Genomic DNA, 72089 nt, shown 5'->3' on the forward strand with positions numbered 1-72089 from the left:
TCACCTTTCCAACACACCAACAGCTGAGCCACCAGACCGCATACACAACAATTTTTATGACCTCACAGCTAATGACTTTTTTTCAGAATTCTATTCACTGGTATAATATATTTAAATGTAGCTGCAAAATCACACAGCAAAATCCTTGAAACAGTGACATTGTCACTGTCGATTATCTACCTCATTGGTGACACTCAGACTGTCCTTGATCGGACTTTGCTGGCTTTACCTTGCATTAAACGTTATTCCCTTATCATTAAACGGGCTTGCCCCCCCCATATCAAAAATCTTCTAACCCACCACTCTATCTCCAGGTCCCTCAAGTCGGCCGACTTGGGGCTATTAACTATCCCGCGGTTTAGGCTTAAGCTCAGGGGTGACCGCGCTTTTGCGGTTGCAGCTCCTAAACTGTGGAACAGCATCCCTTTCCCCATCAGAACTGTCCCCTTCATCGACTACTTTAAGTCCAGGCTCAAAACCCATTTCTACTCCCTAGCGTTTGAGGCCCTCTGAGGGGACGCTGTGAAGTGTTTATGTATGTGCTGTTATGTTTGTGTGCCATTGTATGTTCGTTCTTAGTACCTGAACTGATGTACAGCACTTTGGCCAATGTGGGTTTTAAAAAAATGTGCTATACAAATAAAATTGACTTGACTTGACTATGCACTGTAAATGGCTCGATTGTAATCATGTATTGTCTTTCCGCTGACACGGAATAGCACGCAACAAAAGCTTTTTCCTGTACCTTGGTACACATGACAATAAACTAAATTGAAACTGAAACATTAGATTGTGCTTCTTATACACAATATCTCTCTCATAATTTCTATGCTAATGATGCCTATGTCCCATACTAAATTAACTTCAGAACTTTAAAGTTATTTTACAAATCTGAAGTTAAATGATTTTGCGAATGCCTAACATAAATTTCACATTAGCCTATATATATATATATATATATATATATATATTGTAGAAACAACGAACTGCAGATGCTGGTTAATAAAGTTTGCATGTTGTTCTACAGTGGCCAGCTGCACATCATAACCCATCCTGATCAAAATCTATTCTGTTCAGTCAAACGTGTAAGAAACAATGGATACACGCAGTAATCAAAGTAGTTGCTCAGCTTTGTTGCCAACAATGACATCTGAACTCCTTGATGAGATTACTGCCTTGTAATCACTCTCAATTAGACACTACATAATGCAGAGAATTAAAAATATTAACTTAGTGCTGTCATTAAACTATGGAAATTCCTGCCACAGTGTGACAATTTGATCATTACAATTTTGTAAACCTTTTCAGTGCTCGAGTGTTGCTTATCTGTATTGTGGAACTCCACAAGAGAGGTCAAAAACTGTAATGAACAAAACCTCTGCAAACACATTAACATTAGAGGAAGCCACAAATCCAGATGGTGGCACGATGGCGCAGCAGTAGAGTTGCTTCCTTACAGCGCCAGAGACCCTTGTTCGATCCTGACTACTGGTGCTGTCTATATGGAATATGTACGTTCTCCCCGTGACCGCGTGGGTTTTCTCCGGGTGCTTCGGTTTCCTCCCATACTACAAAGACGTGTGGGTTTGTAGGTTAATTGGTTTTTGTCAAGATTGTAAATTGTCCCTCGTGTGTAGTATAGTGCTAGTGTACGGGGTGATCGCTGTTCGGCGTGGACTGTTTGGGCCTGTTTCTGCTCAGTATCTCTAAACTAAACTAATCACAGTACAAAAGGATGCTGCCCATACCAAGGCATAGAAAATGACATGATTTTTTTTTACCTATTCTAGTCGATTAAAATCCAAAATGACCTCACGTTTGCCCAAACTGAAATCCTGCAGTTTTGCCTGGTCATTAGTTTATTTGAAATTTAATCCAACCTTCTTTACCTCAGAAAACATGGATACATGACTTTCTATTCGTGACCCTAGGCTTGCAGCTAAATTGCACAAAGTCAGGTTCCACAAAAAGCACAAAGTTACAAAGGGACAATGAATTCAAATGGGATTAGTTTGGTGAAAAACTTTAGCTTGGAACACAGAGAATCCTCAATTGCTACTCTTCAGGTTTCAAGAATCCTGTGACATCCGCCTAACAGGAACACAGTTTAAAGCCGCCTCCAAAAGACAAACGCAATAAGGCAAAATTCTCCCAGCGCTCCATTGAAATGCTCCCCTAGCCTGTAGCACTGCAAATGCTTCCAACCATAGATTAGATTAGATTTTAAAAAAAAATTTAATCGAACAGTAAATATGATTTTAAGGCTTTAATTTAGCAAAACGGAGGGTATACCTTTAAAAATATTTTTGAAAAAATCTTTCCAAAAGCAAAATACTGCAGGTGAGGGAAACCTGAAACAGAAAATACTGACAATGTTCAGCAGGTCAAGCACATGTGTGGAAAGAAAAGAAAGTTAATATTTCAGGTTAATGACCTTTCATACGATGTGAGAAAAGTTAGGGTATTGAGATATGGTACAAAAGAGTAAGGAGAGGAGAGAAAGTAAGAGATCAGTGATAGGATGTAAAGCACAGAAGAGCAAATGGGAGCTCTGGTGGAAATATAAGGCAAAAAGAATGTGGTAAAGGAATTGGTGAATGCTTTTTTAAAAGGTATAATGACTTCATGTTTAATAACTTCATGTTTAATGAAAAAATTGGAAGCAATTATAAAGCTGTAATTCAATCTCAGAGATTATTGTTATAAAGCAGATATATAAGCTACCTTTTAACATATTAATTCTAAGGAACTTTGCAGAGTGGTTTTTGTTCAATTTTTTTTACATAACTGTAAAACCTACAATGGGCAGGTAAGTACAGCTGCTATTCTGTGCACAATATACCACAGACAAATTAAATGATTGACTTCAAGTTTGAATTTTAACCAATTTACCAGAATCCTTTGACCTGTGGATACCCGAAACGTCACCCATTCCTTCTCTCCCGAGATGCTGCCTGACCTGCTGAGTTACTCCAGCATTTTGTGAATAAATCGATTTGTACCAGCATCTGCAGTTATTTTCTTGTAGATATAATATATAATTTCAGTTGAGTTTTAACTGAACTGACAGTTGTTTCTAGGTCCAATTCTCCACCAACTATAACAACAGTTATAACTGATGCACACACACATTCATTGAAGCTCAGATCACCACAATGTTATCTGCTGCAAAAAAAAAAAAGATTTTGAAAATAATTCTGTTGCTGAGAAATTCTATCACAGATGCAATTCATGCAGAGAAGAATAGATTATCTACAATTCATTACGAGGCACTAAACTGCAGGGCTCAGATGTTGTGAGAAAATGGAACAGTAATGGTTTCAATCATTTTAAGAACAATTTACGATCAATAAATTCATGGGTTAATCTTCGACACGTTCGCACCAGGGGCCTTTACCCCTCCAAACTTTTGTTAAGAGCTGTGCGGTCCTATATTTCACTCAGACTGGCATCCAACCTGCCAATCCAAACAATAATCAGCAACAGGCTATTCAACCATGAAGGGCATCACATACAAACTCCTTGAATTCTCTGGTTTTAGGTCACCTCTAATAAACTCCTCCCCCCACCCCCATATCCTGGATTCGCACCTATTTCTCCATTCTCCCTCCTCCTACATTCCTTCCTCTGGCTTCGCAATTTGTAACTTTCCAATCCTTCTGTTTTAATCACTGACCTTTGTTCCAATTATTTGCCTATTAAACCCCATTGCCTGTGTGCGCCTATTATCTGTCACTGAAGATGTACACGAAAGCTAGAGTAACTCAGGCAGCACCCCTGGAAAAAAGGAATAGGCAACATTTCTGGTTGAGACCCTTCCTTAGACCCTGTCCTGCCTCTCTTCTCTCCCAGCTTCCCCCCCCCCAAGCATTTCCAGCAGGGCTCAATAGACTGTGATCAGTACCACCTCTCCAACCCATCCCTCGGCCACTACCACTACCCTCATCCAGAGAATTCAATGCACTACCATGCTAGCTTCCAAGGATAAAGATGAACCTCCGAGCTTCCACATGGCTTTTCCACGCTCCATGTTCTGCATGACAAACTATTCAATGTTTTCTATGCTCAATAAACAGTGTTCACTCTGCTTAATAATCAGCAACATTCTTGGTGCTCATTGTTAGTCAATGACATTCATGTTAAATAACTGGGAACACAATTGGGTTTGACTCCAAGATCTACAAATCAAACACTTTGGCGAAGGTCGGGAGAATGGGTACATCCATGGATAAATCAAAGAATCATACAGCATGGAAACAAGCCCTTCGGCCCAAGTCTATTTTCTATGTCGATCAATTTACCTCATCTACACTGGTACCACCTGCCCGCATTTGGCCTATATCACTCTAAACCTTTTCTATCCATGTAGCTATCCAAATGTATTTTAAAAATGTTGTAATAGTACCTGCTTCAATTACCCTCTCTGGCAGCTCATTCCATATACCCACTACCCTCTGTGTGAAAAAGATCCCCCTCAAGTTCCTATTAAATGTTTTCCCCTCTCACCTTAAACCTGTCTGGTTCTTGATTTCCTTACTCTCCGTAAAACACTGTACATCTAGCTCATCTATTCCTCTCATGATCTTTACACCTCTCTAAGATTACCCCTCATCCTCCTGCGCTCAAAGGAATAAAGTCGTAGGCTGCCCAACCACTCCCTATAGCCCAGGACCTCGAGTCCTGGCAACATCCTTGTAAATCCTCTCTGCACTCTTTCCAACTTAACAAAATCTTTCCTATAGCAACCCTGGACTAAGTTTCCAACCTGGACAGCTAGAACTACATTTATGTAATGCCTTTCATTAGGTCAAAGTGTTTCAAGAGAAATCAACGTTGCAGCATTGTCTGCAGCATGCCTATACAATCAGCAATGTCGTCAGTCAATCCAAACCCAATCAGTTGATAAATGTATAACGGCAGCCCAAATAATGGCAACAACTTCTCTAGCCTTCTTCAAAATACAAACTTAGGTCCATGCCTGATCCATCATTGAACGAGGTTAAGGTGATCTCTAAATATCCATGATTTCTACAAGTTTATCAGTTTAGTTTATTGTCACGTTGCATACAACACCACAGAACATCTTTGAATTTATCCAAACAAAAAACAAGTGGGATTTCCGATGAAATCCAATACTTTTGATTATAGAAGCAAAATGTTGGAGTAACTCATCAGGTCAGGCAGCATCTCTGGAGAAAAGGAATAGCTGATCTATAGGGTCGAAACCAGATTATGCATTATTGATTATGCAGCCTTCTCCCTTTACCATATTGTTCAGCCAAAATCTCCACAGTAGTATTTCCTGATCTAGGAGGTGTGAATATCATCTATACCACCATTTAAGGATTCTGTAGGTAGACACAAAAAGCTGGAGTAACTGAGCGGGGCAGGCAGTATCTCTGGAGAGAAGGAATGGGTGACGTTTCGGGTCTCTGGAGAAAAGGAATAGCTGATCTATAGGGTCAAAATCAGATTATGCATTATTGATTATTATTGATTATGCAGCCTTCTGCCTTTACCATATTGTTGAGCCAAAATCGCCACAGTAGTATTTCTTGATCTAGGAGGTGTGAATATCATCAAGACCACCATTAAGGATTCTGTAGGTAGAATGCTGGAGTAACTGAGCGGGGCAGGCAGCATCTCTGGAGAGAAGGAATGGGTGCCGTTTCGGGGTCGAGACCCTTCTGCATCTTTAGGAGTAGGATAGACTAGGCTTATACTCGCTGGAATTTAGAAGACTGAGGAGGGATCTTATTGAAACATATAAAATTCTTAAGGGTTTGGAGAGGCTAGATGCGGGAAGATTGTTCCCGATGTTGGGGAAGTCCAGAACCTGGGTTCACATCTTAAGGATAAGGGGGAAGTCTTTTAGGACCGAGATGAGAAAACATTTCTTCACACAGAGAGTGTTGAATCTGTGGAATTCTCTGCCACAGAAGATAGTTGAGGCCAGTTCATTGGCTATATTTAAGAGGGAGTTAGATGTGGCCCTTGTGGCTAAAGGGATCAGGGGGTATGGAGAGAAGGCAGGTACAGGATACTGAGCTGGATGATCAGCCATGATCATATTGAATGGCGGTGCAGGCTCGAAGGGCCGAATGGCCTACTCCTGCACCTATTTTCTATGTTTCTATTAAAGATGCAAAACGAAAAGTAAACTTTCAAAACAAACCCATACCCACCAGTTTGCCACCAGGCAAACTGTCTTCTGCACACATGATAAGAGTGTGAACTGCATCAGTGCATCAATGGTTCAGCCTCAAAACTAGTTTAAGTGACTCTCACGCAGGAGGATCACAGTGTGTTTGGACTGCGTGTGTAAATATTTGCACATGCTGATGAACTGTCAGGTAAACTGTCTTCTGCACACATAATAAGAGTGTGAACTCCATGGATGGTTGACGCCAAGCATCTGGCTGGGCTGGGGGGGGGGGGGGGGGGGAGGGGTGGCGGTGACCCGGGAGCAGCGTTGCCGTTGCAGGGCCGGGCGGCCAAACTTCCCCCCCCCCCCTCCCTCCCTCTCAACCCTCTCCACACGGAGCTCCCCCTAGGCCCCGCCTGATGCTCCCCGGCAGCCCCGCCTCTCAATTTGCCTTTTCCCCGCCCGCTCTCTGGCCTGGCCTGAAGCCCGGCGGCTGCCGAGGTTGAGGAGAGGAGCGGTCATACGGCGCGGCTGGACGCGGGCCAGAGGCGCTGCTTACTTACTGTCGGGGAGGTGCGGGCGGGCGCGGGCGCGCGGGCGGGCGGGCGGGCGGCGGTTGAGATCGCGGCCGGGCGCGCGGGCGGGCTCCTCACACTCACACACACACACACTTCGCCACCGCCGGCGCCAACGGCTCGCTGCGGGCGCCGCTGGGTCCTAACGCCCGGCCGCCCAGGTTATCGCCAGCAACTGCCTCCTGACCCGCCTCAGTCAGGTGGTGATTCGCCGGGTGCTGGTGCTGGCGGCGCCGCCGTCGGGATTACCACAGGTTGCAGGGTTTCGGTGCCTGTCAGATTACCACAGGGTGCAGGGTTTAAGTACCCGTAACATTACCACAGATTGCAAGGTTCTGTGGCAGTCAGATTACCACAGGGTTGCAGGGGTCTGTACCCCTAACATTAACCCAGGTTGTAAGGTTCTGTACCCCTAATGTTACCCCAGGCTGCAGGGTTCAGTGCCTGTCATATTACCACAGGTTGCAGGGGTCTGTACCCCTAACATTACCACAGGTTGCAGGGGTCTGTACCCCTAATGTTACCCCAGGCTGCAGGGTTCAGTGCCTGTCAGATTACCACAGGCTGCAAGATTGTAGTGCCTATAAAATTACCCCAGGCAGCAGGGTTTTGTACCCCTAACATCACCACAGGGTTGCAGGGGTCTGTACCCCTAACGTTACCCCAGGCTGCAGGGTTCAGTGCCTGTCAGATTACCACAGGCTGCAGGGTTTAAGTACCCATAATATTACCAAAAGGTTGCAGGGTTTTGTACCCTTAACATTATCACAGGGATTCAGTGCCTATAAGATTACCACAGGGATGCAGGGTTCTGGACCCCTAACATTACCACAGGTTGCAGGGTTTAGTACCCCTAACATTACCACAGGGGTTCAGTGCCCATAAGATTACCACAGGGATGCAGGGTTTTAGTGGAGGATTATCACAGGACTGCCACAGAAGGCTGTGGGGGCCAAGTCAATGGATATTTTTAAGGTGGAGATAGATTCTCAATTAGTACGGGTGTCAGGGGCTATGGGGAGAAGGCAGGAGGATGGGGTTGAGAAGGAAAAATAGATCAGGCATGATTGAATGGCGGAGTAGACTTGATGGGCTGAATGGCCTAATTCTACTCCTATTACTTTTGAAAAGGCTGCTGGGTTTTCGTGCCCACTCTGTTACCGTCGCTGTCTTGTCCCGACACCTGCGATGTCAGCGGCTGCTGCTGTCCGAACGCCCACCTGGTTACTACCAGTTGCTGATCCCACACCTGCTGGGGATTAACGGCAACATTTGTGTCTACTCACCCATTCCCACGATTGCTACTGATTTATCGCGTCCCACTTCACTCTCTGGTGCATCCACACTTTTGGATTTTCATCCCTTTCCTTCCCACTGCATTTCCTTGTCTCTTGCTTCACCTCTCCTTCATTCATTGACTGGAGGGGTGTTCGTGGAAGCAGATACAATAGTGGCATTTAAGTCTTTTGGATAGGCACATGTTCGGCACCAACATTGTGGGTTGAAGGGCCCATTCCTCTGCTGTAATGTTTTGAGTTCTATGTTTTATGTTAGCATCATGTTCAGCACAAACATTGTGGGCCAAATGGCCCATTCCTATGCTGTACGATTCTATGCTGTATAATGTGCCTACCCAATTTCCTTTTGAGATTATTAAATATATCCCCTTACACCATTCTTGAAGAGTTCCAAAGTCATTACTGCCTCAAAGCATACAAAAGCTTCCTCTCCACAACCCACCTTCCCCCTTCATCACCTCCTGTCCAAAATCTTAAATTTGTGTCCACAAATAAGTGCATCATCAACTAACAGGAATTGCTTAGTGTCATTACCAAATTTCCTGTCAATTTCTTTTTCAGCAAGGAAAATGCATGGTTTTCCCAACCTAAATTTGTAGCTAAAATCCCTCATCTCTGAAACCATCCTGGAGAATCTTATTTGTACCTTCCAGTGGAACTGTACACTATTCCTACATCTCGGTGATAAGAACTGGGTACTCAATAGTTACGACCTAACCTGAGATTTATAAAGGTTCAGCGTTAAGCACTCTGTATCTTTATTTACGAAGCCGATCATCTCTCATGTTGTAACTAACTCCTCTCTCACCATGTCCTGATAAGTGCAAAGAGCTTTATACAGGAAAAGCAGGTCATTCACGATCTCGAAATGTGCCAATGTGTTTATGTTGCTTCCCCAACTGCTAAAGGAATCACAGCACACTTCCCTGCAATAAATCAAATCTGCCACTGGTCTTCCCATTCCACTAATATATCTGTATCCTGTTGTAGAAATGTGGAACTACAGATGCTGGTTTACAAAAAAGTGCTGGAGTAACACAGCAGCTCAGCCAGCATCTCTAGAGTCTGAAGAAGGGTCCTGATCTGAAGCGTCACCTATCCATGCCCTCGAGAGATGCTGCCTGACCCACCGAGTTATTCCAACACAGTGTCCTTTTATATCTTTTAGTTTATTAACAAGTTCACCATTTGACACTTCCAACTTTGATATCATTGGAATACAGTTAAAAAAAAAAAAATATGCCAATTTACAATGGCATTTATACATATTAAAATAAGTTGTGGCCCTATCACTGACCCTTGGAAAACATGACTGTCTACCATCCTCCAGGTGACATTAACTTTGTTAAACACCCTTTTACATGACACTTTAGGAAATGCTTTCTTAAAAAAAATCCATATTTAAAACAGTCACAGCATATCTTAATCATGTTGCTCCAAAAAACTCAATTAGTTAAATTCAATCTGCCCTTTACAAATCAATAGTTCACCTTTAAAATTCTATAAGCTACAGGTTTATGTTTTTTTTTAACCGATTAGTGTTTCTAAATCTTTATCCACTAGCTATGTTAAACTGATCACCCTGTACATAAGAGCATTCTTTCCTGAACGCAACTTTCATATTTGTCATTTTCCAATTTTGTCAAGTCTGCCATATCTGGGGAAGATTTTAACACACTCATCTACTTTCATAAGCAATCCAAGTTACAGGCCATTCATACCTATCGAATATCCTCTCTAGGCCTTTGGAGCACATCAGTTTTCACCCCATTCATTACCATCTCCACTTCCACCAATACCTTAAACCTAATGATCGCTCAGTCCGCCTAAACCTACCTGATCTCCCGGTTACTAAACACTAACTCCTCCTCCCATTCCCACACTGACCTTTCTGTCCTGGGCCTCCTCCATTGTCAAGGTGAGACCCAGCACAAATTGGAGGAACAGCACCTCATATTTTGCTTGGGCAGTTTATACCCCGGTGGTATGAACATTAACAAAGTAACCCTTGCTTTCCCTCTCTCCATATGTTCCCAGTTCTCTGACCAGTCTTACTGTCTCCGACTACAATTTATGTTTACTTTGTTACCTTCTCCCAACTAACAATGATCTATTCTATATTTACCTTGATCTCCATTCCCTTGTCCTGTTTTCCCACCTTACACTTCCTTATCTATACTTCCTTATCTAAATTTATGTACTTCCCACTCCCCTGACATTAGGGAAATGGGAGGTACATAGGTCAAGGGATCCCGGAATCAAGGGATATGGGGAGAAGGCAGGCACAGGTTACCGATTGTGGATTAGCCATGATCACAATGGCAGTGCTGGCTCGAAGGGCCAAATGGCATCCTCCTGCACCTATTTTCTATGTTTATCAGTCTGAAGAAGGGTCTCGATCCGAAACATCACCCATTCCGTCTCTCCAGAGATGCTGCCTGTCCCACTGAGTTACTCCAGCCTTTTATGTCTATCTTCGATTTAAACCAGTACCTGCCGTTCCTTCCTACACATTTTATCAGCATCATTTTTGCCACAGTAAACACAGATATTAAAACACTCATTAAGTGATCCAACCTTGCCATGCACCTCTGAGCATGCATCATCTTACTACCTACCATCTTGATAAGCAATATCCCAAGAATGTGCAGCCCTCCCTCCAGAAACGCCCTGGGCTACAAATAGACTTCCTATTTTTAATTATCCTCAAAGTGTGGCATTCCAGTGATAATCCAGGGATAACTACCTTCCTCCCTAGCTCCTGAAAGTCTGACCGTGGAATTTCAATCCTCCACATATCATTGGTACCGACAAACAGCACAACTTCCCACTCCTTCTCTTGCCTCTGCAGAATATTGTGATCCTGACTTCCAACTATCTAATTGGAGACCTTTGGACCAACTTTAATTGGACATTATCCTACATTATATTGTGGACCCTTTATCTTCCACTGCACACTGTGAACGTCTTGATTGTCCTTCGTTGTTAGAGTGAGGCCCAGCGCAAATTGGAGGAACAGCATCTCATATTTCGTTTGGGTAGCTTACACCCCAGCGGTATGAACATTGAAGGTAGACACAAAATGCTGGAGTAACTCAGCGGGTCAGGCAGCATCTCAGGAGAGAAGGAATGGGTGACATCTCGGATCGAGACCTTTCTTCAAGGTATGTAAACTTTGAAGAAGTTCTCCTCTCTGACGAGTTTAGCTCCTCAAGGTATGAACATTGACTTCTCTAACTTCAAATAGCCCTTGCTTTCCCTCTCCATCCACTCCCCCTTCCAAGTTCTCCCACTAGTCTTACTGTCTGACTACATTCTTTCGCTGTTCAGCCCACTCCCAACATCAGTCTGAAGAAGGATCTCGACCTGAAACGTCACCCATTCCTTCTCTCCAGAGATGCTGCCTGTACCGCTGAGTTACTCCAGCATTTTGTGTCTACCTCTTCATTGTCATTATGTAGTCTTTTCTTTGACTGGATAGCACACAACACAAAGCCTACCTACCCCCCCCCCAGTTTTTAGTGGTGACCTTTGTAGGTTTATTAACTTGAAGCAGTGGTTGTCTGAAATTAAATAGTGACCCTGACAGAATTTCAGCAGTGTTCCCCTCTGAGCATCCCATGGAACTGAACAAGAATCCATTCCTATTTCTAGACAGCCCATGTAAAACCTACTTAACTCTGCAGTGGAGCCCAGGGGCAGACCCAATAATCACAATCAAAATGTTTATCCCCTTAAGTGCCAGCTCGTTTCTGTCACACAAATCACCTTACACAGCTCAGGAGAAAAAAGTTTAGTCGATTCAGACACACCATTATGCTGACTGCCAGACAGTAACAAGCCAGGTTACATCAGCTGGGAATATTTCAGACAGCTTAACATGCAGTTATCTGGCATGGTGTTTTACATGAGTTTTATCAAAAACTAGACAAAATGGACCCGTTGGGCCCAAACCTCTCCTGCATTGGTGCAGCACCCTGTCCTCCCCCCCACCCCCCAATCTCCCTTCTCGCCCCTTCACCCTCCCTCCTCTTAAACTTTAAAATGTGACACTGATTTCAATAAAAGTACTTGCATTATCACTAAAGTGACAATGGTGAGTAAGGTGGGCCTAAAATTGTCGCGCTATCGTGTACCGTTTTGGCTGAGGTTCAGTCACAAACAAGATAACAAACGAGAGTTTTAGTATATAGATAATTCAGAACCAAGTCACGAGACAGTATCAGATGACCAGAATCTACTTCAAAAAGCTTTACTAGAGAGAGGGAGGGAGGCACGGTGACGTAGCGGGAGAGCTACTGTCTTACAGCGTCCGAGATCCCGGTTTTATCCTGACTACAGATGCTTGTCTGTACGGAGTTTGTACGTTCTCCCATGACCTGCGTGGGTTTTCTCCGAGATCTTCGGTTTCCTCCCACACTCCAAAGACGTACAGGTTTGTAATTAATTGGCCTGGTATAAATGTAAAATTGTCCCTAGTGTGTAGGGCAGCGTTAATGTTCGGGGATAGCTGGTCGGCGTGGACTCGGTGGGCTGAAGGGTCTGTTTTCGTGCTGTATCTCTAAACTAAACTAAAGGTGGAAAGATGGAGACACTGAGGGAGGAAATTCTATGAATGGCATATGTAGGACTGACAGCAAATTCAATTAATAGAACATAGAACATGCCCTGTAGACCACAATGTCCATGCTGAACATGATGCCAAATTAAACTGATTGCCTCTGCCTTTAACTGTTCCATATCCTTCCATTCTATGCATAGAATAGAATATTGCCTTCCATCACAGTGAGGGTGTGCCTAGAGCAATCACTGTGATGGCTGTTTGTGTAAAAATTGTATCTGTGTGTCCTGTGCTTTTTGTTGTCTACTGCCGGACCCTGACCTGAGAGGACGCTGGCGTTGTTTATTCGCCGCTTTTCCGTTAGGATAGTTTGTCTGTTTGTTTTTATGTTGATTGTTTTTGTAAAGCGCTTTGAGCACCCGATAAGGCGCTATATAAAATAAATGCTTACTATTATTATTATATCCATGAGCTTATCAAATGTACCTATTGTTAGTTATAATGTGCTTTATACTCACAATGATTAACATAGTGACCAGACAGGTTTAGCACTTTTGGCCAAGCAAGTTTTAATCAGGATACTTGTTAAAAGCTCTGCCTCTACCAGTGTTAAATCAAAACTCACTACTTTAAGTATGTCCCCAACATAATCCTTTCTGAACCTCAGACCATTGCAACTTTTCTCGTTGTCAAGACTGTGAAACTCTTGGTATTCTGCACCAAGAACTTCTCCTTCCTCCATTTCCCAGAAAGGCAAGAAGTTCAAAGGAACAAAAAGAAAAAACACTGCTGGAGAAACTCAACAGATCAAGCAGCATCCGTGAAGACAAAGAGATAGGCACTTCTGGCCGAGATCCTGCATCGGACCAAGAAAAGCCCAAATTCTTTCCTCTTGCAGATTTCAACAATAAACACATTTGTGGTCTAAATTGCAACTTTCAGTGTACGCAGGAGGGGAGTGGTGGTACTTAGACAACAACGAATCTTATCCAGAAAATGAAGAGGGCATTGATAAGTTGGGATAAAGTGCAGGTTTCGTGGAGTCATCCCAATTTATTGAAACCTGTGCATTCAAATGAACACAACCGTAAAACTACAAAATCTTTTACCAAATGAACAGAAAATGGTATAACTTGATTATTTTCACTAAAGAACATGACAAAAACATAAGTGGCCTTTCACCTCTTCCCCACGGAATGAATTCCAACTATGTTGCCCATAGGACTCATAGTTACCCCCAGTAAAGCACACTTTAGAGATACAGCGTGGAAGCAGGCCCTTTGGCTCATTGAGTCCATGCCAACCAACGATTACCCTGCACTATCCCACACATCAGGGACATTTTACAGAAGCCAATCAGCCTACAAACATGCACTTCTTTGGAGTGTGGGAGGAAACCGGAGCAAACCCAAGAGGTCACAGGGAGAAAGTACAAGCTCTGTACAGGCAGCACCCATAGTCAGGGACAAACCCGTGTCTCAGGCACTGTCAGGCAGCAACTCTACCGCTGCGCCAACGTGCCACCCCAATGTGGGAAAACTCAGAAGAAACCACAGTAAGACAACTGGACTTTATTTAAAAACTTTCAGCCACAGCAGACAAGGGCACAAACTTGAAATGATACACAAGAGATATTTACACTTAATCCTTCCCCAGTTGTCCCAATATGATATTGATATCAAAATTCAATTTTCAGGCCTTATTTTCATGCTGACATTGTTATCGTAAATGAAGTTGAAGCTTGTGGAAAGTAACTGAACTATTTTTCACGCTCTCCAACATCCCTTAAAACAAAGCAAGAAATGAGTGGATCACTCTCTTTGTACCTTAAAATATAATCAAACCAGAGACGAGTCTTAATTCAGTTAAAATCTCACTGACTTGCAATGATATAAAAAGAGGCTGCTTAAAAACAAAATTGCTTTTAAAAATATCTTTTTTAAAAAGTTGTTAGCAAAGGGGTTATTAAGTGTTACACAAGACACTCATCTCATACACCTTTCACAAGATAAAGACAATCAACACGCGGTCAATGTCATAGTTAATATACACCTTCACCAGCCTTCTCCAAAACTGTGCTGCTGCAAGTAGCAATTAAAAAAAAGCCCCAGCTTTTGTTATGGTAAGCATTCCAGCTGGTCTTTTTCTCCCACACTGATGACTTCTGTCAGCACAGCAAGCTGGCCAAGGCCGTTGTCAACTGTGCCATTCAGTCGATGGGCACTGGTATTCAACACTCCCAACGGACTGGAAATCAAGTGTGCAGCACACACGTGGGTACAAAACATGATTTAGCTCTGAACGTCAGCCAGCGCTCGAAGTGGCAGAGCCAAGGTTCATTTTGGGAACGACGATTTATGGGGCCGTTTCGGCTTCACTTTTATCGTACTTCTCTGACAGCTCCAAAAACAATGCGAATTATTAAAACAAATGGTTTAAAAACACTCCAGTCCCTTTTGTAGAATGATCCCCGTCAGGGCTTTGTCGTGAAGAGCATATTCAACGTCCTCCTCTTCAATCTTCAGGCCAACCTACGGAGAGATGGAGGCAATTAGTACAAGGTGTGTGAAGCAGTTAATCAGCATCTTCGCCACAACAACCACAGTTACCATCTATTGTTTCTCCTTCCCCCCGAAAAACGGGGTGTTACCCTTCGGTGAAATCAGTTCTCCTGTCTCAACCCCTTGGAAAAATTGATAGATTAAGGACCGCTTGTTTTAGGAGCACGGTGGCGCAGCGTTAGAGATGCTGCTTTACAGCGCTTGCAACACCAGAGACCCGGGTTCGATCCTGACCATGGGTGGAGTCTATACAGAGTTTGCACGTTCTCTCCGTGGTTGCGTAGTTTTCCCCCAAGATCTTTGGCTTCCTCCCACACTCCAAAGACGGACAGGTTTGTAAGTTAATAGGCTTGGTATAAATGTAAACTGTCCCTGGTGTATAAGACAGTGTTAATGTGCGGTGGGCCGAAGGGCCTGTTTCCACACCCTATCTCTAAACTAAACTAAAGACAGTCATGTAGCTGGTTTCGGGGCGCACAGCAACACCTTCCCTTCCTGCTTCACGATACAGGTCAGCATCAGGAAGGAGGTTACCAGGTCCCAGACCTTTAGACACCAGTACCTGCTCCATCTAAACATAGCACAAAAAGTAAGGAAATTTGTGTTTGGTAGATTATTTCTTTGTTGTAACAATGCTTCTTGGCAATAAATCTTATACCGTTGGAAAGCCTGTTTATTTCCCTTTTAAATGGTGCCACATTTGTAAGGAACATGCATTTGTGGGATGAGCAGCAGAGCTGAGTATGTGGGTTGCGCCCATGAAAAATCTGCCAAATCTTCTCTGCCAATGCCAAACAGCTTATTCTGCCATTGACTCTTGTTCGGTGTTGTTTGGTGGATTGGATGATTGAAGTCTGAAGAAACAAGACATGTTGCCGACACCAGCGCAAACGGGCCTGACGGTGACGGGCAGTTATGGCAGGCCTCCTGGCAGCCCTATGAGACCGGAGATCGGCTGCGTGCAGTCTGTTCCGAATTGTCTGGGCAGAGAGCCGTCAGCCATATCGTCCTGCAAACATTGACTGCAAATCTGTAGAAGACAACCTACGGTTCCTAAGTGCTGACAGGGTGAGGAAACGGTCTTCTTCGGGTGTCGTCTTCTTGGGACGCCCACTTCGCGGCCTGTCTCTGACATCCCCCGTTATATGGAACTTGGCCTTCACTTTGGAGATGGTACTAGGGCTCACTCCAAATAATGCCGCAACTTGGTTTTGCGGAACACCAGCTTGAAGTTGCCCTATCGCACGGGCCCTATCCAGATCAGTCAAACGTGGCATGCCGATTCTTGGAGCAGACACCTACTGACCACTGTAGCAGGGCCCATGCTCACAGATGCTGCCAATGAGGTGCCAATCAGGCACCTGATTGTCAGCACCTGGGGGTACCAGAAGCTCAAAACACGAGTCAATAGCAACAGCAGAATAAGCCGTTTGGCATTGGCAGAGAAGATTTGGCAGATTTTTCACGGGCGCAACCCATATACTCAGCTCTGCTGCTCATCCCACAAATGCATGTTCCTTACAAATGTGGCACCATTTAAAAGGGAAATAAACAGGCTTTCCAACGGTATAAGATTTATTGCCAAAAAGCATTGTTACAACAAAGAAATAATCTACCAAACACAAATTTCCTTACTTTTTGTGCTATGTTTATGAATGAATGAATGAATAAGTTTATTGGCCAAGTATGTGCATATACAAGGAATGTGCCTTGGTGCTCCGCTCACAAATGACAACACAAACATACAGTTAATAATTAAGAATAAAGCATAACCACATCAAAACAATAAGGATACAACATTACGGTCTAAACATGTGGGTGAAAATAAACCAGAGCAAAAAAGAGACTACAGACTTTGGTTATTGAGTAGAATTATCACTCGTGGAAAAAAGCTGTTTTTATGTCTGGCTGTGGCTGCTTTGACAGTCCGGAGTCGCCTTCCAGAGGGAAGTGCTTCGAAGAGTTTGTGGCCAGGGTGAGAGGGGTCAGAGATGATCTTGCCCGCTCGCTTCCTGGCCCTTGCAGTGTACAGTTCGTCAATGGGGAGGGAAGGTTGCAGCTAACAACCTTCTCAGCTGTGCGAACGATCCGTTGCAGCCTCCGGATGTCGTGCTTGGTGACTGAGCCAAACCAGACCATGATGGAGAAGGCGAGGACGGACTCAATGATAGCAGTGTAGAATTGGACCATCATTGCCTGTGGCAGATTGTGTTTCTTCAGTTGCCGAGGGAAGTACATCCTCTGTTGGGCCTTTTTGACCGTGTAGTCGATGGTGGCCCCCCATTTAAGATCCCTGGAGATGATGGTTCCAAGGAACTTAAATGGCTCCACAGATGTGACTGTGGTGTTGTTGATGGTGAGTGGGGGGAGGGGAGGGGGAGCTCTTCGAAAGTCTACGAAAATCTATGCAGTGAACACCCTAATAGATTTGGAAACAACCCTGCGGTCAATTCAAGAGTATTCCCCACCCCAACCCACAGATGATACTCAGGCTGAAGCAGCCGACAAATTAATTCAGTGCTAACTGACTGCAGCTCTCTCCCAGCGAGCCGTTAAGCAGATGCAGCATGAACAACACGCGTGGAGAAAAGAAAGCCAACATTTGTGGCAGGAGTAGAAACCAGGAACCGCAGATGTTTGTTTACACAAAAGGACACAGAATGCTGGAGTAACTGCGGGTCAGGCAACATCTCTGGATAGAGGGCGCTGTCGGGTCAGATCAGGTCAGAAGGATCCTGACCCAAAACGTCACCTATTCACGTTCTCCAGAGATGCTGCCTGACCACAAGACATAGGAGCAGAGTTAGACCATTTGGTCCATCATGTCTGCTCCACCATTCGATCATGGCTATAGTATTTTTCCCTCTCAACCCCATTCTCCTATGCAGTGACCCCATAGCCTTTGATGCCCACTGAGTTACTTCAGCACTTTGTGTCCTTTTGTGGCAAGAGTTCTTAGGTCCATGCTCCAGTCCCAGAGGGAAGCTAGCCAGAGTTAATTCAGATGGTTTTGTAAAAGTACAGGCAAATTGCTGGAGGACAGGATCTCCACCTGTACTTTGATTACACTACAGTTGTTGAGGCAGATCCAGCCTCTGTAGCCCGACCAGAAGATAAGATCAGCCATAGTGAGGTACTGCCTCCAATTATGTGTAACAAGTGAAAATTTCCTCAATGCAGGCCGAGCGATTTGTTAGCTCCTTCATACTGATCAGGAATTTCAGACTGCCGGCTGATTTTTTTCTCATGAGAAAAAGTTTTTTTTCTCATCTCAGTTTTAAATGGCTTCCCCTTTATTCTCAAATACCATGCCATGTTTCAGATTAAAACTGAGACGAGAAAAACCCCTTTTTACCCAGAGAATTGTGAATTTGTGGAATTCTCTGCCACAGAAGGCAGTGGAGGCCAATTCACTGGATGAATTTAAAAGAGAGTTAGATAGAGCTCTAGGGGCTTGCAGAATTAGGGGATAATGGGGAGAAGGCAGGAACGGGTTACTGATTGTGGATGATCAGCTATGATCACAATAAATGGCAGTGCAGGCTTGAAGGGCCAAATGGCCTCCTCCTGCACCTATTTTCTGTGTTTCTATGTATTGGTGATGAACACTGACCTCTGTTGCTGGAATAAACAATAGCTCCAGAGCACCATCTGGTGGTGACATCCAGCTGCAACCAGGACTCACTGGTAATGCCAAAGTTCAAAAGCCACTTTAATATCGTTAAATGATATTCATCACCTATAGGACCCCAAATTAAATATTTGGATCGTGATCAAAGCCTTGGTCCAAGAGGCAGGTTTTAATGTCTTGGAGGGAGAGATTGAGTGACGAATGGAGTGAATTCCATAACTTGACAAAGCACTACAGTTTTATAAGTAACTTGGCAACAAGCCTCAACAAAAACCTTCATTGTGTTGTGCCGTTAAATTAGCTGAGTTAATGCTTTCATCTTTGACACTATTTAATAGTTCGATTAACTAAGAAATCAGTTTAAAATTAACCAACACCAGCTAACACCAAAGTTAGTGTGTGGGTAGTGCAAACTCACCCCAATGTTAGCGTGCATGGAGTGCGTGCACACACACACACACAATGTTAGGTAGACACAAAATGCTGGAGTAACTCAGCGGGTCAGGCAGCATCTCTGGAAAGAAGGAATGGGAGACAATTTGGGTCGAGACCCTTCTTCAGACTGATGTCAGGGGAGGGGGCGGGACAAAGATAGGATGTAGTCGGAGACAGGAAGACTAGTGGGAGAACTGGGAAGGGGATAGAGAGGGAAAGCCGGGACCGCCTGAAGTGGGAGAAGTGAATGTTCATACCGCTGGGGTGTAAACTGCCCAAGCAAAATACGAGGTGCTGTTCCTCCAATTTGCGCTGGGCCTCATCGTGTGGGATGTGCGCACACACACGTGTTAGAGCATGTGCAGGCACACACACACACATTAGCATGTCTGAGGTGCACACACAACCGTCAGCATGTGGGAAGTGCACAAACAGACACACATACTAGTGTTGGCGGGTGAGAAGTGCCTACACTAAAACAGTGTTATAATTGTGTTATACATTGTACAATTTTTTCCCCTATCATTCTCTGAACACAAGCGTTCCTTAATGACATCTTGAAATTAATTACAAGCTGGATAGTATCAGGACTTCACCGATCCCACTTACTTTGGTGAGCCGAGCTTCCTTCGATTGCTTGAGCCACACGATCCCCCTGGACTCCAAGAGACTGCAGAGCGACAAGCATTCCGACTGGTCAGCTCCCGACATCTGCTGGCTTCTGCAAACTTTGCTGTAGGCGTCGTGGAGCTGAAACAGAGCCAGAGCACGGATCAGCCAGGGCACCCCTTGCGCCTGCTTTACCAGTCAATGAAATCAGAGCTGATCCGGTCCACTGGCCTTCACTGCTTTGTCTGACAGCAGGCAGGAATAGTTTAAAACAAAAACATCTCTGCTTTGAATGCACTTAAATGACAGCTCTCCAGGACATCAGGGGTTACGGGGAGAAGGCGGGAGAATGGGGTTAGGAGGGAGAGGTAGGTCAGCCACGATTGAATGGCGGAGCAGACCTGATGTGTCGAATGGCCTAATTCTGCTCCTATCACCAAAAACTCACAGCCCTCAATAAAAATGTCTTCACAAAAACCAGTGCCCGAGGCGAGAACATCTTGTCAGCATCAGCCTGGTCAACCCCCCACCCCCCCTCACATTTTTGTACGATTCAATAAGGCTGTTTGTTTTATCCAAACTCAAGAGTATACGTCTGATTCTATGATTTCTCGTCAAACACTTCATTCTATGAAACATGCAATGCCTCCAAGGCAAATTTGCCCTTTCTTAAATCATGTGACCAAAAGTCCACATGTTATTTGAGATGTGCTCTCACTAATGCCTTCCCGTTGTGGCGACATCCCCAAATGTTATATAGGCCATTGCTCTTGCCACGAAGGGCGATGTTCCATGACCGTGTATTCTCACGCAGTCTCTGCTTTGTACCTGTTCCTTTGCCGGGAGCCCTGCAAACACACTCCGCACAAACACACAAGAACAAGATCTCTTGCCCAGAGTAGGGGAACTCGAGGACCAGAGGACATAGGTTCAAGGTGAAGGGAAAAAGATTTAATAGGAATCTGAGGGGTAAAGTTTTCCACACAAAGGGTGGTGGGTGTATGGAACGAGCTGCCAGAGGAGGTAGTTGAGGCTGGGACTATCCCAATGTTTAAGAGACATTTAGACGGGCACATGGATAGGACAAGTTTGGAGGGATATGGACCAAGCGCAGGCAGGTGGGACAAGTGCAGCTGGGTCATGTAGGGCAAGTTGGGCCTGTTTCCACACTGTATCACTCCATGACTGTAACATTTAGCGCAGACTGCATCACAAAAGCTTCAAATATCAACCACTGAGCGATCCGATGCACCAGTTCACCAATTGCATTGGGATAGATACAGGGTTAATGTATTAAGGTGCAGCTGCAAAAGCAGAATGCCAAAAAAAACGCTCTCAGTTGTCCCACCATGTTAGTGGTTGCATTCCGGATCAGATTATCAGGCAAAGTCTACATCCACAGTTCCCTTCATGCCGAGCAGGATTACGATTTCAACAACACATCAACAGGGCAAAACAAACTTGACCCACAGTCTAATCGCTGGTCACGTTTTCCATTAGCAGGCAAACAAATTTAAAGCTTGTCAAAAGCTACTTCAAGACGAGAAAGAAAACTGGCAAAAAAACAAAAAGCAGTTGTCAATGTAAGGAGGAGGAGACTGCTTTCCCATTCCTGCTTTTCGTTAATCTTTAACTCTCTGCTTTGGCAATGTTGCACAAATTGTTCATTGGGACAGGTATTTGGGTCAGTGTCTTCTCCAAAGCCATCTTCTCCAAGCCCACTTTCTTATTTTTGCTGATGCATATTTGATTAAACAGTCATCCTGTTACCTGAACAGCATCTCCACTTCACAGGGTGAATGCACAGTATTTTACTGGGAGGGGGGGGGGGGGGGAAGGAAATCAAGAACCAGGGGACATAGGTTTATGGTGAGAGGGGAAAGATTTAATAGGAACCAGAGGGGCAACGTTTTCCACACAGAGGGTGGTAGATGTATGAAACGAGCTGCAAAAGGAGGTGGTTGAGGCAGGTTCTGCAGCAACATTTAAAAGGGCACACAGATAGGAAGGGTTAGAGGGAAATGGGCCCTGGCTAAATGAAGTTCATTGTCCTAGTCTCAAATGTTGCCATTTAGGAGACAACACCTCAAAGTTAAGTTAACACCTCAAAGTGTCTGAAGAAGGGTCTCGACCCGAAACGTCACCCAATCCTTCTCTCCTGAGATGCTGCCTGACCTGCTGAGTTACTCCAGCATTTTGTGAATAAATACCTTCGATTTGTACCAGCATCTGCAGTTATTTTCTTATAACACCTCAAAGTGTTCTACATCACATTTTTCTTAGCTAACTTGGGCGGCACCATGGCCCAACGGTAGAGTTGCTGCCTTACAGTGCCCCAGACCCGGGTTCGATCCCGACTACGGGTGCCGTCTGTACAGTTTGTACGTTCTCCCCATGACCTGCGTTAAGTTTTCTCTGAGATCTTCGGTTTCCTCCCACACTCCAAAGACGTACAGGTTTGTAGGTTAACTGGCTTGGTATAAATGTAAATTGTCCCTAGTGTATGTAGGATAGTGTTAATGTGTGGGGATTGCTGGTCACCACAGACTCAGTGGGCCAATGGGCCCTGTTTCCACACTGTATCTATAAACTAAACTTGCTTTTACCACCTCTCTTTCCACTCAAACTGTATTCTTAATTTACGATCAGCAAAATCAAATAGCCAACTTTCAGTTTCCCCAATTAAAAAGCGAAGACCTGAAATTAATAGTGTTCACATTTGTGAGTTCTTTAAAATTACTATTAACTGCTGGACTTAAACTTGTGTTTCATGTAACACAACCTCAAGTCTTTGCACGGTACTATCTTGCCAATAATTTTTGGTATGGTTATCACTTTAAAATGGAGCTAACTTAAGTGAGGTCATAAGGTCCTAAATGATGGGAGTAGAATTAGGCCATTCAGCCCATCAAGTCCACTCCGCCATTCAATCATGGCTAATTTATCTCTCCTTCCTAGCCCTATTCTCCTGCCTTCTCCCCTAACCTCTGACACCCGTACTAATCACAACTCTATCTATCTTGCTTCCAACAATAGATAATGACCAGGTAATCCATTTAATCACGTTAAGGATAAATTGGCCAGGTCAGAGTTGTGCTCTTCAAACTACGCAGCAGAACTTTTGAGTAACTGCTGGAAAAATTTGGGGGACCTTTAGAAGGATGAGAGGGGGATCTTATCGAAACGTATAAGATTATTAAGGGGTTGGACACGTTAGAGGCAGGAAACGTGTTCCCAATGTTCGGGGAGTCCAGAACAAGGGGCCGCAGTTTAAGAATAAGGGGTAGGCCATTTAGAACTGAGATGAGGAAAATCCTTTTCAGTCAGAGTTGTGAATCTGTGGAATTCTCTGCCTCAGAAGGCAGTGGAGGCCAATTCTCTGAATGCATTCAAGAGAGAGCTGGATAGAGCTCTTAAGGATAGCGGAGTCAGGGGGTATGGGGAGAAGGCAGGAACGGGGTACTGATTGAGAATGATTAGCCATGATCACATTGAATGGCGGTGCTGGCTCGAAGGGCCGAATGGCCTCCTCCTGCACCTATTGTCTATTGTCTCAGTCAAGAGAGGAATGAAAATAGTTCCATTGGACAACACATTTCTGTTCTTTGTTGGTGAAGTTTACAACAGTGCGGGCACACGTTTGGAGGTCAGGCGAGTGAGAAAGCGTTTTGAGTTGTTTACCTTCCCAAGGGTGACTTCTTTCACTTTAGACGGCCGGAGGAGGAGAAGCAGGGAACAGACCAGTAGTTTCTGCTGGAGAGGAAAGCATTCTGATCCTGAGCGAGATGTCATTCGGTCTCCGTACACTTCAGAGATGACCTGGGAAATGTGTGGCAACCCAACCTTCTTCAGGCTTGGTGAACAACGAGCCTTGGCTGGAGATTTAGCTGCATTAAAAATAAAAATAAAATTAAATCCAGTTTAAAAACAGCTTTTTTCCCCACGAGTATTAGCTCTACTCAATAACCAAAAGTCTGTAGTCTCTTTTTGCTCTGGTTTATTTCATTCACATGTTTAAACTAAAATGCTGTATTCTTAATGTTTTAAGCTTTAAAGTCCAACTTTAGATAGTTCCTCTGTCCCTCTCTTCCCCTCCCCCTTCCCAGATCTCCCTCTATCTTCCTGTCTCCACCTATATCCTTCCTTTGTCCAGCCCCCCTGACATCAGTCTGAAGAAGGGTCTCGACCCGAAACGTCACCCATTCCTTCTCTCCCGAGATGCTGCCTGACCTGCTGAGTTAGTCCAGCATTCTGTGAATAAATACCTTCGATTTGTACCAGCATCTGCAGTTCTTTTCTTATATAAGCTTTATTCTTAATTGCTTACTGTACGTTCGGGTTGTTACTTGCGAGCGGAGCACCAAGGCACATTCCTTGTATGTGTACATACTTGGCCAATAAACTTATTCATTCGTATTCATTCAGTGGTAAACAATGGCACTTAAACATGGAACCCTCTGTAACCTCCATGCCTCACTTTGTTCATTGCCTTTTATAATCGAAGGTTTTTATTCACAAAATGCTGGAGTAACTCAGCAGGTCAGGCAGCATCTCGGGAGAGAAGGCCTTCTCTCCCGAGATGCTGCCTGACCTGCTGAGTTACTCCAGCATTTTGTGAATAAAAACCTTCGATTTGTACCAGCATCTGCAGTTATCTTCTTATACGCCTTTTATAATCCTTCCCCGAGACAGAGAGCAGCTCGCTAAATCATTTGAGGAGTAGTTATGAATCAAACACTTTGCAAGTTAGGGGTCACCCTATGGGTCAGTCAACAGTCCATGCTAGGAGAGATGATTTTCTTCCTTGAAGAACACCAGGGGACAAGGGTGGTACTGGTGGAGCTGCTGCCTTACACCGCCAGAGACCTGGGCTCGATCCCCACCTCGGGTGCTGTCTGTGTGTAATTTGCATATTTTCCCCGTGGGTTTTCTCCTAGAGCTCAGTCTCCTCCCACATCCCAAAGACGTGCGGGTTTGTGGGTGGGTTAATCGGCCTCTGTAAATTGCCTACAGTGTGCAGGGAAAGTGGGACAACACTGAACTAACGTGAACAGGTGAGTGATGGTCAGTGTCGACCGCGTGGGTTTGTTTGTTAATTGGCATCTGCAAATTAGACCTGGTGTGTAGGGACTGGCTGCTAAAGTGGGACAACAGAACAGGATGGCGGACGTGGACCCAGTGGCCAAAGGGTCTGTTTTCAAGCTGCACCTTTCAAACAATCACGATGGGTTCTAACAACAAGGACTTGCATGTCTCCTTTAAGAGTAGCTTTTTAAATTCCAAAACTTAATTCTGTCGTTCCAGGTCCAACCAACACGCTGAACAACTGCCAGCAAGTTACAAGTGCATGGCAGATGCTTTGCATGTGATTGCTCTTTTCTTGCATTGATCCTAGATCATCAATGAGATAAAGCAAAAAACGTTCAGGGTAACTTACACTCCACCATCGCCCGGCTTCGAGCATCTGATTCCACGATCTCAACAGCCCGCCTGCAAATTGTGCAACAGAATGAATCAAAACCAAGAACAAACAGTTCACAAAAGCAAAAGTGCAGTTCTATTAGTTTGAGGTATATATATGGGCCAAACCCATGACAGATGGGACGAGTGTAGATGGGGCATCTTGGTCGGCTTGGGCCGAAGGGCCTGTTCCCATGCTGTGTGATTCAATTATTTCTTTTATGAAACCTACAAGTTTCAGAACGCTGAAGTACATGACTACATTGCAAGAGATTAAGTGGAGACACAAGAGACTGCAGATGCCAAAACCCTGAGCAAAACAGTGCTCAGTGGGTCGGGCAGCATCTGTGGAGGAAATGGGCACTCAATGTTTCAAGCCGAGACCCCTGCTGAAACGGGGTCACTCCCTCCCCAGATGCTACAACAGATTAAGGTTTAAACTTTTGTTTTGAAATGAAAATCCCATTCTCCACTCCAATATTTACATCTCGTGACCCGAAGGCAACGTCGAATACAGGTGCATCAAGATCAGCCGCAAAGCCATCTCCTGCCCCCTTCTCCCCACAAGGCCTTTGTTCCACTCTTCACCCCCCTCCAACAGATATTTGGCGGATCAACAAAACGAGCAGATTTTGGTTTTAAATTACTTCATTGTTCAGGACCTGGGCGATTGCCGACAAGGCCAACATTGCTTGTCCATCCCCAATTCTTGCCGCCGAAAAGATGGTAGCAAAAGACCGGCTTTGCTTTGAAACACAAGCAGCAATCCATAATAAACATAGGACAGCACAGTACAAGAACAGGTCCTTCGGACCACAACGTCTGTGCCAATCATGAAACCAAGTTCATCTCCTCAGTCAAGCATGTGATCCAAAACGTTGCCTCAGTTTAAAAAAAGGTTGCATAGGTCAAACGTTGAATGGTGGGTTAACTGGGTTGTTTTTTGATAATCCAGTAACTATTATCATATCATATCATATCATATATATACAGCCGGAAACAGGCCTTTTCGGCCCTCCAAGTCCGTGCCGCCGAGTGATCCCCGTAGATTAACACTATCCTACACCCACTAGGGACAATTTTTACATTTACCCAGCCAATTATCAACATGTTGCTGCAAATTCCATATTAATGGAATTTAAATTCCAACGCTCCCACGGACATTGGAACTCTGGTCTCTGGCTTGCTTTTCCAAGCCTCTGGATAACATGACCACCACAATACCCCGCATCAGTGATCAGTTTAGTTTAGTTTCTTGTTTCGTGTTGCGAGGTACAGGGAAAAGCTTTTGTTGCGTGCTAACCAGTCAGCTGAAAGACAATACGTGATTATGAGGGAACAGCCACGGTGGCGCAGCGGTAGAGTTGCTGCCTTACAGGGCCAGAGACCCGGGTTCGATCCCGGCCACAGGTGCTGTCTGTACGGAGTTTGTACGTTCTCCCCGTGACCTGCTTGGGGTTTCCTCCGAGATCTTCGGTTTCCTCCCACATTCCAAAGACGTACAGGTATGTAGGTTAATTGGCTTGGTGTAGATGTAAATTGTCCCTAGTTTGTGTATGATAGTGTTAATGTGCGGGGATCGCTGGTCGGTGCAGACTCGGTGGGCTGAAGGGCCCATTTCTGCATTGTAACTCTAAACTAAACTAGTCTGAAGAAGGGTCGCGACCCGAAACGTCACCCATTCCTTCTCTCGAGATGATGCCTGTCCTGCTGAGTTACTCCAGCATTTTGTGTCTACCTTCGATTTAAACCAGCATCTGCAGTTCTTTCCGAAACTGTAATCGAGCCACGCAAGATGATCAAGACCCTCACCACCCACTTTGGCTCAACGTGTAGGTGGAGGGGCTCCATTTCCTACCTGCACACGTCCAAGGCTTTTCGAACGTCACCAGATACAGAAGAAACCTTGCGAGCACAGAACTGAACGGCAGCAGAATCTAACACACTCTCCCCAGGAACCTGAATTTAAAAGAGGAGGGCATGAGAAACCTCAAACACACAATTAACCAGATTAATTCATTAGGCAAGTGTGGTGCAGGGCAGGCTGGAAGAGAGGAATAGATTGTTGGCCTCATTAACACCCAACTGGCTCACAGGCATACAGATGATTCTCCCACCCACTAGTTTAGTTTACTATTGTCAGCTCGGTAGCTCGGTACGGGATGGTCCACAAGACAGAGGCACAGCGGTAGAGTTTCTGTCTCACAGCGCTAGAGACCCAGGTTTGAACCAGACTATGGGTGCTGTCCGAACGGAGTTTGTACGTTCTCCTTGAGACTACGTGGGTTTTCACCGGGTGCTCTGGTTTCTTCCCACACTCCAAAGACGTGCAGGTTTGTAGGTTAATTGGTTTCTGGAAATTGTAACTCGTGCCAAGTGTGTAGGATAGTGCTAGTGTACAGGGCAGTCACTGGTCGTCACAGACTCAGCGGGCCAAAGGGCCCATTACCACGCTGTACCTCTAAAGGCAGGGTGAGGTGCTTTACACTCAATCGCTCTACTCTGCCATCATATGCAAGCCTGGCCACCACCCACAACGTTGTACCTGGTTCAGGCGGTCTTGTACAATGGCCACGATCTGGTCCCTGGTGTACGGAGCAAAGTTCAGAAGCTGAGGTCTGCACGTGGGCCGAGCTTGTAGTCGAGGCAGAATCCGGTCGGTTAGATCCAGCAAATTTGCAATTCCTGAGAAGAGAATTTACAATAAGTTGACTTAGAACTAGAACAGATTGCACCGGAACTTGTTCTGCCATTCAACAAGGTCAGGTCTGATCATCAGCACCTTTCTCCCACATTTCCGTTTATGTTCTTTGGGTCAAGTTGTTTTATTTCGACACCAGAGGGGCAAGGCAGAAGAAGCCTTGATGTATAACCACTCACTGCCTTCAACAGATCAGCTTCCAAGAACACGCTAAAGTTGTGGATACAGACAACCACTCTAATAAGCCCGCACTCATTGCCAGTCTTGCCGTTTAGATGGATTGATTAAAAGATAGTGTGGAACCAGGCCCTTCGGCCTACCGAGTCCACGCCGACAATCCATCATGCATTCACACTAGTTCTTTCACATCCACTCTAGGTAATTATAAATGCTACTTAGAGGCCAACTAACCCACCCGTCTGTGGGACGTGGGTGGGAAACCGGAACCCCTTGATCACAGCGAGAACGTGCACATTATACACTAACAGCCCGGATTGAACCCTGGTCTCTGGCGAATGTGAAGCAGTAACACTATTGACACTGAACGTCACTGACACTAGCTCAGATTTCAAATGTTTATAACTAGCTCAGATTTCAAATGTTTATAACTTGATTTAAATAACCTGGTTGTTGCACTGGAATTGAGGCTTAATTCTCCAGATAAATAACCCAGGATTCTATCAGTACCAATCAGTATCCCAATTAAAATTATGGAGCAGGTTTCTCGCCTGGGGTGTGACATTTAAACTCAAGAATCGATTAGCACTTTGGTTTTACTACTGATCGTTCTCCATTCATTTTCTGGAATGGGATGTCACGCACAAAGGCTTTTATTTACTATTCCCATCTGCCCGTGGGAATGCAAGAAAAAGCCTTCTTCAACTGCTGCGGTCCATTGAGCAATGATGAGCGTTTGGCGGCCCTGGACCTATATTCGCTGGAGTTTAGAATGAGAGGGGAACCTCATTGAAAATTATAGAATAGTGAAAGGCCTGGATAGAGTGGATGTGGAGAGGGTGTTTCCACTAGTGGGAGAGTCTAGGACTAGAAGTCACAGCCTCAGAATTAAAGGACGTCCTTTTAGGAAGGAGATGAGGAATTTCTTTAGTCAGAGGGTGGTGAATCTGTGGAATTCTTTGCCACAGAAGGCTGTGGAGGCCAAGTCAGTTGATATATTTAAGGCAGAGATAGAGGCAGAGACTATTGATTAGACAATAGGTGCAGGAGGAGGCCATTCGGCCCTTCGAGCCAGCACCGCCATTCAATGTGATCATGGCTGATCATTCTCAATCAGTACCCCGTTCCTGCCATCTCCCCATACCCCCTGACTCAGCCATCCTTAAGAGCTCTATCTAGCTCTCTCTTGAATGCATTCAGAGAATTGGCCTCCACTGCCTTCTGAGGCAGAGAATTCCACAGATTCACAACTCTCTGACTGAAAAAGGTTTTCCTCATCTCAGTTCTAAATGGCCTACCCCTTATTCTTAAACTGTGGCCCCTTGTTCTGGACTCCCCCAACATTGGGAACATATTTCCTGCCTCTAACGTGTCCAACCCCTTAATAATCTTATACGTTTCAATAAGTACGGGTGCCAGAGGTTATGGGGAGAAGGCAGGAGAATGGGGTTAGGAGGGAGAGATAGATCAGCCATGATTGAATGGCGGAATGGACGATAGGCCGAATGGCCTCATTCTACTCCTAACACATGATCTTATGATTGAAGGATCCCTATTATGCTTCTCAGCCCAGCGATGGTAGAGAAATAGTGATATATTTCCAAGTCAGGATGGTACGCAGTGTGGAGGGCAACTTGCTGGAGGCGTGTGGTAGAGCACTTGCTGGCATCGGCCTTGGCGCTGGAGGTTGTGTGTTTAGAAGGTGTCGTTGGTGTTCCTTTGGACAACTACAGCAGTGCATTCGGTAGACGGCAGACACTGTAGCCACTGTATTCCGTGGCAGAGCAAATGGATATTGAATGGATGGGCTGGGAGGCCGTGCCGCCTGAGACAGTGTCAAATCTTTTGCAACTACAGGCAAATTCTGGAGAGGGGTCACTCAGCAAGGGAACTACAAGCTTCAGAGGCTGGACTGTTGTTCAAAGTTATGGCAATGAATGTCCCTGGCCATCTATCAGCACAGACACAGAATGTTTCATTTGTCGAAGAGCCGAAAATAATGTTGAATATCATGATCAATCACCAACAAATAGCGTTGGAATTTGGGATGTACAACAAAAGGAAAATAGACGATCATCGGGCTGAAGACACTAAGGAACCCGAACACTGTCGTCCTGTGCCTGCAATTACTTTGCTCCCACAAACATATTCTTCCTTCTTATGAGGTGCGACCGAAACCATACCCTGCCTTCCCCATTGAGGTCCGCTGGCTCCGGTTTTGCAGGAGCTCTTTGATGCCACACTTAGTCAAGGGCTGCCTTCTGGAAGCAAACTCCTTTGTCCAAGTTTGGACCTTGGCCGTGATGACGTCTGGAGCCCAGTAGTCCCTGCAAACTGGGCGTCACGGTGGCACAGCGCTAGAGTTGCTGCCTTATGGCACCAAAGGCGGGTTCGATCCTGGCCACGGGAGCTTGTCGGTACAGAGTTTGTACATTCTCCCTGTGACCTGCGTGGCTTTTCTCTAAAAACTTTGTTTTCTTCCCACGCTCCAAAGACGTACAATTTTGTAGATTAATTGGCTTGGTATAATTGTAAAAAATGGCCCTAGTGTAGGATAGTGTTAATGTGATCGCAGGTCGGTGCAGACTCGGTGGGCCGAAGGGCCTGTTTCCATGCTGTATCTCTAAACTAAAACTAAACTCCAAAATGAAGAATTATCAGTTTATTGACAAGAGCCACTTGCTAGCATGGTTGATAATACCTTGCATCATAATGTCAAGATTTAAAGAACGATTGGGCTGAACTGGACCTGTCGGTAGGCCCTGCTGTGTGCAGATCGTACATGGGCAATTGTTCCACATGACCATGTTGTTACTGAGCTGAAGTAACCTGGCTCGAGACTCAGTAATTCTGCAGTGCAGATTGTCGGCACTACAGCTGGGTCTTGTCTGGTACCTCAGCTTTTACTGCATTCGATGCACTCAGCTGTTTCTTGACATTAACATGGAATGAACCAAATTGGCTAAAGATTGGCTTCTGCGAATGGCGAGGATTTTGGGAAGAAGCCAAGACTGAATATCCACTCGGATCTTTGACTGAGCAAAGCTGCAAAAACTTCAGCCTTGCCACGGACAAGTCACAACAGGCACGTACAGTAGTGAAGCAAGTCAAGACCAAACAAACGTAACCAACTTTGAGAAAATCTCATCGTTCCTCCAAGCAAATGGATCGGATATAAACGAAGCACCAAATGAATATCAAACAAAGTCAAGAAAGTTGAAACATTTGGCAGAAGTTTGACTTTATGCTCAAAACTCAGCCTTTGGAGCCCAGGCAAGATTAAGAATTAGGGAGGACAATAAGTGCCAACAACACTTCCATACTTGGGTCAACACAGGAGATGGACTACCGTCACTGAAGCCCCTCGGAGAACGTTCTTCTCCATTGACATCCAGTGCTGAAGATGTGATCTATTGATTTCCCAGTATCCAGCATAAAGCGGACCCAGAGTTTGACAAAACAGTGGTCTTCCTTAGCGGTAATAATTTTGGAAAGAACATGCAAGAAGCACTCAATGAGCACGGTGGCGCAGCGGTAGAATTGCAGCGCCAGAGACCCTGGTTCAATCCTGACTACCGGCGCTGTCTGTACAGAGTTTGTACGTTCTCCCTGTGACTGCGTGGGTTTTCCCTGGGTGCTCCAGTTTCCTCCCACACTCCAAAGATATACAGGTTTGTAGGTTAATTGGCTTTGGTAAAATTGTTAAATTGTCCCTATTGCAGGATAATGCTAGCGTACGGGATGATCGCTGGTCAGTGCGGATCAATGGGTCGAATGGCCTGTTTCTGCGCTCTCTCTCTCTCTAAACTAGACTAAAACTAAAAAGGTTCTGCACTCTCAACCCATTGATATCTTTGATCAGACATTACCTTGCACTAAACGTTATTCACACTATTCCCTTTATCGTGTATCTACACACCATGGATGGCTCGCTTGTAATCATCTATAGACTCTCCACTGGCAGGATAGCACACAAAAGCTTTTCACTGTACCACGGTACATGTGACAATAAGCTACTCAACTGGTCAGAACTGCTCACAAAGCTTCAAATGCAGCCTAACCTAAGCTTTATAAAGCTCCCACACAACTTCCCGACTCTTCGTAGCAGCTGCACTTGCAGAATTTTCTACCACACAAGCCTGAAGGCCATCACTAAACATATTGTAGGAAAATAGTTTTCTAGACAAATGACATCAAGGGCAACAGGGAGAGAACGGGCATGTGGCATTGACGTTGAGAATCAACCAATGGGACTGAATGGTAGAGCATGCTCCAGGGGCTAAATGACCTACTCCTGCTCCAATTTTGATTCAAATGTCATTTAGTAGGTGACAGAAAGTTGTCACATTTCCCTTGCGCCTAATATCATTTCATTCAAAGCCCGAAATGTTTACAAAGCCAGGACAAGGCCATTCATTCACATTGCCAGCATTCATTTTTACCAATTCAGAACACATCAAAAGGATTTTCTGAGAACATACGAGCTGTACAGCACACACACCCAGACCCTTCAGCCCACCATGGACCAAACACAATGCCAAATTAAACTAACCTGCGTCTGCACATGATCCATCTCTCTCTCTAACTGTATCCATGCACCTAATCCAAAAGCCTCTTAAATATCTCCATCGTATCTCCCTCCAACAACACACTGCTAGCACGTTTTTGCGGGGAAATCAATTTTACACCTCTCACCTGAAAGCTGTGCCTTGCAGTCTTTGACATTTCTGACCATCTACCCCGATCCATGCCTCCCATAAGTTTGTTACAATAACTTCTATCAACTCCCCGCTCAACCTCCGACAGCACAGAGAAAACAATCCAAGACTGTCCAAAGGAGCAGTCGTGGTCTAGAACCAGAGGGCACAGCCTCAGAAGAAAAGGACATAAAACTTTAGATCGGAGATGAGGAGGAATTTCTTTAGCAAGACGATGGTAATTCTGTGGAATTGACTACCACACCGACTGGTATTTTTAAAGCAAAGATTGATAGGATCTTGATCAGTAAGAGCATCAAAGGTTATGGAGAGAATGCAGGAGAATGGGAAAAATAGATCAGGCCTGATCGACCGGCAGAGCAGACTCAACAGGCAGAATGGCTTAATTCTGCTCCTATGTCTTCTGCTCAATCTCTCTATAGCGGGTACCTTATTGCTGGAGCTTACCAATTAGAACCAGTCGTGAATTGGTTAGATGTGGCCACTCAAATATTGTGTAGAGGATGTCCTGCGCCTTGCTGTCCAGCTGGTCCATCTCATCCAGCACCAGAAGGCTGCAGAGAAATTAGTTGTCATTATATTATAAAACATAACAGCAGGCAGCACTTGAGCTTCAGAGCTACACAGAGCCCTGCTGTCAAAGTCCATTTGATGTAGTTTAGTTTAGAGACACAACGCAGAAACAGGCCCTTCGCGTCGAGTCTGCGTCGACCAGCGATCCCCGCACAATAACACCGCCCTACACACACGAGGGACAATTTACACAGACACCAAGCCAATCAACCCACAAACCTGTGCGTCTTTGGAGTGTGGGAGGAAACCAACGACCTCGGAGAAAACCCACGTGATAACAGACAATAGGTGCAGGAGGAGGCCATTCGGCCCTTCGAGCCAGCACCACCATTCAATGGGATCATGGCTTATTTTCAATCAGTACCCCGTTCCTGCCTTCTCCCCATACCCCCTGACTCCGCTATCCTTAAGAGATCTATCTAGCTCTCTCTTGAATGTATTCAGAGAATTGGCCTCCACTGCCTTCTGAGGCAGTGAATTCCACAGATTCACAACTCTCTGACTGAAAAGGTTTTTCCTCATCTCAGTTCTAATTGGCCTACCCCTTATTCTTAAACTGTGGCCCCTTGTTCTGGACGCCCCCAACATTGGGAACATGTTTCCTGCCTCTAACGTGTCCAACCCATTAATAATCTTATACGTTTCGATAAGATCTCCCCGTGATCACGGGGGGGAGAACGTACAAACTCCGTAGACAGAACCCGCAATGTCGGGATCGAACCCGGGTCTCCGGCGCTGCGATGGGCAGCAATTCGCCCGCTGATGGTCAAGGAAGCATCAAAACCTTAAAAGGGGAGATACGTAACGATGCAAGTGGCTTCTATTGAATAAAACCGCATCACCCGGGTAAAACCCATGCGGTCACAGGGAGAACGTACAAACTCCTTGCAGACAAGCACCCGTAGCCAGGATTGGAACCCAGGTCACTGGCGCTGCAAGGCAACAGCTCGACTGCCGTGCCGCCCTTGCCGAAATCTCTGCTGGATTGCCCCACCCTCTCCCCTTTTTCTCCCACAGGGAAAGAAAATAATAGCCTATCTCAGGGGGCACAACTTACACCATCGGACCCGGACACGTTAATTTTCGTGCCAGCCTCTTGGCAAAATCTTTTCCTGCACATTTGAGTTTTTGTTTTCCAAACAGTTCGCCTGCAATGGTGCGAAAAATGGTTTGCGAGTTTCTCAGCGACATACAGTTAATGAAAATTGACGCAGAGGCACCAAGTTTCTCCTGTAACGGAAAAATTAAAAATTAGTTTGCCGGGAATCAAACTAACTGCAAATAACAACGGCTGTATGTCACATTGTTTCAGGGTGTCATTGCACAAGTGTCAATCCAAGCAAAGATAGACACAAAATGCTGGAGTAACTCAGCGGGTCAGGCAGCATCTCTGGAGAAAAGGAATAGGTGACGTTTCGGGGTCAGAACCCTGCTTCAGAGCGAATAGGAATCTCAGTGGGGGATCTTATTCTGCTCATCAACTTCCTAAGTCATTTTAAAGCTGTTCTCTTGTTCCTGGTCGAAATCAGGTTCTAAAGTTTCCATATATGTCATCTGTTTGAATTTCGGCAGACTGGAGATTTGGAGGGCACTGTCGTTGGTGAAAATCCCTCATGCAGGACAGAGTCCAGTTTCACACGTCTCTGATATTTATACCTTGATGAATGCATGGACTCAATCCTTGGTGCACACATGAGTTTCATGGAATGCATCTCAGACACCTGCGAATGTGACGGTCCACAGAATACTAGTTTTGAGTATTTAAGAGTATTGTGATCAGTTCTGGGCACCATTTTATTGTCAAGCTGGAAAAGGTGCAGAGAAGATTCATGAGGATGCTGCCAGAACTCGAGGGCCTGAGTTACAGGGAGAGGTTAAGCAGGCTAGGACTCTATTCCTTGGAGCACAGGAGGATGAGGGGTGATCTTAGAGATGAACAAAATCATGAGAGAGCTAGATCAGGTAGAGACACACAGTCTCTTGCCCGGAGATGGGGAATCAAGAACCAGAGGAAATGGATTTAAGGTAAGGGGGGGGGGGGGGGGGGAAGATTTAATAGGAACCTGAGGAGTAACTTTTTCAAACAGAGGGTGGTGGGTGTATGGAACGAGCTGTCGGAGGTAGTTGAGGCAGGTAGTATTGTAATGTTTAAGAAACATTTGGACAGGTACATGGATATGACAGGTTTAGAGGGATATGGACCAAATGTAGGCAGGTGGGCCTAGTGTTGGAGACATGTGGGAAATTTGGACCAAAGGGCCCGTTTCCACGCTGTATGACTATGGAGTAATTTTGCATCACTCCATCAATGAACTAGTACAAGGCATGCGAGCAGCTAGCTCCTGCCTCTATAACCTCTCCTGATAGACTCTGTGGATACTAGCCTGGTGAGAAACCTCAGCAAAACGTAAACACTTCATTTCATAGACAGACACTATCTCATAACGCACATCAGTGTTGACCAAGACTGAAAAACTTGGAATAAACAGAGAATCGCACTTTAACCCATTTACCGGAAATATTTATCTTTTAAGGCATTAAGGAAACACAAACCAGCCACTCTCAGGTTCCAGACAGTAATACCAGGTGCCCCATAGCTTCCCATGGAGTTCCGCTCCGAGAAAACCCATCGGAAACCGAGAGTATTGTAAGTCGAAATGCATGGTAGTACACGCGATCACGTGGCCGGAAGCGAGTGGCGGCTCGCTGCCGTTTGCACCATCGCAAAGCCGAACTATCGCACGTCAAAACGTGGTAATCCGGGGAGCGCCTGTACCTTCAAGTCCACGATGATCCGGTTCAAACAAGCCGTCTTTCCCGTCCCAGGTGCTCCAGAAATGTACAGACTGCCCGGCTTCTCCCCACAGACGTGACTGAGCAAGAAATGGGTGATGGCTTTGGTCTCCGCTCCGCGTGCCAGGATGCGGTCAGGAATGGCGGTGTTTAATACTTGCTTGGTCTGCTGGTACCACAAATCTGAAAAATAACAATTTTTTAAAAAACAATTCATCCCCCACCGTTCCGTTATCCTCTGCTGAAACACATTAGTGTTGTACACCAACCGACCCAACGCATGGTGGACAAAGACGACTTGCACTCCAAGGCAGCTCACAAAATAGATGGCCACGTTCTTAAGATTAATTCCAGAGTGTGGCATACAAAATGTGCAGAAAGGAACTGCAGACGCTGGTTTACACCGAAGATAGACAAAGTGCTGGAGTAACTCAGCCGGTCAGGCAGCATCTCTGGAGAACAGAGGTATAGTTGATGTTTCGAGCCGAGGCGCCTCTTCACCCATTTCTGTTTTCCAGTGATGCTGCCTGACCTGCTGAGTTACTCCAGCATTTTGTGGCTTTCTCCAGATTGTGGTGTCTCTTTGCTTGCTGGTCCAAGAGACGGATTTTTTATTTTTATTTAGAGATACAGCGCGGAAACAGGCCCTTCAGCCCACCGGGTCCGCGCCACCCAGCGATCCCCGCACATTAACACTATCCCACACACACTAGGGGCAATTTTTACATTTGCCCAGCCAATTAACCTACATACCTGTACGTCTTTGGAGTGTGGGAGGAAACCGAAGATCTGAGAAAACCCACGCAGGTCAAGGGGAGAACGTACAAACTACGTACAGACGGCGCCCGTAGTCAGGATCGAACCCGAGTCTCCGGCGCTGCACTGTGTTATCGTCCGATATACTGTGCTATCGTCCGATATAACTCCTCAACTCTTTTAAATCATTTTAATACCTATAAATCTATGACCATTTAGCTCAGTTTAGAGATGCAGCACCGACCATCAATCACCTGTCCATATTAGTTCTATATTATCCCACTTCTGCATCCACCGTAAATTTCAGGAGCAATCTTACAGAGGCTAATTGACCTGGTGCTGTCTGTACAGAGTTTGTATGTTCTCCCCGTGACCGTGTGCTCAGATTTCCTCCCACACTCCAAAGACGTACAGGTTTGTGGGTAGTTGGCTCCGGTAAAAGATTGTAAAATGTGTATAGGATAGTACTAGTGCATGGGGTGATCGCTGGTCAGCACAGACTCGGTGGGCCGAAGGGCCTGTTTCCATGCTGTATCTCTAAATTAAACTAGTGTTACCCGATTTGATTGGATACCATACAAAACAAAACAAATCACTGTACCTCGGTACACATGATAATAATGAACTCAATGCCAATAGTTGTGGGTTCCGACTCAACTTAGACCACATAAAAGTTCAACAATCCAGATTCACGCTGGAACATGTATCAGACATCTCACGACGCGACAATTTACTTAGGCACACTTAGCAAGCAGAATAAGAAAAACACAACAATTGTGGGCGGCATGGTGGCACAGCGGTAGAGTTGCTGCCGACCCGACTACCCTCTGTACGGAGTTTGTACGTTCTCCCAGTGACCGTGTGCGTTTAGTGTACGAGAATCATTGGTCGGCACAGCCTTGGTGGGACAAAGGGCCTGCTTCCGCAATGTGCCTCTAAAGCTAAAAACTGACCAACAACATTTTCCACCGAACATACCTTTCTTTTTATGAAGCCCCACAGGTGGACATCTCACCATCTGCCGGCAGCTCGCCGTTGAACGAGGCGTCTCGTCGCCCTTGTGGGGGGAGAACGGAGTACGCTCTGACGATTTGTCAGCAGGGAGCTCGGGCTTTCCCGGAGAGCGTTTTAATGGACTAATACCAAACTCCAACTTCCGACCCCGAGGCGGTGAAGGAGTAACAGGTTGATTTTCCTTCTTCTGTTTGGAGGGGGAGCATTGCAGGTGCTGAGGAACGTTACACAGGTTTTCGCCACCTGATGTAGAAAGCATGTTGTTACAAAACAATATTCCTGTGGAGCCACACAAGACCTTAACATGACTTCACCAAATACACAGAACAGCTAACTCTTTCTTCACTACTCGTGTTTTTCTTCCCGTCCTGCAGCTAAAGCATTTGGAATTTAATTGACTTCCTTCTTGCCGTTTTGCATCGAAACAGCCATAGTGATGTTTAAGTCCGAAGAAGGGTCTCGACCCGAAACGCCACCCATCCCTTCTCTCCTGAGATGCTGCCGGACCCGCTGAGTTACTCCAGTGTTTTGTGTCTACCTATAGTAATGTTTAAAAGCTACAAAGTGCTGGAATATCTCAGCGGGTCAGGCAGCATCTCTGGGCAACATGGAGAGGTGACGTTTCAGGTTGGAATCTTTTCTCAGGAATTTTGTTTGCAGGAACGTATTATTTTCTCCAGGCAGTGTCGAATGGACAAAATGCTTTGATATATCAAAACCATTGCTAAAACAGGTTGCAAAAATAAAATTATAATTCCCCATCCACAGTCAAATATTTCAAAATTGCAAGTTGCAGAGATCAGTTGGGAACTCTGCATGGGGAAATAAGTATCTCTGACTATGGTAGGTAGGCTGTCACAGGGCTGAGATACCGGCCTGCAAAGTCGGCTATGTGAACGGATCCGCCAGCTCCAGCCGGGCACGAGTTCCAGAGCAACGGCCACAGAGGGCAAATTCAACCCAATGAGGTCGAGATCGGCCACCTCACACAGCCTAGGCACCCACATGTTCAGGAGGACTTCAAGTTTGATTGTCCGGATTAAAGGAGGTGCCGCATCACTAGTTGCTGGAAAATCGGTCGGTGGTGGACCTGTATATGGAACGCCTTGCAAATAACGAGCAACTCCGACCCTTCGTACCCCAATGCACCAATGGGATACCTAATTAAACAGGCCTTAAAAGTTACAGGCGGCCAGTTTAATCTACACGATGACAGTCTGCAGCGGAAACATTATCGAAGATATACAAACAGGAAATGTTCTGCAGATTTTTCTTTTCCTGATCAACCTGAAAACTCTTTGCACAGATGCTGCCTGACCTGCTGAGTTTTTTTCCAGCATTTTATTCTATTTCAGGAATATTTTTCCTCTTTTCCCCGATCAACCTGAAATGAAAACTCTTTGCACGGATGCTGCCTGACTTACTGAGTTTTTTTCCAGCATTTTATTCTATTTCAGGAACATTTTTCCTCTTTTCCCCGATCAACCTGAAATGAAAACTCTTTCCACAGATGCTGCCTGACCTGACCTGCTGAGTTTTTTTTTCTCCAGCATTTTATTCTAATTCTGAATTCCAGCAACTGTAGATTATTTTTGCTCTTTTATTGTAAACTTGGGACTTGGCACGTTCTCCCTCTGGGTGCTCCAGTTTCCTCCCACAGCCCAAAGACGTGCGGACTTGGAGATTAATTGACCTCTGTAAATTACCCCGAGTGTTTAGGGAGCGGATGGGAGAGTGGGATATCATGGTACTGGTGCGAACATGCAATCAATGGTCGGTGTGGGCTCGGTGGGCCAAAGGGCCTGTTTCCATGTTGTGTCTCTAAACTTGTAGAGTCTGTAGGGTCCCTTATCAATCTTTAGCAGCATCCAGGCAGGCAGGCAGGTACACGACAAATTCACATGCTTTAACTCTAATGAATGCAACACCGTTTTCTTACTGGGAAACCAACTTTTACGAAATTAAAGTCAGATAGATTTTTTTTTTACAACTGTCAAAATTATCTTATCATGCCTTGTGAATGCAAAACAAAGCATCTCACTGTGACATGTCACGTGATAATAAAGTATCATTCATTCATTCAATGAGATTATTAATGAAGGCCAGGGCAAGGACATTTTCTCAGCACCACATGGAGTAGTTTGGATATGCTAATTTTATTTTTGGCTGAAATTAAAGCATCCCCCAAATGTTCAGGAAAGTTGTTCAGTGGGCAGAATAAAATAATCATAAAGATCAAGCTAAGGAATTTAATACTTTTGTTCAAAAACAAAACACTTGTGTAAAAACAGGTAGTCAGTTCTTCTCCCCCAAAATCCCCCAAAGGTTTTGCATACAAAAGATAGGCTTTAGATAGACTTAAATAAAGATTACCGAGGCGTTTGCGGGGGCTGAGAGGAGGCCCTCTAAGTGACGGTGAATCCTTGCTTACGGTTGGAGGCGCTTTGCAGCTCCTGTGCGATTTCTTTCTGGGGAAATCGATGGTGGCTTGAACACAGGCTTTGGTGTTAGGCATGTTGACGACGATCGCTGGCAACAACCTGCGGGAGAATTCAACAATCAACATTGAAAGCAAGTGCTGCAGTGAGTGGGCCATTTGGCCCCAAGATGCCAGCTTGCCTGCCCCACTATTTAATACAAGCAAGTGCCACAAAATACAGATCTGATGTCTCTGGAATTATGGGGAGAAGGCAGGAGAATGAGGTTAGGAGGGAAAGATAGATCAGCCATGATTGAATGGCAGAGTATACTTGATGGGCCGAATGGCTTAATTCTACTCCTATCACATGATCTAGTGTGGTTTTAACAGATCTATCCAGTTTTCCCCCACACCCCAAAGACATATAGGTTTGTAGGTTAGGAGGCTTTGCAAAGTTTGTAAATTGTCCCTAGTGTGTGTAGGATAGTGCTAGTGCACGGGGATCGCCGATCGGCATGGATTCGGTGGGCCGAAGGGCCTGTTTCCACGCTGTATCTGTCAACTTAAGAACATGGGGTTGGCCATTTAGAACTGAGATGAGAAAAACTTTTTTCACACAGAGTTGTGAATCTGTGGAATTCAATGGAGGCAGTGGAGGCCGATTCACTGGATACATTCAAGAGAGAGCTAGATAGAGCTCTGAGGGCTGACGGAATCAAGGGATATGGGGAGAAGGTAGGAACGAGGTGCTGATTGTGGGTGATCAGCCATGATCACAATGAATGGCGGTGCTGGCTCGAAGGGCCGAATGGCTTACTCCTGCACTTATTGTTTATATATCTATGTATGCAACAACGGCACTAGTCCTTACCCTTATCCCGGCTCGTCAGTCAGTCAGTCACTCATTCACTCACTCACTCACTCACTCACTCACTCACTCACTCACTCACTCACTCACTCACTCACTCACTCACTCACTCACTCACTCATTCACTCACTGATTCACTCATTCATTCACTCACCGCTCGGGAAAAAAAATGCACTCTGCGCTGTCTGCCTTGCTTTGCCCCGGACTGGCTTCACTTGTCGCTGGGCACCTCTCCTGGGTCTGAGCCGGCGGTGCAGATGGTGGGCGAGTTGTGTGTGTGTCCGGTCAGGTCAGAGCTGGCTCCCCTCAGTACCTAGAGCCACACAGACAGAGCTCCGCCACCCGCCGCAGTTGCAACTTCACCATTTGGCGCCACCCGCGCTTCCGCACCGCCCAGCGCGTCCTGATTGGACGGCGCCGAAGCCCAGTGTAGCCAATTCCCAGCCCCCCGGCCTGTGATTGGCGCGCCTGGGCGGGAGCGATACATTCGCTGAATGTTTGGCGGGAGTTCTCGGCATCACTGACTGTAGCATCACCCCGACTGCAGCATCACCCCTGACTGCAGCATCACTGACTGCAGCATCACACCGACTGCAGCATCACCCCGACTGCAGCATCACACTGACTGTAGCATCACCCCGACTGCAGCATCACTGACTGCAGCATCACCCTGACTGCAGCATCACCCCGACTGCAGCATCACTGACTGCAGCATCACACTGACTGCAGCATCACCCCGACTGCAGCATCACCCCGACTGCAGCATCACCCCGACTGAGCATCACACTGACTGTAGCATCACCCCGACTGCAGCATCACTGACTGCAGCATCACCCTGACTAGCATCACCCCGACTGCAGCATCACTGACTGCAGCATCACCCTGACTGCAGCATCACCCCGACTGCAGCATCACTGACTGCAGCATCACCCCGACTGCAGCATCACCCTGACTGCAGCATCACCCCGACTGCAGCATCACTGACTGCAGCATCACCCTGACTGCAGCATCACCCCGACTGTAGCATCACCCCGACTGCCAGCCCCGACTAGCATCACACCGACTGTGAATGTAAAAGAGATTTCCACATTGCTGGGCATTTTTGTCAGAAATCAGACTACAATAGCTCCATGCAAGTCTCACCGCCAGATAAAGTTTAATTTAAGAGCTTTATGTAAGTCACTCACACACACTCTCTCTCTCACACGCTCTCTCACACACTCTCTCTCTCACACACTCTCACACACTCACACACACACTCACTTACTCTCACTCACACACACTCCCTCACACTCTCACACACACACTCCCGCACACAACCTCTCACACACTCACTCTCACTCACCCACACACACTATATATATCTAAGAGTTATCAGAAATCCAGATTGTAAGGGGTTTCTGCGCCGAGCTTTCGCCCGACCTAAGGTCCCCGTGCCTTGCTCTGATCCCTTGACCAGGCCGCGCACACTGGTTCCCCGTGAGTGGTTCGACCCACTCACCCCCTACGGTTCTAGACACTGGACTTAGATGCAGGAGCGTTGATAGTGCAGAAAAACTCAACCAGACCAGATTTGAAGACCAGGGTTTAAATGGAAAAGGCTTTTATTGAGCGCTTGGGACTATTGTACATGAATGCTCTTCACAGTTCTATAAGACATATCTATAAGACACATACCGAATTACATGAATACTTTTGACTATGAATCATAAAACGCACAGTTCTACAAGACATATACATGAATACTTTTGACTATGAATCATAAAACGTACAGTTCTACAAGACATATACATGAATACTTTTGACTATGAATCATAAAACGTACAGTTCTACAAGACATATACATGAATACCTTTGACTCTGAATTCTAAAACGTACAGTTCTACAAGACATATACACGACTGTAAGATGGGGAACGTACGACACATCGCAAAATTGGCCAACACATATTTACTTATACACCCACGTTAATTAAACCACCCTCCCCTCTGCACTAAACTATGTCCAGGATGTGCAGGATCGGGGTACATGCTCACCATGGGGCTATTACTGGGGTTACTGGCTGTTCGTGCTGCTTCTCCGCTGTTCTCCGTGAGGGTCGTGCTTGTTCCGTGAGTTTCTTCCTTCCGTTCTTCTCGGTGAGTCTCCGTTCTCCGTGCCGTTTGTTGCCTCCTCTGACTTCTGTCTTGCATCCGTTTGACTTGCATGAGATTAAAACCCAAAAGTCGTGGCCAGTTATACTAATTCTGATCCGTCCTATCTCCCGCCAGATCTCGGGATCTCTTTGTTTCAAAGATGGGTATTTGAGTTTTCTCTCTGTTCTGCCTTATGTCCGGGGGTACGGTGATGGCTAGACGGTCTGTTAATCTGTTTCTCGTTGAGAGGTGATGGGTTTAACTGGTTTCCCATCACCTGCCAGGTAGGTTTCTATGGGCTATTGTGCCCCCTTAACGAGATTAACTGTGTAGGTCGGCTTGGGGCATTGTGAGTATGCTGATGTCAGCGCCCCAGTGTCTGGACTTCGACCTGGCTTCGCAGGTTTCTGCATGGCCAATATCCATCCATTGTTCTGGCCGTGGCTTTGCAGAAACCTAGAGACTGGGCTGTGGGGTTTTTGCTTTTGTGGCTGGTCACGAGGTCCCGTGGCCATCTTGGGACCCACGGATTGTGACATCCCTTGTTAACACACTGACCGCAGCCTTTCTCCACTATCAGCCCCAGTCCCGTATAAAATGTCCAAACTGCAGCTCTTTGGTTTGGTGTTGATTGCAGAATGAGGGAAAACTTCTCAAATCTTACAGTCCCTCCTGTTGATTTGCATAACCCCAACTTATCGAATCAATTAAATAAGATGGTTGAGCAATGTTTTCCCGATTCTCCACATCCAGATCCCTGAGGTTTTAACTAACTGGTGTTCCATTGCGAACGTACAGTCCCCATCTTTTAGGCTGACCTTTACGGCCCGTGTCCCGGGCAAACTATATTACAAACATTTACATTTTCATGTCAGACATATACACCTACACCTTGTCCCAGGCCGATGCCTCCGCCATCCTCCTACTGATGTCAGCTTTAATGTAGGACATGAAAACAACACAACAGCAAAACGATACATTTTGTACATTCCTTCACAATCACTCTTGATACAAATTCGAAGAGGACAATACAAAAACACAGTTCACAGCCACCACAGCCTGCTCGCGGGGACCTTCCCCGTGCATACCAGGCAGATCCTTTTGCCAACGGTGGCGCTTATCTTTTGGGCGATGATCTTGACTCGGGCACAATAACGAAGTGTCCCGATAAGCAAAGCCTGAGGCGCTGGAATAGTCTGAAGAGTTCGATCCCAGCCACCCCGGCCACCGGCCTTCATGAAAGTGAACAGCGGTCTACTCCGCTTCTCTCCTTCCAGTCCCATTGGTCGCGATGGGAGCCGTGTCCCCGGAGCAGCCGTAGACGATGATGTCCTTGGTGCGGCCCCAATAGGCCCACCCACATCCGATCGCCGTGGCAACGATCCACCATACGAGTGCCTCCTTCCACTCCAGAAAACGGATAAAAATATGGTATAGCCAGCCTCTTGGGGAGCGCTTGGCTTTGTTAATGCCCCTGCGGGCGGGTCTCTTGACCCCCAACCTGCATCCTGGACGCATCAACTTTATCTAAAACTATCCCCACAAAACTTATCTACATTACTTATCCTTGTCTATATTACTTATCCTTGTCTATATTACTTATCCTTATCTATTCTAAAATATAATACAGCGCCGCCTTCCCCGGGCGGCTCAGCTAATCCCTGTCAGGGCTGCAGCGGTTCATCTCCTGCGGCTGCACCACGCTGTCTCCCACCTTTGATCCTCCGCAGCCTGTCGCTGCCTGTCGGGGGCTAAACCTCCTCTGCAACGCTAGCTCCCTCCTCCTCACTTGGCTCCGGTACCTTGGGGTGTGATTGACCTCTGGCCAAAACTTTCTAGGTTGGGGTTCCCTACTAGACCTACGGAGAGTCACCTTAGGCACTGCCCCCTGGACAGCCTGGCTGAGGACCGGTTCCTGCCGTATCGCAGCTCAGGTACCCCCCGCAGCTGCCGACCCTGGCCCCTCCTCATCCAGCTCTGCCCCCTTGGTGCTGGGTATACCCGCGGCATCCGGCCTCACTCTGCCTGTACCTACAGGTGGTGAGCCTCCGCCCGCTACCCCCGCCTTCCTGGTGTTTGAGTCGGGGACGTTACTGTCGTCCCCCTCCGACTCCTCTTCCTCCGTAATGGGATCCAGCCCCTGGTCGAGCTGATCAGGCTCTTCCTCGTCTGCTTCCCACCCAAAACGCGAGACCCTCCATTCCTGGAGAATGTCCTCCCCCCTCACGCAGGCAACCTTGCCTGTCTGCGTGACCTGCCTCATCCTTGGCTGTGAGTCCCCACTCACAGGGCTGGCCCCTGTGGTTGACCCCTGTGCTCCAGGCTTATAACTACCTACCCTACCACAATCGTGTTTGTGGGTCGCAAACGCGTTCAGGTTGTTCCCCACACACTCTTGCAGTTCGGCCGGGACCTCCGCCACCATGCGCTCGAGGTCGTAACCCTCGGACGGCTTCATGGTGCACAGAGTCCCTTTCCCCTCTTTTCCCCTAATCCCCTTCCCACCCCCTGCTGTCCATTTCATCAGGATACACTCCCATGTGGTGCGGAGTGCTCCCAAATGAATGGACAGCGGGATGGAACGCGCGCCAGCCTGTTCCTTCCCTGTGAACCCCGCCAGTGCGAAAGGGACCCCTGTGGACAGGGGAGAGTCAAAGGGTTCCTCTGTGTGGACCACGGTGCATGAAGCCCCCGTGTCCAACAGATAATTGCCGCTTTGCCTCTCCAATACCATCTCCACAAGCGGCCTCTTCCATGCATCGTAGCGGAGAGGACACAGGTAGGCGGGCTGCGCGGGCTGATGTCATTGGGGAATGTCCAGTGCCCCCCACCGCACCCGGGGAGCCGGTAGCGACTGCCACCTTCCCCTGTGCGGCCATGAGGGACCGCATCACCTCGATCATCGTTTCGATAATCTCGGGCTTAACTGGGACATCAGCGCGCGGGGTGGTGCCAACCCTATCTTCCTTGGTGTGGGCCCTGCAATCCTTCCGCCAGTGCCCCACCTTACCGCACCTGAAACACTTGGACAATGCGGTAGGGTTATCCTCCTGTCGCCACTCCTTTTGGGCCAGTGCAGTAGCCTCCGCCACGTGCACCTTCCCTTTTACGAGTCGGGTAGATGTGCTCCGGGTGTTCCTATACCCTACCGTGAGACGGTCCAAAACCGCCTCCTCCGTGCTATTTGTGAGATCAAACCAGGCTTTCGCCTGCTCCCTGACGGCCGCCAGGCTGTTTGACACCAAATATCGGAGCCACTGGGCTCTCCCATTCCCGACCAGGACATCTCGCGCGGGGACGTGTGGGCAGCTGCTCTGGTATACTGACCACAGTCGCGCCGCAAAAACCCTTGGGGGTTCTCCCTCCATCTGGAGGGTCTTCCCCAATCGAGCAAATGGACCCTCATCGCCCATCCCCAAAACTTCCAGGACCTCGTCCCGTAGGAGATCGTAGGTCCTGGTCCCTCTTTTACTTTCATCTGAGAGGTATTGGAGGATCGAGCTGTCCAGGGAGAACAGCAACAATTTTGCCCGTTCTCCCTCGTCGCAACCGTTGATTGCAGCGGTTTGCTCTATTTCTCTGAAATACAGCGAAGGGTCCCCTGATTCGGACAATTTTGTTACATGCCCGATCATGGCTCTTAACTGCTGGGAGCTGTGGGGCACCACGATCTCGCTCTGAATGGGTCCGGCGTCCCCATTCAGCGCGGTGGGTCCCGTCTGGTTTCCAGGACCGGGCACATGGGCGTCGGTGCCGAGTCCTCGACCGGGAGCTCTTCTCTCTCTCTCTCCCCTACACTACCCCTTTCCCAGGATGCCTCGTAGCTAGGGGAATCGTGGAGTCTGGGGGCCGAAGCCACCACGGTCTTTCTGGGGACCGGAACCGGGACCTTCGCAACCGCCAGCGACTGGCTCGCTGGGGGGTTCATTAGATAGACCAGCCCGCTTGCTTTATTTAAAGCACTCCGCAGACCCTCTATCTCCTGCAGGCAGGCCCCGTGGTCGGCCCCTTCCGACCTGTCCTCCAAAACCATTTTGTAGGCTGCCCTAACCCCCTTGAGGTTCTCTTCCTGGGTCTCCAGCTGGCGGCTCAGGGAAGCGCACTGCTCCCTGAGCTTGCCCTCACTGCGCATGGCCTCCGTGATCTGGCACTCCATCAGCTCTACCCTGATCTGGCACTCCATCAGCTCTACCCTGGCTTCGTGGCGGTTGGTCACGACCCGGCGCTCCTTGTTTAAAGAGTCCAGAGCCTCAATCAATTGGTGCCCACCCGCAGCCTTCGCCTCTACCTCCTCAAGAAGGTCCCTGATCTGGGTTGCCTGTGCCACAACCACGCGGTCCAAGAGCTGGACCTGCTTTTTGTAGCAGGCCGTCCACCGGATCGCTGCATCCAGTGGGCGCTTGTCCTCTAATAAAACACACATCCATTGTTTGGTGATATTCACCTTGCTAAACACATAGTCCGCAATGCGCTCGTCCATTACATCCCTAGTTTTCAAATCCTTTTCTGGTACAATATCGTCCTGCTGCCAGTGTCCCTTCGTGGTCGTCATTATCTGTAAGGGGTTTTCTGCGCCGAGCTTTCGCCCGACCTAAGGTCCCCGTGCCTTGCTGTGATCCCTTGACCAGGCCGCGCACACTGGTTCCCCGTGAGTGGTTCGACCCACTCACCCCCTACGGTTCTAGACACTGGACTTAGGTGCAGGAGCGTTGATAGTGCAGAAAAATTCAACCAGACCAGATTTGAAGACCAGGGTTTAAACGGAAAAAGGCTTTTATTGAGCGCTTGGGACTATGGTACATGAATGCTTTTACACAGTTCTATAAGACATATACTGAATTACATGAATACTTTGACTCTGAATTCTAAAACGTACAGTTCTATAAGACATATACTCGACTGTAAGATGGGGAACGTACGACACATCGCAAAATTGGCCAACACATATTTACTTATACACCCACGTTAATTAAGCCACCCTCCCCTCTACACTAAAACTATGTCCAGGATGTGCAGGATCGGGGTACATGCTCACCATGGGGCTATTACTGGGGTCACTGGCTGTTCGTGCTGCTTCTCCGCTGTTCTCCGTGAGGGTCGTGCTTGTTCCGTGAGTTTCTTCCTTCCGTTCTTCTCGGTGAGTCTCCGTTCTCCGTGCTGTGAGTTTTTCTTGCTTCTGACTTGCGTGAGTTGCGTGTTTAAAACCCAAAAATCGTGGCCAGTTATACTATTCTGACCCGTCCTATCTCCCGCCAGATCTCGGGATCTCTTTGTTTCAAAGATGGGTATTTGAGATTTCTCTTTGATCTGCGTTATGTCCGGGGGTACCGGTGATGGCCAGATGGTCTGTTAATCTGTTTCTCGTTGAGAGGTGATGGGTTTAACTGGTTTCCCATCTCCTGCCAGGTAGGTTTCTATGGGCTATTGTGCCCCCTTAACGAGATTAACTGTGTAGGTCGGCTTGGGGCATTGTGAGTATGCTGATGTCAGCGCCCCAGTGTCTGGACTTCGACCTGGTTTCGCAGGTTTCTGCACGGCCAATATCCATCCATTGTTCTGGCCGTGGCTTTGCAGAAACCTAGAGACTGGGCTGTGGGGTTTTTGCTTTTGTGGCTAGTCACGAGGTCCCGCGGCCATCTTAGGACCCATGGATTGTGACATCCCTTGGTAAACTGACCGCAGCCTTTCTCCGCTATCAGCCCCAGTCTCCCGTTTAAAATGTCCAAAAATTGCAGGATGAGGGAAAACTTCTCAAATCCTTTAAACTTTGCCCTTCTCAGCTTCAAGCTTTGTCCTCCAGCCGTTGACATTGGAGCCCCAGGACAAAGGTTCTAACTGTCTGCCCTATCTGTGCCTCTCATAATTTTGTATACTTCTATCAAGCCTCCCCTCAGCTTTTGACGTTCCAGAGAAAACAATCCCCAAGTTTGTCCAACTTCTCCTTGTGGGAAAATAGACGCAAATGCTGGAGTAACTCAGTGGGTCAGGCAGCATCTCTAGAAAAGGTAGACACAAAATGCTGGAGTAACTCAGTGGGTCAGGCAGCATCTCTAGAAAAGGAATAGGTTACATTTCGGGTCAAGACCCTTCTTCAGACTGAGACATCACCTATTCCTTTTCTCCAGCGATGCTGCCTGACCCGCTGAGTTACTTGGGCATTTTCGGTCAATGTTCGGTATAAACCAGCATGTGCAATTCCTTCCTCCATATTCTTACACTCTCTCTTGTCGATGTTCAGCTTAGAAGCTTCAAAATCATGGGTTGTATCCTTGCATTCCTTCGATATCACCTCTTCCCCAGCCAACAATGGGCCATTGTGGGCTCCACCCTTCCTTGGTCATCTGTTGCCGGCCCTGCTTTGTTCTGGCCTTTTCCTACCTCCAGTTCCCTCCCCTCTATTTTCAGTCTGAAGAAGGGTCCTGACCCGAAACGTCCCCCATCATTTTTCTCCAGAGATGCTGCCTGACCCGCTGAGTTACTCCAGCACTTTGTGTCAGTTTCAAAAATTATGTCTAGACACACCATGGGCAAAGCATGAATAACTACTAAGGGTGGCACGGTGGCGCAGCGGTAGAGTTGCTGCCTCTTAGTGCCAGAAACCAGGATTCGATCCTGACTACGGGTGCTGTATGTATGGAGTTTGTACGCGATCTGCATCGGTTTTCTCCTGGTGTTCTGGTTTCATCCCACACTCAAAAGACGTACCGGTTTGGAGGCTAATTGGCTTTGGTAAAGTTGTGTAAATTATCCCTAGTGTGTGTAGAATAGTGTTAGTGTGCGGGGATCGCTGGTCGGAACGGACTGTTTCCACGCTGTGTGTCTTAACTAAACCAAACTAATCTAAACTGTGCACCAAGATTATTATCCATCAGCAATATGTTGTGACTGAAAAGCATCTGTATTCTTTTGCCAGGGAAGCGGTCCAGGTTTGAACAAACTTTGCATTGAAGGTAAGTGTTTGTAACTCAAAAGGGCAACAAGGGAGAAGCAATATGTTTTTTTAGCATCAACAGAACATGTAGTAACTTGGTAGTGTCGGAGAGAGGAGGTGCGGAGGTAGAGTTTGGGGAAAGTGCCCTCCAGAAGGTTATTAAGACAGCAGGGAAAATTATCGGCTGTCCACTGCCTTCTCTGGAGGACATCTCCTGCTCGCGTTGTCTAAACAGGGCCAGAAATATAATTAAGGACAGACAACACCCAGGATATGAACTGTTTGCTCTCCTGCCCTTTGGGAGGCGCTACAGACAATAGACAATAGACAATAGGTGCAGGAGGAGGCCATTCAGTCCTTCGAGCCAGCACCACCATTCAATGTGTTCATGGCTGATCATTCTCAATCAGTACCCCGTTCCTGCCTTCTCCCCATACCCCCTGAAGGACCAGAACAAACCGACTTAAAAACAGTTTATTTCCCTGGGCCATAAGAACTGTGAATGGAAATACTTGACTTGATGTAACTTTCACTTTCTTTGCACTTTTTTTTATATGCAGAATCTTAGGTGCAAAACTCATTTATTATTTATTAGTTTCTATTGTTTTTTTATTGATATTGGTACTTATTGTATTGGTTCCTATGTTTGTGCGATTGTTTTTGAAAGATTTGCACTGTCACACTGTTTCAGATGTAGCACTTTTAATTTCGTTGTACTGCTCGTACAATGACAATAAAGGCATTCTAATTAAGGCATTCTAATTAAAGTGTATGCCTGGAACAGGGATTGTTCAACGCACCCTACAAAGAGGCAGGCATGCCTAGGGCCCATATGAGTGCCCATTAGGGACATTACGTATATTGGGCTAAATTGGTTTGTCCAATGTCCACTACCCTTGTCCCGTATTAGGCCGGGGGGGGGGGGGGGGGGGGGTGGTGCTACAGGCCCGGACACTGTAGGCCCTGGGGCCACTGTAGGCCCGGACAGTGTAGGCCCAGAGGCCCGGGCGCCGCCTGAAGGAGGTTGCATAGCAACCCGCCTCCCGGCCCGGTCGGCCACCATTGGTGGAGCGGGAGCATGTGGTCACTTGGGGCGCGGGGTGGTGACATTACCTTATTCCTTTATTTGGGAGTGAGAAAGTTGGCTGCAGCATTGATTTGGAGGCAGTGGGAGGAGTCGAAGGAGAAGTTGTTGAGCAAAAGGACCAGCTCCGCTCAGTGTACGCAGACGGAAATTGGCTGGTTCTGCGGTCGAGGAAGAAACGGAGGGCTTTAAGGCCTTCCTGGTGGGGGATGGAGGTGTAGAGTGTCGTAAATTGGGACAGGCAAACAAGGACAAAACAATTGAATTGCAGTGGTACGAGTGTGTACAATCGAAGCCCAAACTTAACTCAGTGCTTTTTCCTCTTGAGATAGATATGGATTGTTCAATATCAAACTTGAAACATTTTTGGAGGAAAGTATAAAAGACAGCAGTACAATCTGTGGAGAGAGGTTCTGTGAATGGAAAACACTGAACTAGGAAGAAACTAACCTTTTTGGAATTATGTATTTATTGGCACTTTCAGAATGAAGGCTCAACTTACAGTTGGAAAAATAAATGCAGATGCTAGTTTAAATCGAAGGTAGGCACAAAATGCTCGAGTAACTCAGCGGGTCAGACAGCATCTCTGGAGAGAAGGAATGGGTGACGTTTTGGGTCTGAAGAAGGGTCTCGACCCAAAACGTCACCCATTCCTTCTCTCCAGAGATGCTGCCTGTCCCCCTGAATTACTCCAGCATTTTGTGTCTTCGCTCAACTTATAGTACCTGGACATGAAAAATAAGGCACTAGAAAAATGCAATCAAAAGATTGTGAGCAGTCTCTGTTCTCTTGACACATATTTTAATTAATGTGTAAATAGAGGAACTAGAAATGCAATAGTCGTATTGAGTGGAGATTTTAAGCTTGGAAATATAAGGAATAGGTTTTAGGGTGGAGAGATCTTCTCTAAGGAGGACAGAGGATCTGATTTAAATTGCCCTTCTGGATGGGGAGGTGTGCAGAATTACGGTATTTCGAATGTAAATTATGCTTGGAATAGTTTATTTTTAGAAATTATCCCAATCCTGGTCCATCACCAATTTTCCGGTACCCTTGGTTCCAGAGCCCATCTGGATGATCTGTTTTGCCGGACCAACAGAGGTCACGGCCTCCGAGGGGAGTCCAACGGTACCGGAACGTTCCGCCCAGGCCGCCGAGGGGGTGAGAAACCGGCCCGCAAAGTCATTCCTCGGATGTTGGCTATGGGAACGGATCTGCCAACTACGGCCGGGCCAGAGTTCCAGAGCCCCGGCCGCAGGGGGGCAAATTTGAACCACTGATCGGGCACGGAGGTCCCAATGAGGTGGAGATGGGCCACATCACCACTTGGCCTTGGCGCGACATTTGTGCGGGGTAGGGGGTTTCAAGTGCGCGCTCATAATTTTGTCTGAATTAAAGGAGGTGCCGGAAAATCGGCAGTGGACCTGTACTCCAAATTAATGTACGTACCTCTGGCAAATGAGCCAGTGTTATCATAATGATCTGTGAAATCATTTACAAATGTTCCCACTTTCTATTAAATACAACCAAAGCATGAAATTAATTAGCTTTAATCTGATCCTGAGATTGAGCTGAGTTTAAAGTGAACATGTGTTATGGGAATTGTTGAGGGACATGCATATTTCTAGGGAATTATGAATTATGAATGTATCGAAAGGCAGCCTGATAGCCATTGATTTCATTTAGCGGGACAGGCAGCATCTCCGGAGAGAAGGAAAGGGTGACGTTTCGGGTTGAGACCCATCTTCAGACTGATGTCACCATCATTCCTGACCTGACATCAGTCTGAAGAAGGGTCTCGACCCAAAACGTCACCCATTCCTTCTCTCTGGAGATGCTGCCTGTCCCGCTGAGTTACTCCAGCAATTTTGTGTCTCCCTTCGATTTAAACCAGCATCTGCAGTTCTTTCCTACAGATTTTATTTATCTGTTGGATGGTGTATTATCCATTGTAGCAAAGATAGCTACAAAATGGTGGAATAACTCAACGGAGTAGGCAGCATCGCTGGAGAAAATGGATAGGTGATGTTTCGGGGCGGGATCCTTCTTCAGTCTGATTGTAGGGGGGAGGAACTAGAAGCAAGAAAAGACCAGGACAAATCAGGGCCGGCAACAGATGACATCAGGTAGGGTGGTTCCGCCAGGCTGATTGTTGGCGAGAGATGGAGTGATCCCAAGAGGGATGTATCATCGCTATCTGTAGAACTGATGAACTGACTTATAATGGAGGGAGGAGAGAGTTTGTAAATGTTCCTAAAATTAGAGAATTCATCATCCGCACCGCTGGGTTGCAAGCTACCCAGCCAAGCGAAATACGAGGTGCCTTTCCACCAATTTGCAAGTGGCCACACCCTGGCAATGGAGGAGGCCCAGGATGGAATGGGTCATTATGGGAAAATAGACACAATGTGCTGGAGTAGCTCAGCGGGTCAGGCAGCATCTCTGGAGAAAAGGAATTGGTGACGTTTCGGGTCGAGTCCTTTCTTGGCTAGCAACCCAGAGATCCAGTAGACCAAAATGGCCGCCGAGTCTACGCTTGGTCTCGCCGATGTACAGGGGTCCACATCGGGAAGGTGCAGTAGATGACGTTGGAGGAAGTGCAGTAGAGGATATCCATTGTAGCATTGGTTGACATGATGAACTCCAGCAGAACTATTGGCTGATGAATTCATCTTTCAGCTAATTCTACAAAGCAATGGTGTTCAAGGAATGAACCTTTTCAGAGACTGGAATAATTGTTATTGAGGTTCAAATAAGATTTTTTGTCGAGATGCTTCCAGCGTCTGAAGATTTCAGTTTGTTCCATCACATTAGCAATATCTTCACAGTGCAGTCACAGGCTTCAGTTCAGAAGCACTGGTGCTCAATTGAAGATCAGCATTACCTGACCATTTAACAGTTGTCCCAGAACTGGGCGGTCACGGTGGCGCAGCGGTAGAGTTGTTGCCTTGCAGCGCCGGAGACCCGGGTTTGATCCTGACTACAGGTGCTGTCCGTACAGAGTTTGTACGTTCTCCCCGTGACCTGTGTGGGTTTTCTCCGAGATCTTCGGTTTTGTCCCACACTCCAAAGACGTACAGGTGTGTGGGTTAATTGGCTTGGTAAATGTAAACATTGTCCCCAGGGGGTGTAGGATAGTGTTAATGTGCGGTCGGCCGGACCAGGTGGGGTCTCTAAACTAAACTGAGTGCAGTACTCGGTGTTCAAAAGGGATCCAGGTCCACCACCGATTTTCCGACAACTAGCGATCGGCGCAGACCCGGTGGCGCCTCATTTAATCCGGACAAAATTACCCCCCCGAAAATGTGGTGCCTAGGCGGGGTGAGTCGACCGATCTCAACCCCATCGGGACTTCCGCGTCATTCGGTGGGTCGGATTTGCCGCCCGCATCCGGGGCTCTGGAACTCCTGCCCGGCCAGAGCCGGTAGATCTGTTCCCATCGCCGACTTCCGCGGCCAACTTTGCAGGCCAGTGTCTCCCCGCCCCCCACCTCCCCCCCCCACCCCCCCCCCCCACCCCCCAAGACCTTGACCGTTGTTGGTCCAGCACAACGGAGAAGAGAGTCAGGCTCTGAAACCAAGGGTGCCGGAAAATTGGTGGTGGGCCTGGATTGCTTTTAGGGAAGCCATCAATGCTTCCCACTTGCTGCTTGGTCGGTTCGAATTGTGAGAATTGGATAACAGTATTCATTGCCATTATCCTCTGTTATTCACATTAATGAGTCTTCGTGCCCATTCCCCCCACAGCTAGGGGTGCCAACTATCTCACTCCCAAATACGGGACAAGGTGAAATCACCGCCCCGTGCCCCACGTGACCTCTCCCAGCCAGCGGCCACCTGCTCCCGCTCCATCAATGGCGGCCGCCTGAGCCAGGAGGCGGGTTGCTACGCAACCCCCGTTAGGCGAACACACTCGGCCCTGCTTCCCGATCACACTCCGTTAGCCTACACTGTCCCGGCCGACAGCGGCCCACGGGCCTAATACGGGACAAGGGCGGTCCCATAAGGGACAAACCAACTTAGCCCAAAATACGGGATGTCCCGGCTAATACGGTACAGTTGGTAACCCTACCCACAGCACAGAAATAAACCCACCTTCGGTGACCACTGTTAAAATCAGGTTGCTGGCTCTAATGAAACATCCGTTTCGAAATGAGGCATGGATGCCACTGTAATCAAGTGAGCCACTTCAGTTAAGCAACAGCAGTATATAATGATTGTCTTCCTTTGATGGGATGTAGGTTGAATTAGTGAATCTATAGCTTTTAAATTGGCCATAAAACTGTCCAGTCAAAGCTGAAGCATCGTTCAAATAACCATTTGATGATTATCTATCTTCCCTGATCAGTGCAGTTTTGATATCACAAAAGTATTCATTGAAGAAGTTGGCTGCAGGAAAATTAGATACTACAGATGGGGTTGCTAATAGAATCATGTATTAATGCAGTGTTGTAGAACTCTAAATTCAGCACGCGGGCTGTAGGAACTTTAATGAGATAATTAAAATTGCAACACCACCTAAAAAGATTCAATGTGTTGCAAAGATGATTACGTATAACTGAAGCCAATGGCAACATCCCTGCCTATATATAGCTGCAATGGGTGCATTTTTTTCTCCAGAATATACTTATATAGTCATAATATATCAATTAATAAATTATAATAAATGTAAAATTGTAACCTGGCAGTTAATTATCATGTTTAATTCTGCATTGAATATTACATTAACATGTCAAAGGAAATCTCAGACTTTTGCATGAAAGCTTTTTCGAACATGAAACAACACTAACCTCATCTGTGAACTTCTTTGGACTGTTTTTGATTGCACCAAGGACTACAATTTTTTTTGCACTAGTATTGTGGTTATTTAGTTTAGTCTAGAGATACAGCACGGAAACAGGCCCTTCGGCCCACTGAGCCCGCGACGACCAGCGATCCTACCCACAATAGGGACAATTTACGTTTATACAAAGCCAATGAACCTACAAGCCTGTACTTCTTTGGAGTGTGGGAGGAAACTGAAGATCTCGGAGAAAACCCAGGCGGTCACTGGAGAACGTACAAACTCCGTACAGACAGCACCCGTAGTGGGGATCGAACTCTGAAAGTGCTGCACCACCAGTTATGAGCCAATTATTATATTGAATTGTTTTCATTTATTGTCTATAATCTGTGGGTATTGCATTGACAGGACTCGTATGCTGTGTGAGTAAGAATTTTGTTTTTACATTCTTAATACATCTGATAATTAAACGCTCTTGGCATTTTGACTGCAGATGAGAGAAATATGTAGTGTAAGAAAATAACTGCAGATGCTGGTACAAATCGAAGGTATTTATTCACAAAATGCTGGAGTAACTCAGCAGGTCAGGCAGCATCTCGGGAGAAAAGGAATGGGTGACGTTTCGGGTAAAAAATTAGTTTTGTTTATTGGGTTGAGTTTACTGTCATGTATACCGAGGTACAGTGAAAAGCTTTATAGACAATAGACAATAGGTGCAGGAGTAGGCCATTCAGCCCTTCGAGCCAGCACCGCCATTCAATGCGATCATGGCTGATCACTCTCAATCAGTACCCCGTTCCTGCCTTCTCCCCATACCCCCTCACTCCGCTATCCTTAAAAGCTCTATCCAGCTCTCTCTTGAAAGCATCCAACGAACTGGCCTCCACTGCCTTCTGAGGCAGAGAATTCCACGCCTTCACCACTCTCTGACTGAAAAAGTTCTTCCTCATCTCCGTTCTAAATGGCCTACCCCTTATTCTTAAACTGTGGCCCCTTGTTCTGGACTCCCCCAACATTGGGAACATGTTTCCTGCCTCTAATGTGTCCAATCCCCTAATTATCTTATATGTTTCAATAAGATCCCCCCTCATCCTTCTAAATTCCAGTGTATACAAGCCTAATTGCTCCAGCCTTTCAACATACGACAGTCCCGCCATTCCGGGAATTAACCTAGTGAACCTACGCTGCACGCCCTTTAGTTGCAATTTCCTTTCTGCGATGAGATTTCAAAATGAAAAATCGCTCTACCTTTTCTTTATGTTCAACCCATGACTTGAATGAACGATGAAATAAATTGGGAGTGTCGCCTGTGGCCATCTTGTTCTGACCATGCCACATCGCAACTAATCCAAGCCCAAAAAACTTTAATGCAATTCGGGTTCAGTCTCAGCAAAACATGCAGCTACACAGATGAAGAGAAAGAACTTCAAAGACCCTGTGATAGGCAAATAATGCTGACTAGTGAAGACGTTGCTTGTCACCAATTACCATAACAAGCATTACTCAAAGTAGAATTGGCATAAAACACAGAAATATCATCGTGAGGATCAGCCACCATTTTAGACAGCAGCTGTTTTTATGTTTAACACAGCCACGTTTGTTTTCTCAGGACTTGCCTGCGCCTCCAGCTATTTTTATGTGCCAGTCATCCACTAACAATGGGAACAAGAGGATCCCTCAGGTCCTAAACACCCTAAGGTTGTCACATTGCATCACCGTGCATAGCTAGCTGTCTCTGCAAGACTTAAACACATGCAAGATCTTGAATGAGAATCAGCAATTGACAAAGTAATTGAGTTTTCGCCAAAGGTCTGTCAACGGCACTGCAGACTAATCTGGGATGCAATTTATTCCAGAACTCCCGACTGATTGGAATATAACTTCCCCTGATGCAATCCATGGGTCTTTGGAGTATTCACATCCAAATGTGGATCTGAAGAAGGGTCTCGACCCGAAACGTCGCCCATTCCTTCTCTCCCGAGATGCTGCCTGAACTGCTGAGTTACTCCAGCATTTTGTGAATAGATACCTTCGATTTGTACCAGCATCTGCAGTTATTTTCTTATACTATATATTATATATAACATCTCTCCATGTTGCTCTGATGAATAGGACAGACTAACAGGGTTCATCTTGACTGAGGTATTACAAAATGCTGGAGTAACTCAGCAGGTCAGGCAGCATCTCAGGACAGAAGGAATGGGTGACGTTTCGGGTCGAGACCCTTCTTCAGACTGATCTTAACAGGGTTTATCACGATAAAGACAAAATGGAGATGAAAACGGAACATTGTGCTGCAGTATTGCTTGATCACAGTCTTTAACTGTTTTTAAAATAGTCACGATATAATGTAAGATGGGGGCCACAGGACTGCAGATGCTGGAATCTGGTACCACAAGAAACCTGCTGGAGGAACTCAGTGGGTCAAGTGGCATCATTTGGGTGAAAAGGAATGGTTGGTGCTTTGGGTTGAAACCCTGCATCAGGACTGAGGTGAAGTGTAAGTTTGTTAGATGTTCATAAAAAAACTGGCGTAATTCAGCGGGTCAGGCAACATCTCCGGAGAAAAGGAAAAGGTGACGTTTCGGATCGAGACCCATCTTCAGACTGAGAGTCGGGGGAGAGGGAAACAACAGATATAGATGCTGATGTACAACACATGAATAAAAGTTATGGCAAAAAAGTAACGATGATCAAGGAAAGGTGGAGCCTACAATGGTCCATTGTTGGCTGTGGGATCGGTGATCACGAGTGATACAGATAGTGAAATTCAGTAGGACGACAATGAAACTAGTACGGCATCTAGGATGGGGGAGGAACGGAGAGAGAGGGGATGCAAGGGTTATGAAGTTAGAGAAATCAATGTCACCAGGCTGGGCAGGGAAGAGTGCAGTCAACATGAGAAAGCAGCCAGGATTCAATAGTTCAATAATGCCCACAAGTTGGGAAATTAGATGCCACTAAAATTCAGTGCAGATCAAGTGCGATCCCTGGAAGGAGAACTGGCTGTAGGAATGAATCGCAAATAAATGGTGGTTCAAGGAAACTTGAGACTAAAAATCGGCAAAATGAATGGAGACCATTCAACAGAATGAACAAAGTGGCACAGTGCCTCAGCTGGTAGACCCACTGCCTCATAGCACCAGAGACCCAACTGTGATCCTGAGCTCGGGGTACTGTCTATGTGGAGCTTGCACATTCTTGGGTTGGGTTGCGAAAGGTTGGGAAGCTCAACCTGGGAAGACTCAGAGGTTGGGCAGCCTCTGAGTGCTCCGGTTTCCCAAAGATGGGTGGGTCTGTAGGTGAAATGGCCTCTGTAAATTGCCCCTGGCGTGTGGGGAGTGGATGAGAAAATGGGATGACATAGAACCAGTGTGAATAGGTAATCGAGGGACCGCGTGGACTCGGTGGGCTGAAGAGCCTGTTTCCACGCTGTACCTCAAAACTCAACTAAAACTCAAAGTTGAAAGCCTTTGCCAGTTTTTTTAGATAATGTAATCATGGTATTGACTGCTGCTGGCAAGGCCAACATTCAATGGCCATCTTTAATTTCTATTTGGAAAGTGGTGGTGAGCCATCTCCTTGAACTACTGCTGAGGATGCTTTCATGGTGCTCTTGGATAAGAAGTTCGAGGATATCAGAGGGAACTTTGCACAAAGATAACAAAATATTTAAGAGTTGAGCTCAGCATTTCCAAGTTTTCAAACATCCCAGGTTACCAGAACATGAGTCACGAAATAAAACTGTGGAGAGGAAAAGTTAAGACAAACTTTACTTTTTTTATTTTGCCTTCTGGGGTTAGTAGCTTTGTGGTTAAGTTACTGATCTGGAAGATTTTGTTTGTGGGGAGAGGTTGGATAAATTGGGCTTATTTTCCCTGGGATGTAGCAGACTGAGGGAAGTATTGATCGAAGTAAATAAAATTGTAGAGGCATAGATAGAGTAAATATATATTTTTTAATTCCCCCAGGGTAGGGATGTGAAAAACAAGAGGCCATAGGTTCAAGGTGCGAGGAAGGAGTTTTAAAGGAGATCTGCGATGTAGGTTTATTTTGCATTGGGAATGGTTGATATCTGGAGCATGCTGCCACAGGAGGTGGTGGAATCTGATACAACTACTACAATTTAGAGGCATTTAGACAGGCACGCAAATAGGCAAGCCATAGAAGGATACGGTCCAAGCCTGAGCAAATGGGATTATTGTAGATGGGCAAGAAGGGCCAACATCGATGCAGTGGGCCGAAAGGCCTGTTTCTGTGCTGCACAATCTACAGTACAATTATACGACTTCTTCCCAACAACCATCAGGCTCTTGAACACCGCGACACTAACCTCAACTGTGAACTATGGACTGTCTTTGGTTACCCTTAGGACTTCAGGTTTTTTTAATACTAGGATTAGCATTATTAATTTGAGTTTTTGTTTATTATATGCTATCTGTTACAGGCCTTTCATGCTGTTGCAAGTAAGAACGTCATTGTTCCACTGTTGTGTGGCGTCAGGGATGAGGCTGGATTCTGCAGTGGTCACTAACATTCACGGTAGAGCGGACTCGTGATATATTTTATTAGCAGTGGAAAGAAAGTCCAAGACCACATGGAGTGCTGTCCCCCACCGTTAGGGTGCATGTGGGGTGGGTCTGCCGACCTCGGGCTTGTCCCAGCAGCTCAGTCCTTGTCTTTGAAGGAGGAGGCATGGCATTCTCAGGCTTCTCCCTGCAGGTTACCCTTGCTTCGAGAGGAGGCGCTGGCAGTCTCAAGTTTACCTTGGCGGCTCAGTCTTTGCCTCTGTGCGTGGGCACAGTCCCTCGTTGACCATAGGCAGCAAGAGGCTCTGGCGCCTCAGGCTTGCCCCGGCCCCTCAGTCGTAGCCTCAGTAGAGGCGCTGGCTGTCCACGGCCTCTTCCTGGCAGCCCAGTCTTGACCACGTTGGTGGTCTCCGGTTTGCTCCAGTGCCTCAGTCATCCTCAAAATTGTGACAAGGGAGCACAGCTAGCAGGGAGGTGCCCCACTTTCTCCCCATTTCTTCTCTCTCCCTTTCCTCTCTCACCTTCTCCCCATCGGCTGGAATGCCTGGGTTTTATAGGGAGTAGACTGACGAGGCAGTCTAACCAATGGACCCAGCTAACTACTGATACTAGGGATTGACCTCTCCTGACCAGTCACTCAGTGATAGGGATCAAGGCAGCATCCAAAGGATGCTGTCACATTGGACACACATGACAATTAGATTGTCTGAAGAAGGGTCTCGACCCGAAACGTTACCCATTCCTTCTCTCCAGAGATGCTGCCTGTCCCACTGAGTTCCTCCTGCCTTTTGCACTTATCTTCGGTTTAAACCAGCATCTGCAGTTCCTTCCTACACACTTGACAATTAAACACTCTTGACTTATTGAGTGTTAATGATCTTGATCTTTGGCAGATTCCATTTTGGTCAATCATCGTAAGGGCTGAGTTAGCAGGCAGTCGGTGGGCTTGAAGTCAACAAGCTCGCCCTCCCACTATAATGATTTCAAAGAAGCCAAAGTGAGACCGGTCTGGAGTCTGGCTCAAGTATTTATCCCTCATCCAACACCTCGCCTTGGAGGAGCTGGTTCTTATCACTGAGTCCTTGCGCTGTGCAAAACAGTCGCTGCATTTCCTCCCTCACAGTAATCAAAAAACATCAAAAGGAAGGCATTTTGAAAGGCGGCGAAAATCAGCCCGTAAACACAAGTACATTCATTCCTTTGAAGCTGCATTGCCTCTGTTTACATACTGTGCAAATCAAGTAAAAAGTGTTTCTATATTCAGGACCAAGAAAAGCTGTTATGATTCTTCTTCATCCTTCAGGGAAATATGTTCCTACGTTTACTTGATATCTTATGCATTTTCAGGCTGACAAGACATTTCCACTTAATATTTTTTTCATGAAGATGATACATTTTATAACAGAACACCACAGTTCTGATAAAGTATGCAGACCTGGGACGAAAACTGTATTTGACGTCAATGCGCTGATGCAGTTATTAAAATTTTAGAAGCATCACACTGGTGTGCCATACACTCATGCATCCCAAACTCTTGAACGGGCTTCTCCTATGTTAGGTAAGTATTCTCAATCTTCCAGTATACCTTGTTACGGCCCCTGCGCTTCTTTTTATATGCACTTTCTCGGTAGCTGTAACACTATATTCTGAACTCTGTTTTCTCTTTTACACTACCTGTTGGACTCGCATGTGGGTTGATCTGTTTGGATAGTACGCAAAACAAAGTTTTTCACCATATCTTGGTTACATTTGACAATAATAAACCGATACAAATACCAAGTGCCGTGGTACAAATTTGGCATCAGTCATAGATGTTCAATGCACGTTGTAGTAATGTATGTCCATTCCATACCATTCCTGAAATTTAGACAATAGGTGCAGGAGTAGGCCATTCGGCCCTTCGAGCCAGCCAGGATCACCATTCAATGTGATCATGGCTGATCATCCACAATCAGTACCCCATTCCTGCCTTCTCCCCATACCCCCTGACTCCGCTATCATTAAGAGCTCTATCTAACTCTCTCTTGAAAGCATCCAGAGAATTGGCCTCCACTGCCATCTGTGGCAGAGAATTCCACAGATTTACAACTCTCTGACTGAAAACGTTTTTCCTCATCTCCGTTCTAAATGGCCTACCCCTTATTCTTAAACTGTGGCCCCTGGTTCTGGACTCCCCCCAACATTGTGAACATGTTTCCTGCCTCTAGCGTGTCCAATCCCTTAATAATCTTATATGTTTCAATAAGATCCCCTCTCATCCTTCTAAATTCTAGTGTATACAACCCTAGTCGCTCTAGTCTTTCAACATATGACAGTCCCACCATTCCGAGAATTAACCTAGTAAACCTACGCTGTACTCCAAACCCAGTCCGTGCACGGTTATTTTATGCATTTAGCTCATACAACCTAGGCTGTAACTCTGCCTACATCTTTTCCATTGGACTTTAACCAACATCTTGCCTACCATGTAGAAACAAAGAATTGCAGATTCTGGTTTATACCAAAGATAGACACAAGGTGCTGGAGCAACTCAGCGGGTCAGGCAGCATTTCTGGAGAAAAAGGATAGGTGATATTTTGGGTTGGGACCCTTCTTTAGACTACAGAAGGGTGTCTGCCCGAAACGTCAGCTATCCATGTTCTCTAGAGATGCTGACTGACCCGCTGAGTTACTCCAGCACTTTGTGTCCATATTGCCCACCGTCCCAGATAGATGCAAAGAAAGACCCCACTGATATGAATCAAGCAGCAAAATTATTCCCAGGGTACATATCTAGATACATATTTAAGCTTCAATCACCATCTTTAAAAGCGAATATAGACACAAAAAGCTTGACCTGAAATGTCACCTATTCCTTTTCTCCAGAGATGCTGTCTGACCCGCTGAGTTACTCCAGCTTTTTGTGTCTATCTTCTGTTTAAACCAGCATCTGCAGTTCCTTCCTGCTTATCTTTAAGAAGCAAATTCCATGATTAATGATCTCCCTGTGGTTTGTGAGAGACTCCAGTGTGAAGATTTAGTTACCACCTTCGTTTTTGTCACAGCCATGCGCTGAGTTGTAAATGCTCTAAAAGCAATGTCCCGACGAAGCGAAAGTTCAACTCAATTTATTTCTTAAATTTGCTCTTTCTTTCCACAAACCTTGGGTTCTGCTCCTCAAGTGGATTTTGTGCGTGAGAATTTATTCACGTGCCAGAAAGGTTATAGAGCTGATTTAGGCTGCCGGGTAGATGTGACATTTCCTCGCTGTGAAATATACTTCCAGGGATCACGGGTAGGCAGCTACAGAGATAATATCAACAAAAGATCAAGGCGGTAATTGTGTGGAGAGATTTTTACTTGAGCACCAGATCTATGAGAGCAGCAATGTAGAATAAAAGACGACATTTGAGGCAACTGAGTTGAATGTGAATCCATAGAGAACCGACGGTGCCTCTAGGTCATTCCTGAGGGATAATATTGAAAATAAAGAGAAATAGAGTTTAAGAATGAACATGCACAGTCCTTGTGCTATTTTGGAATATTCTACCGGCATTCAATGTCTCTCCTGAGATTCACTAATGGCCTAGAAGGGCTGACATTCCCTTTCATGTTCTCGTGTCTGTTTCATGCCCCATCAGGGCTGTCTCTGCATTTTAGATCACTTTAATCAGCCTCGTTTCATCTCAATTAATCCTCACAGGCTTCTTCAGCACACATTTCCTTTAAATTTTAATTATGTCTATAAATTCACTTCTGTAGCAGCTGGGCAAATTCACCTGACTTTTAGCTCAGTACCCTTGACAAACATCTCCCCGCACTTCTTCATTTTACTTCGCCTAGCTTAGCTTAGTTTAGGATAAAGCACGGTAACAGGCCCTTCGGCCCACCGAGTCTGCGTCGACCAGCGATCCCCGCAAACCTACACTATCCTACACACACGAGGGACAATTTAACAATTTTACCGAACCCCCACTATCCTACACACACGAGGGACAATTTAACAATTTTACCGAAGCCCCACCATCCTACACACGCTAGGGACAATTTACAATATTTCCAAGCCAATTAAGCTACAAACCTGCACGTCTTCGGTTTTTGGAGAGAAACCGGAGCACCCGGAGAAAACCCACGCAGGTCACGGGGAGAACGTACAAACTCTGTACAGACAGCACCCATGGTCGGGATCAAACCCGGGTCTCTGGCGCTGTGAGGCAGCAACTCTACCGTTTTCCCTTTCTGGACTCGGTGGGCCGAAGGGCCTGTTTCTGCACTCTATCTCTAAGCTAAACTAAGTAAAATGAAGAAGTGTTGGGAGACGTTTGTCCAGAATAATGATAAATACTCATGCCAGCTCAGGAGGATGCAATGGGATCTTACAGATGTAAATAAAATCATGAACGGGAGAGACAGGGTGAGTCTTTTGCCCAGAGTAGGGGAATCAAGAACCAGAGGACATAAGTTTAAGGTGAGAGGGGAAAGATTTAATAGGAACCTAAAGGGCAGCTTTTTCATACAGAGGGTGGTGGGTATATACAATGAGCTGCCTGGGGAAGTAGTTGAGACAGGTACTACAACAACATTTAAAACACATTTGGATACAAAAGGTTTAGAGGGATATGGGCCAAACGCGCGGTGGACTAGCGTAGCTGGGACATCTTGGTCAGATCCTGGGGGGACAGGGCTTTCTCCATCGCTGCTCCCACCCTATGGAACTCACTACCCCAAACCGTTAGAGACTCCTCCACACTCACCACATTCAAAACATCGCTGAAGTCTCACCTGTTCAGTACTGCCTTCAACCACTGAAAGTCACCTCACCTTCTGTCTCCGTTCTCTGTTCATTTATTTATTTACTTATTTATCTATTTATTCATTTCCCTATGTTCTCAAAATCTCTGTAAAGCGTCTTTGAGTATATGAAAAGTGCTATATAAATAAAATGCATTATTATTATTATTATTATTAGGCCGAAGGGCCTGTTTCCATGCTGTATGACTTATGACTATAAAGGAAGCACAACAATCAATTTGCACATGGAAGCTCCCATGATAGATAAGGTGACAAAAGTCAGATAGTTTATTTTTAATAAGGTGAAGAATAAAAATCAGCAAGGATAACACCACTCCACGTCAAGGTAATGACACAGGATCTTTCACCTCCACCTGAGAACAGACAAGGCCCCAGTTTAATGACTGGCGACGGTATCGACTAGGCTTGTATACACTGGAATTTAGAAGGATGAGAGGGGATCTTATCGAAACGTATAAGATTATTAAGGGGTTGGACACGTTAGAGGCAGGAAACATGTTCCCAATGTTGAGGGAGTCCAGAACAAGATTCAAGATGCAAGATAGCTTTATTTGTCATCCAATATTGGACGAAATTCAGTCACCCACAGTCCAACAATAAAAGCATTAAATAGGCATTAAAATTACACAACCCCAAAAACACACAAAAAAAGAAACATCCATCAAAGAAACATCCATCACAGTGAGTCTCCTCCAGTCCTCTCCTCACTGTGATGGAAGGCCACAATGTCTTTCCCTTCTCCTGCCGTCTTCTCCCGCGGTCAGGTTGTTGTGGTTGGAGGCCGCGCCGGACGGTCCGCAGCGGCCCGAGCCTAAGGCGAGTCCCAGCCGCTCCCGCAGCCTCCGAAGACGGCCGGCTCCGCCGATGATAATTCCGATCCGGGGCGGGCGAACACGCTGCTGCTGTTGCTGCACGTCGGGGCGGTCGGGGCTCCCGACATTGAAGCCACCGCCCAGCAGAGAAACATCCCGCGGCCTATTTTAGGCCGCGCCGTACGGTGAAATGTCCGCGACCCAAGCCCCAGGGCTGGCGAACACGCTGCCGCTGCCGGAGCTCCCGATGTCGGCATCCACGCGGCCCGAGCCTAAGGCGAGTCACAGCCGCTCCCGCAGCCTCCGAAGACGGCCGGCTCCGCTGATGGTGAGTCCGGTCCGCGGGCTCTGCGAAACAGAGCCCTGGAGGCCGCCAGCTCCAGGAGTTGGGCCGATGGTAGGCCGCAGCAGGAACGGAGACACGGCCCAGAAAACAAAGGTCGGGTCTCCGTTCGGAAGGGACACCTATTTACAATTTTACAGTTCCCCCCCCTCCCCCCCACATACACACATAGTACACAAACACAAAAACACCACATCACAACTACAATTAAGACAAAAAAACAACAAAAACACAAAGACAAATGGACCGCAGGTAAGCCGCAGCTGCTATGGCAGCGCCGCCATTTTGGAGTAATGGCACAAGGGGCCACAGTTTAAGAATAAGGGGTAGGCCATTTAGAACTGAGATGAGGAAAAACGTTTTCAGTCAGAGAGTTGTGAATCTGTGGAATTCTCTGCCTCAGAAGGCAGTGGAGGCCAATTCTCTGAATGCATTCAAGAGAGAGCTAGATAGAGCTCTTAAGGATAGCGGAGTCAGGGGGTATGGGGAGAAGGCAGGAACGGGTTACTGATTGAGAATGATCAGCCATGATCTCATTGAATGGCGGTGCTGGCTCGACGGGCCGAATGGCCTCCTCCTGCACCTATTGTCTATCTCCAACAGTGCAGCAAACCCTCTGCACCCTACTGTATACTCGCTTCAGTTTTTGTACTCAAGTCTGCAGATGCAATGTAGATGCAGTCTATCAATTATAATCCTAAACCACAGGCAGTAGTTAAAAAAAAACATCCTCCTAAAAAAGTAGGAAATGGATTAAACAAAATCTTTAAATGTAGTACACAGTTGTTAACACATTGGCCCAAATTCTGTTGATTACAGTGACAGCTTTGAACAGCATTGAGCTTGTACGGAGAAGTCCCAAACTAGCTTCAGTGAGTGCTGGCTAGGCATAAGGCTTTGTGACTGCTCCCTAACTCAATGGTTAACATAGAACATTACATGTCAGGAGCAGGCCCTTCGGCCCACAATGTCCGTGCTGAACATGATGCCAAATTAAGCTAATCATCTCTGCCTGCAAGTGATCCATATCCCTCCATTCCCTGCATATCTTTGTGCCGACCGGAAAGCCTCTCAAATGTCTCTATTACACCTGCCTCCACCATCACCCCTGGCAGCTCATTCCGGGCACCCAGCACACTCAATGAGAAATAAAACTTTCCCTGCACATCTCCTTTAAGCTTTTCCCCTCTGGACTTAAACACCATTGTTATTCTGGGAAAAGGTTCTGACAGTCTACCGTATATACCTCTGCCTCCCATGATGGTATATACTTCTAACAAGTGTTAGAACCACTGACACTCAAAACCCTCTGAACCTCCCCGTCTCTCCCCACAGTGTCCAGCCTGATTTTTTTAGTTTAGTTTAGAGATACAGCGTGGAACCACCGGGCCCGCGCCCACCAGCGACCCCCGCACATTAACACCACCCTCCACACAATAAGGACAATTTTTACATTTACCAAGCCAATTAACCTACATACCTGTACGTCTTTGGAGTGCGGGAGGAAACCGAAGATCTCGGAGAAAACCCACGCAGGTCACGGGGAGAATGTACAAACTCCGTGCAGGCAGCACCCGTAGTCGGGATCGAACCCGGGTCTCCGGCGCTGCATTCGTTGTAAGGCAGCAACTCTGCCGCTGCGCCACCGTGCCACACAATCTTGCTGACCTTGCTGAGATTCCTAAACACTTGGGGAAACTGGCCCACTGTCCCTGCAGCAGGTTAGACCTGGGGCACGATCTGTGACTCAATTGACCTCATTAAGGCTTGCCTTGAAGAGAGCAAAGAAGAAAGTTTCTTTAAAAAAAAAATTAAGTTGAAAGAGTAATTACGCCAATTATTCAATATAAACTCATTTTACAATTTTAAATATTTATTTAAACGGATATTTTGCTGGAATCAAATGGTGCTGAGTGTCTGAGACAGTGGAGACTCTGCAAGGACTCATGCCGTACAGCTGGAGCCTGCTGCACTTTGCCCCTCTGATGCAGACCCACTGTATCCACACTCAATACATGCATGAGGGTGTGGTGAATTATAAGGTCATAAGTGATAGGAGTAGAATTAGGCCATTCGGCCCATCAAGTCTACTCCGCCATTCAATCATGGCTGATCTATCCCTCCCTCCTAATCCCATTCTCCGACCTTCTCCCCATAACCTCTGACACGTGTACTATTCGATAAACCTAGTGTAGGGCAGGGTACCTGGGCTCGCCAGACCTGCACCCTGAACCCGTGCTATACTTTCCCTTGACATTTCTATGTACATCTCACAGCTACACATCGATAATGTTCTTGGTTGCAATTTGGCAATCTAAGACATTTTGGTTTGATGTTTTATGATAAAATGTCAGTTCAGTTCAGCTTTCTTTTGTTGCGTGCTTTCCAGCCAGCGGAAAGACAACGCATGATTACAATCGAGCCATTTACAGTGTACAGATACATGACAAGGGAATGACGTTTAGTGCAAGTCCGATCAAGGACTCTGGTTGTGGTAGGCCGATTCAATTGCCTGAAAACAGCTGGGAAGAGCTAGTCACAAGCTAATAGACCTGCAGGTGGCTTCACCATTCAATATCCTAGTTGTGTACTTCAAATCCACCATCTCTCGATTCCCACAGTATACAGAAATCTATAGACATTACCTTTAAATGTGTCCTGTGGACCTCATATTCCCAGCATGGTGAGGTAGAGAAGATGGATGATCTTACTTCCTTCATCAACATATCTGACCTTTAGACTTTACTTTTAGACTTTACAGATACTGCATGGAAACAGGCCCTTCGGCCCACCGAATTCGTGCCAACCCACAATCACCCTATTACAATAGTTCTATCCTACACACCAGGGACAATTTAAATTTTACAGAAGCCAATTAACCAACAAACCTGCACGTCTTTGTAGTGTGGGAGGAAACCGGCACACCCGGAGAAAACTCATGGGAGTCCCAAGGAGAATGTACAAACTCCATACAGACAGCACAAGTAGTCAAGATTGAACCTGTGGTGGCAGGCGCTGTAAGGCAGCAACGCTACCGCTGTGCCACTGTGTCGCTCTATTGCAATATTTAAATTGGCCAGTAAATGCTACACGCCATCTTGTTGAAACCAATGTGCTGCCATTTCTCAATAAAACCTACGTTTCATTGCTCAAAGCAAGTCAAGTCAAGTCGAGTTTCTTGTTATATGCACAAATAAGGTGATATGCACAGGTCCCATTAGAATATTGCTTGAGGCACATAGACTCAGACAAAGGAACAAAAACATAAATGGTCCATAAATTACAAATAAATTCTACAAGTCAGCGAAAATAAAAAAACAGGCATTGGTGCAAAACACAATTGGGAAATAAGTCCATGGTGGTGCAAGACTTGGTCCGCAGTGTTCCATTGTTGTGCAGGTCAGAGCTTTGTGCAGGAGACAACATCTGTCCTTTGCCAAATCTGGCCTCCTCCACATGTGAAAAACATGAAACATCACAGTCATGACTTTAAAGGGAGATCATATTTTCCCAAAAGGGCTTAATTTTCCTTGCATTCTAAACAAAGAAGTAAATCATCCCAACTGTCTGAATTTTTTTCTGTTGTTTTCTTAAAGCGCAGTAGCGCATTGGCAGAGTTGCTGCCTTACAGCACCAGAGACCAGGGTTCGGTCCTCACTACAGGTGCCGTCTGTAGGGAGTTTATACGTTCTCCCTGTGACTGTATGGGTTTTCTCTGGGTGCTCCGGTTTCCTCCCACACACGCTAACACGGGATTGTAGTTTCATTGGCTTCGGTAAAATTTTAAAATGTCCCTTGTGTGTGGAATAGTGCTAGTGCACTGGACGATCATTGGTCGGCGTGGACTCGATGGGCCGAAGGGCCTGTTTCCGCACTGCATCTCTAAAGTCTTAAGCCTAAAGTAAAGTCTAAAAAATTACGTTATGCCATATTGACTTGTTTTCAGAAATTTAACTTGTTCAGACTCATATTCACTCAATGTTGCTGTCTTCAAATGAAAGAGAAGAAAAGATTTATATTTCAAAGTGTCTTTCACAACCTCAGGATATGTCAAAGTGCTGACACCCACTGCCTGGGATGTATTAATGAACTGACCTAATTATCAAAGACTAACATGTTGCAGCCAATTTACACAATTATGCTGTAGGTGCTTGTTCAGGCTAAATATTGGTCTGTGCACGAATTACGTTGGTTCAATGTGAAGAAATGGGAAGAACGTTTGGAAGTAGAAACAAGGAAGTGCAGATGCTGGCTAATACACAAAAGGACACAATGTGATGGAGTACCACGGCAGGTCGGCCAACATATCTGGAGAACATGGATAGGTGATAAGTGATAGGAGAGAATTAGGCCATTCGGCCCATCAAGTATACTCCGCCATTCAATCATGGCTGATCTATCTTTCCCTCTCAACCCCATTCTCCCCCTAACCCCTGACACCCGTACTAATCATGTTTTGGGTCGGGATTTTTCTTCGGACTTCAGGTGTGTAAACTTCAGCTATGTTTACCCTGGTTAACAGGAGATCTGGATGAGGTGACCTCAACCAAAAAACAATTTCTATTACTCCACTCAAAGCAATCGCTTTTTTTGTCAAACTAAAATGTCCAATAGCTCTCGGCTCAACAGGAGTCTAAAGAAGATATGTTTTATATTACTTTACCATTTCAGTCCTTTTCCCCTTCTGATTTTGCAGGTGGCGAGAGTGCTATTGGGGCCTTAACTATACTTCATATTCAAGTTTGCACTATATGCATCGAAAGCATTTTTATTTGGAAAATCAACATAACTTTGCCTCAGGGTGTTCTCTATATCAACGCACCTCACTGAAGGATTGCGACTGCAAGTGACTGTTGGACTTGTTAACCTTCCACTCCAAAATAGGAGGTGCAATGAGCCAGTGATGGTCCATTTGGCAGACTCAAGCTCCTGAAGAATAGCAATCCCGCCCGATGGACTTGAATATAAGTGATCTCCGCTGTCAAAGTATACAGTGGGATATCAATCAGCTACAGAAAGATCATCATAGAGTCATCGAGTCATACAGCTGGGAAACAGGCCCTTCTGCCCAACTTGCCCATGCCAACCAAGATGCCTCATCTATGCTAGTCCCACCTACTTGCTCTTGACCCATAATCCCTCCAAACCTTTCCTAACCATGTACCAGCCCAAATGTCTTTTAAACATTGGTATAGTATGGAGAAGTAGGTGGAGAAAGAGGCAAAGAAACGGCAGATGGAGTTTAATCCGAACAAGTGTGAGGTGTTGCACTTGACGAGGTCAAATGTAGGGGGAAAGTGTACTGTTAATGGTAAGATCCTCAACAGCATTGATGTTCAAAGTGATCTTGGGGTCCAAGTCCATTGCTGTCTGAAAGTGACAATACAA

The 72089-nt window shown here is 46.3% G+C and overlaps 2 protein-coding genes across 3 annotated transcripts in view; both read right to left on the reverse strand.

Moving 5' to 3' along the window:
• Positions 1–6798, reverse strand: part of raraa (retinoic acid receptor, alpha a) — a 524616-nt gene extending 517818 nt beyond the window's left edge. For both annotated transcript variants that reach the window (XM_078424857.1, XM_078424854.1), the window contains exon 1: positions 6709–6798. The gene's annotated coding sequence lies outside the window, so the exon portion shown is untranslated. The remainder of the gene's footprint in view (positions 1–6708) is intronic.
• A 7893-nt stretch (positions 6799–14691) lies between these two features.
• On the reverse strand, positions 14692–41521 carry cdc6 (cell division cycle 6 homolog (S. cerevisiae)). The gene is made up of 12 exons (XM_078424615.1): positions 41449–41521; positions 40381–40547; positions 37972–38250; positions 36221–36420; positions 34502–34674; positions 33319–33425; positions 27821–27960; positions 27134–27234; positions 25253–25305; positions 23497–23702; positions 19816–19956; positions 14692–15110 (listed from the first exon to the last, which is right to left on the reverse strand). Exons 2-12 carry the CDS (start codon positions 40520–40522, stop codon positions 15015–15017), a joined length of 1638 nt encoding a protein of 545 aa, XP_078280741.1. The 5' UTR covers positions 40523–40547; positions 41449–41521; the 3' UTR covers positions 14692–15014.
• Between the last annotated feature and the right edge of the window lie 30568 nt (positions 41522–72089).

The sequence above is a fragment of the Rhinoraja longicauda genome, chromosome 29 (assembly GCF_053455715.1).
Source record: "Rhinoraja longicauda isolate Sanriku21f chromosome 29, sRhiLon1.1, whole genome shotgun sequence".
Lineage (NCBI taxonomy): Eukaryota > Metazoa > Chordata > Chondrichthyes > Rajiformes > Arhynchobatidae > Rhinoraja > Rhinoraja longicauda.

Bases quoted from the DNA above. Each gene is read 5' to 3' on its own strand.
- cdc6 (XM_078424615.1), bottom strand. From the start codon at position 40,522: ATGCCTAACACCAAAGCCTGTGTTCAAGCCACCATCGATTTCCCCAGA. The intron at 25,306-27,133 runs GTAGGAAATGGA...CACAATTTGCAG, and splicing joins AAAGCCTTGGACGTGTGCAG to GCGGGCTGTTGAGATCGTGG. The intron at 15,111-19,815 runs GTAAGTGGGATC...ATCTCTCCGTAG, and splicing joins AGGAAGCTCGGCTCACCAAA to GTTGGCCTGAAGATTGAAGA.